Genomic DNA, 57,882 nt, shown 5'->3' on the forward strand with positions numbered 1-57,882 from the left:
CCAATGCAAAAGGGAGACCCTTTAAATGAATTCAAAATAATTTAGCAGGGCTGCCCCACGCCTTGGAATTGAGGGATAACATTTGGGTGAGGGGAAGATAGTTCACCTGGTCCAGAGCCCACAGTGTGTGTGACTGACAGCACAGCTTTAGTTAGTCACAGATCACAATTGTATAATAGAGGGGTTTTGCACAGTTGATGTGACTTGTAGATTCATTTCAAATAGGAAGAGGATAGATTGCGCTCCTGTGAACTTACTACCCTCTTAGATTCACAAGGGCTGTCCTAGGAGAGGAGATTAAGACACAGGATCAGACTCAGAGAGAGCAAACCATAGCATATTTTGCCAGATTTGGGAGCGAAAAGCTTGTACATTTTTAAAAAGCATTCTTCTGTGCATGCTACTGCCAGCCAGCACCCTAGGCCTGGAAAAGGGCCGCCAGTGCTGCTCTTCCAGCTCCGGAAGACCTAGGGTGAATTGGAAAGGGTTTTGTTCGGCCTGGTTTAACACCTACTGTGCATCAGATGGGTGTCAAATCCAGCAAGCAAATTAAATGACCCGGAGTCTCTCGGTCTGCAACTGTTGAGCTGATGTGCATGTACATCCATGAGAATATACACACGGATGGACACGGACGCATGCAGCACCGGGCGCTACATGTGTTTGCCTTGCTACAGGCTAGTGGTGAGAAGAGGGGACTGGGAGCTGGGAAAGGTGGGTTCTGTTTTGGATTCACCACTGGCTGCCTGGGGAAATCTCTTCACTGGCCTAGTTTGCCCAGCTGTAACATGCGAGTGCCAGAGCCACCTTTGTAATACACCGTGAGTGCCGCTGATGTGCAATGTGTTGGTATTATTACAGGGGTAGGCAACCTATGGCACACATGTCAAAGGTGGCACATGAGCCGATTTTCAGTGGCACTCACACTGCCTGGGTCCTGGCCACCGGTCCAGGGGACTCTGCATTTTAATTTAATTTTAAATGAAGCTTCTTAAACATTTTAAAAACTTTATTTACTTTACATACAACAATAGTTTAGTTAGATATTATAGACTTATAGAAAGAGACCTTCTACAAACGTTAAAATGTATTACTGGCACGTGAAACCTTAAATTAGAGTGAATAAATGAAGACTCACACAGCACTTCTGAAAGGTTGCCGACCCCTGTATTATTATATTGTTCTTTTGTAGGGTTACCCCTTGTTTTGTCATGGCATTAATCCATGAACCTACAGATGGACAGGTGTGCACGCACGCACACACACACACTCTCTCTGTCTCTCTCAAAACCCACAGCAACTCAGATTACTTTTTAATCTTTTAAGGGAGTAAAACCAATGTATGCCAGCAGAGGGCATCTTGGTCTATTCATTGTAAGCAGCAAAAGCTCCACCACTGAGGTTGTGCCTGGTTAACATAATGTGTACGCTCCTGTGGTTTCTGTGCCCCTCCCAGGTATTAGGAACAGAAATAGCAATCTCTCCCCCTTCTTTCCTTCCCAGCCTGCAGGACAGCATTTCAGTCATAGGCTGGTTAGTTGCTGTATGTGTGTGGGGGGGGGGGAGGAAAGGGGGGAGTGGGTGTGGAGGTGAAGGGATTATTGATGGCAGGGCCGTCCTTAGGATTTATGGTACCCTAGGCGAGATTATTAAACTTGTGCCCCTGTGCCTGTCTTGCTCTTAGCAACACAAACATAAGCTTACAGAACTGAAAAACTTGCCACATGCATGTTATTAGAACCAGTTTAACTTAATGAAGCACACTGTAATGCTGATGGACTAGCACTAAAGAAGTAGCACTATAGAAAAAATTCTGATTTGACAGAATGATGCAAATAATATCATTTTTTAAAATTTGTCAACATTTTATTGGAAATTTCTATGAAGAGGTATTGAAACAAGGATTAGTTTTTAATTAAAAGCAGTCTTTCTGGCTTTTTTGGCTGCAAAATCAGTAATAATGTCACCGTATGACAAAGATAAAGTGATGTGTTGTTCGAATGCAAGAATAGCAAGACCAATTAAGGGTTCCTGACTCATTGTAGAGCGGAGATAGTTTTTAATGAGCTTTAGTTTTGAGAAACTCTGTTCTCCTGATGCTACTGTTAGAGGAATTGTCAGTAGAATATGAGTGGCTATGTACACATTAGGATATATGTCAACACGTTTGCTGGTATGAATAAACTGTACAATGTCCATCATCGATTTTGCGTGTGGCAACAACTCAATTTTTTGTACAGTTCAAGTCCATTTAAATCAAAACGATCATCGTGCTTCAGGAGGCTCTTTAGGTCAGGGGGCCCCAACGTGGTGCCCGCAGGTGTCCCGGTGCCCGCAGGGGCCTCTCAGTGCACCCACGTACTGGCCGGAGGACGAGCATCTGCCGAAATGCCACCGAAATTTGGCATCATTTCGGCAGATGCTTGTCCGCCACCACGGTCCTTCATCTGGCGCCCGCCAGACGAAAAAGTTTGGGGACCACTGCTCCAGGCTCTTGCACTTTGTCATTAGTTGCTCTTGTTTTCCTATTTCGTTTAAATTAGTCCCATCAGCCCGCTGCCAGCTGAGTGAATAGAACCCCAGGCCGACAGTGGGTTGAGTGGCTCAGCCGGGGTCTCAGCCTCCGGCCTGCTCAGCCGCTGCCAGCCTGGCGTTCCTTGGGGGTCCCCAGGCCAGCAGTGGGTGCTGAGTGGGGCTGGCGGCCAGGACCCTGGGTGCCAATGGGGCAGCAACCGAAACCCCAGAGCAGTGGCGGGCTGAGCTGCTCAGCTCGCTGCTGTGTGCCATCAAAAATCAGCTCGTGTGCCACCTTTAGTACGGAGATGAGCATATTACAGGTGTTGGAGGGCTCTATTTAGCAGTAACAGGGCTAAAGGAAAGTCAGTCAACATTTTTTGTTTCTCTGATGAAAACTGGCCCACTCCCTTCCCCATACCAAACTTGTCACAAATAATTGTCAACAACTTAATTTTCTGGTTTTGGCTAAGATATTGATTTAAAAAAAATATTGAAATTGAATTCAGGATTGTTAGCAAGAATTTTTGGCAAACAAAGTTGTTAAATGACACTTTAAATGGCAACACAGTACTGCTTTCATGCTTGGCTCACCTCCCAGGGTGCTGGTCCAACAGCTGCAGTAGAGGAGGAGATAGGTGGAAAACTGCAGGACCCCAAAATCCACCTCTTGGGGTGCAGAGCGGCAACAGCAGCAGCAAACCCTCAGGTCCAATCACACGCCAATGGGCACCACTGCCAGCCCAATGGACCATGGTGAAGTTAGCACAGTATCTGATCTCAGGGATGGGGCACCCATGGAGCCACAGCAGCTCATCCTGCCCTGTGCAGCTCCCCCCGGATGAGATGGATCACTGCCAGCCCAGGGGAGAGATGTGCTCCCCAGCTAGGGTGATCAGATCCAGATGTCCTGATTTTATAGGGCCAGTCCTGATATTTGGGGCTTTGTCTTATATAGGCACCAATTACCCCTATCTAGGGTGACCAGACAGCAAGTGTGAAAAATCAGGATGGGGGTGGGGGGAATAGGAGCCTATATAAGAAAAAGACCCAAACACTGGGACTGGCCCTATAAAGTGGTACACCTGCTCACTGTATCCCAACCCTCTGTCCTGATTTTTCGCACAGGCTATCTGGCTATCCCCAGCCCAGCCCTGTGCAACCATTCCAGTCCTGGCTGGCTGCGAGGAAGTGAGTTACTTTCACTGTCATTCCTCAGCAGGCAGCTAGCCAGCCTCCCCTTCCCCCCAGCACCTCACCAACCCAGCCCTGATGGAGGGGAGGGGGAAGAGAGGGGTGCTCCATAGTGGGGGGAGGGAGAAACGGGGGGGTGCTCTGTGAGGCAGAGAGGAGAAGAATGGACGTTATGGGGGACAACAAAGGATACTGCCAGAGCCGCCGAGCCTGCCTCACCTCACACTGGGGGAAAGAGTCACACTCACAGGTGATTTCCTTCCCCCACCCCTTCCCAGAGACCCCAGAAGCCAATCCCCTCCCTCAGACTGTGCTGCATTCGGCTCTCTCTAGGACCCAGCAGCCCTGCTCTTACATGCTCCACTGCTTCCCGTCTGTGCCCCCAGACCTAGTGGTGCCCTAGGCGGCTGCCTGTTCTGCCTATGGCTAAGGACGGCCCTGATTGATGGAAGTTAATGAGTTTTGTACTGAGTTCTAAGTTCAGTGAGGCTGTGATCTCTTATATCTAGTGGCAGTGAGTTCCAGAGTCTAGACCATGTTGAAATTCTGTCTCCCACACTCAAGATCCTCCCCTATCATGGGAAGTTGTGGTCACAGAGGGAGAGGAGTCTCTGAGGTACCAGGCTGATCCTGAAGAGGGGTATCAGGACACAGCGTGCGTGGAATAGCCAGTGTTTTGCTTCTTTAGTCTAGACAGCTCATAAGAGGAGACAGATGCTGCAAACTCCTTGGTATCAGACGGTTTCTGTAGTGTGGCTGTGTTACCGCTGGAAGACCCGCAGGGAGTCTCTCTCCCAGCATACTTACTGGCAGAATAAGGGGCCAGCAGTCAAAAGAAATTTACTACCTGAAATTTACAACCGACTTGAAGAGGCCAGAGGGACTAAAGCCTGGAGTGCTCTGTGGTGAGACAGGGTGTGCATGGGAGACAGCTTAATCTTGGACCCCAGCCTCCGGAATGATTCAAGAGTGAATTTATGTTTCCTGGGAAGTTCCTGGATGCTTCCCCCTGTGGACTTCTAGCTACTTTTCTTCCCCTAAAAGGATGGGGAACCCTGCAAGCCCTGGAGATGAGTTCAACACAGGGTGGCCCTTTCCGCTGGCATCTTCCTGCTGAGAATCTCTCTGAGCTGTATCCTGGCTTTGGAAATGAAGCATTTGGCTGAGCAGGAGCAACAGCGCACCTGTAAGGCGGCCTCCCCTTCCGGCTTTAGATCCTGCTGAGTAGCAGGATGGGTGGGAGACACTTACTCCTTTTTCTGGCAATAATTCTGTTTGGGGTGCAAGTGAGCTACATCCCAGTGATCACACTGCGCACAAATGACTGGCTGAAACCGCACAGGACGTTCTGAGATCAAACCACCTGGGCCTGTGCCAGTAGGAGAAGATCATTATCCAGCACCCTTAGCCGTCCGGGGGAGTGGAAATGAGGGTAAATTGGGGCCTGTCATTTCTGTAACGCATTAAAAAGCACTAGCTGGCAAATCAAAAATTTTGCAAGCAACAGCAGCCAAAAGAGGCAGCGTGGGCTAGTGGTTGGAGCAGACAGGCGCCAGACCTACGGGCTGTCCCCAGCTGTGCTACAGATTCACTCTGGGGTCTTGAAGTGAGTCACTGAACCTGTCCAGTTTCCCCATCGGTGCAGCAGGGATGATAGAACCCATCTCTTCCCACCCCCAAGTGCTTTGAGATCAAAAACTGCTGGACAAGTGAAACTATGACTGCCAGTAAGGGTGACGTAGCCTCTTGCTCGGTCCCTTTTCTTACTGACGGAGCAGCACTCCGCCTTACACTGGGTGTTGTGCATCTGGAGGCCTGAGCCTGCACTGGGCTGTCTGTGGCCGAGAAACAGTTACTTGGTCCTTTTGCTATTTCTGGCATAATCTGCCTTTGTTTTTTGTCCTGGAGCAATGCCAAACCGCACAACTCTTCTGTGTCAGGGAGTCTTGGGGAGCGAGGATGCGTCTACAGCTCTGGACCTTCACAAGGATTTTGGCTCTTAGGAGAAGAGCTTTGTTCAGACATGGAGAATAAAAAACTAAAAGGCTGATTATATAACCTACGTAGCCCATGGGACTGGGCTAGGCTGAAACGAGTTACAGACCGCTAAAGACGCCTGCGCTTTTTGTAATGCTGTGTGGTTCCTTATGCAACAGCAAGGCTAGTGAGACACCAGGAAGGCAGATCCCTGCAGTGTGCAGAAATGGGCAGCATCCTTTTACTCGTTTGTGGTGCTCGCTGTGTTGTGTCTTTGCAACACCACCAGAACCTAGCAGGGTGCACACAGCTAGGCTCTAGGGGTGTGCGTCGTTGGCTGTTTGAAACCCAGCGTGCTCATGGGGTTGCTTCACATTATTGTTGGTGTGTAAGGAGTGAAAGACACAAGTTACCCTCTTGCAGTTCAATATTATCCCCTTGGCACAAGGTGTAAGGAGGACAGCCCCTCAGCTCCCTGTCAGAGGGAGAGACGTTACCGCAGGTCTCCGAGCAACCAGAGGTGGGGCTGCCCAGGGGTTAGCACCATCTTAAGGCATTATTTACTCTTACTCCTTCCCCCTCAAACTTGGGTGTCACAAACTCCTAGGCAGCCTATAGATTTAAGCTTTTTGGAATCAACTGGCTAGTAGTGTATGTCTGTACAGCACCTAGCACATGGGGCCAGGGCCCAGGCCCAGTTGGGGTCTCTAGGCCCTACTGTAACACAAATTGTAACAAGCACACGGGGACTGACTGGTACATGGACTGGTGCGGTGTCTGCTATCTCCTCCTTTTCTGCTAAGGTCAGGCACAGATTTGCCTCCTTGCAAGACTCTGTTTTCGTTCCTGGTAACATGAGGAAATCTTTCTCCTCCTGCTCTGAACTCGGGAGGGGGACACGTGCCTCCATTTCAGCATTTCCCCTGTCCTACTGTTGCACAGTCGTTCTTCTCCGACTGTGTCTCTGCCACAGTCCATCTCGGGTTTACAGTCACTGACTCAGAATGCAGCATACTGTGGTTATACACAGCTCCCTAGTGAGCGCTGTGATACCGTGTCTATAAGGTGATAGCTTTCTAGGCACAGAGCAATAGCAATCTCCCCTACCATTGTTCTGATTACATTGGTGTGTGTATGTGGGTGGTGGTGTGGGTCTCTTTAAGGGAAACATGGGCAGAAGCTGCAGCTTTTTATACTCAGGTGGCTAGTATGACCTTTGCCCTTAGGCCTGTGGCCTTCTGGGAGATGTAGTTTGGTAGGTGGGTGGCCATTTTGTTGCAGGCATTGGTGTGATTGGCTAAATTAGCAAGTGAATCTTTGTATCAGAGAGGGGGAAGCGAGTGGGTCTATCTGCAGCATGAACCAGTTCAATGGCGTTTTTATAGTTAATTGAGAAGGCGATTTTAATTCTTGGGGGTGGGGCATTATGGACAATTTCCTCCTCTTAAAAGGGCTGACCAGCCAGGGCGGGCCCCTGGGAACACAGCTGAGGTTCTGTTAGCAGTAGCGGGCTCGCACTGGGAGGTAGCAGTAGCCTGTCCCATAGAGGGGGGATTTTCCGTGATCTTCTTGTCACTTGTACTAGTGCAAAGGGGGAGGTAAAGTGCTCCCACGTGAGCATGGGGCTTGGCACACTTTGTGCTTGTGTTGCTGGGGTAAATGTCTACATGAGCTACAGGCTAATGGAGAGTTAGCTGTGAGGAGGGTCAGTGCTTCCTGGGATGGTACATTAGAAAAGAACCCTAGAAGTCTTGTCTGGGTTATTTAGTCTCATAGGCTTTGGTCACTTGCTCTCTTTTGGTTTATTAAAGGAAGAAAGTTGCTCTGCAGCTCTCACCTGCACTGGCTGTGTGATCTCCCCAGGGGCTGACCACCTGGGTAGCAATTGACTAGGCTGCCTGAATGCAGCTCAGATCCACTTTCGAGAGCTAAGCCTGCAGCCAGGTGTGTGGCTTTGCATGTTGTGTTCTGGGGGCCTTGCAGGAACCCCGCTGGGGTGCTGAGCAAACCTGGGTCGTTTTTCAGGTGCTGGGAAAGGATTGATGGTTTTGAATGGAAACTTGGTGTCTTCATCCTGAAGCCAGGTTTTTTTTGTCCTAAGGGTTTTGCAGACAAGGCACCCAGCTGAGAATCAGGAGACCTGGGGTTTATTTCTGACTCTGCAACAGACTCGCTGTATGACCTTGAGCAGATCCCTTGATCCCTTAGTGCCTCTGTTTCCCTATCTGTAAAACTGAAAAAATACCCACCTCTGAGGGGTCTGTGATCTTAAACTAAAATGTGTGTGGCACACACTGGCATCCTCCAATGAAAGGTATTTCAATGCAGAGTTACAATTCCTGCTAAGGCAGAACTCAGGCTGAACCAAAAGAAGAAAAAGTTTTTATCAGTCTCCTGCTAACTCAAGCCATTATCTGGATGGGCTCATTATAACTTTATAAATTGCAAGAGCGCGAAGAGGTGAGACTGTCACTGACGTGTCTCAGGAAATAACCTGGCTGGGGCTGGAGGGCAGAAGTTATGGGACTAACGTTTTTAATACAGAAGAAATAGAAAGTGCTGTTTATTCTGGGAAAGAGAACTGTACATCTGTGATAAATACATTTTAGCAAGACAATGAGATTGGGGATAGGGGAGGCCCCAGGCTGGGGAAGGGGTGATCCTGGGGATGTTTTGGGTTTCATGGAACCTCAATTTAAAAAAAAACACCTTTTTTTAAATTTCACAAAACTTTTTCAGGTTTCACCAAACTCATTTTCCTTTAATTTCATCCATTGCTTTTCCCGGGAGGTGTAATTAACGAGTTTCCAGTCTGAACCCCCATGCCTGACCTTTGGGGAAGTTCTGGTTCCGTTCTGGATCCATACTACACAGCTTGGGCTTATTGTGTCTCTAATCCCAAACATGTGCCTGTGTTGTGCAAATAAGCAAGATGCTAGTTGGATAGGATTCTGGCTCCACTTCTAGAGGGACATGGGGAATTCAAATAACAGTGGGAAAAGCTCAGCAGGTGGGTTTTGCTGGAGCTGAATGGACTTGAACCTCAGAAAGCACATTTGCTTCTAAATCTAGAACCCATGTGGCTTTTGACTCTATATTTGGCAAAGCAAGTTCTCTAGAGATCATTTTTATCTGCAGATCTGAAGGGGGAGCGATATTTGACCACACCCCTAAGCATGATGGACTAGCAGCCACTGTGTCAGCTGGGTTAGCATGTCTGAACTCTTCAGAGACTCGGCATTGCATTTGCATGGCTTCATTTCTGACAATCGGGCCCTCTCTTACCGGCCATCCATAAATATCCCCCTGCCCCGTCAGTTGGCCATGTCCCCAGTAACTGTCCCACCTCAATCAGCTAGGCCGAGCGTCTGGCTCCCACTGCTCCTTCCCGCAGGTGAGTGAGCTTCGACTTCAAGGCTGCTACAAGTCTGACGAGAGGGGTTAAAATGAGTCTCAGAATACAGGACGGAGGGGCTGGAACAGCTACCTGCCATCTCCTGTCTCTGCACTCTGACACTGCCCTGTGTGAGAATGTACCTGGGTGGGGGCCCCCAGCCCGGGGGAGGGAGGAGGAATCAAAGGGCACTGTTTGAAGGCCCAAGTAAGGAACTGTCTGCAGTAGGGGAAAGAGAGCAGAAATGCAAGGAGGGAAGAGAGATTTGGAGGTAGAACGAGAGCAAGAGTCTCGTACGCTGCTTTCTCCAAAGCCTTCCATTTCCCTCTATTTATTTCTCTTTCTTGGCTGCTGCAGGCCTGGGCTGGGGGGTCTGTACGAGGAGAAACTCGCCAAGGGAAACGTCCCTGGTTCATGTATCGTGATGAAGTGCTGCAAAACCCTGTGCTGTGGTCCCCTGGATTCTCCCCTCCCCAGGTTCAGATTCTGGTTTGTACGATATTGTGTTTGGCTCTGCAGCAAGCTGCCCTTTCTATCCAGGCTCTGCCCCTCTCTTCCCTGGGGCACTTGGCAGAAATTAACAAAATAACCGGCTTTGGCGTATTGTCAATGACTGTCTATCTCCTGCAGAACTTCCCTCTGCCTCGCCCGCCCTCCATCCCTGGCTCCTCCAGCGAAGTGCCTGGAGCCACAGTTTCAATGGTTTATTTTGCAAACTCCTAGTTAGATCTCCAGGTCTCATCTGGGCGGTTATACAGAATGAAGGGTGCAAGCTGTGTCAAACACAGGTCAGCAATTCTCCCCCTCCCCTCCAATGCTCAGCAGCAGGGCTCTGGGCAAATGGAATGACTTGTGAAAGGCCGAGTGGTTCTGGAGAGAAGGAACCGCTAGTCTTCCTGTTTCTGGTTCTGTAGCCCTTTACATCAGCCCTCTGTGTAACGAGCCCTTGAGGTGCAGAGGAGCTGCAGTTCTCAATGCAAATCCTAGAGGAAGGATGCTCTGCAAGTTAAGCTACTGCACTGAGATTTGGGGTCAATTCCTGGCTGCGCCACAGGTTTCTTGTATGACCTTGGGCAAAGCACTTAATCCCTCTGTGTCCTCAGTTCCCCTCAGAGAAACAGGGCTGATGAAACATCCCTGTGTCACCAGGGGGGCTTTCAGGATCAATTCATTAACATTTCAGCACAAAGAACAGGAGGGCTTGTGGCACCTTAGAGACTAACACATTTATTTCAGCATAAGCTTTGGTGGGCTATTGAAGTGTCTAGGTTGATGTTAAGTATCTTGTCAAACTGTCTTAAATGGGCTGTCTTGATTATCACTACAATAGGTTTTTTTCTCCTGCTGACAACAGTTCATCTTAATTAATTAGCTTCTTAGAGTTGGTTGGGCAACTCCCACCATTTCATGCTCTCTCTATGTATATATTTCCTCACTATATGTTCCATTCTATGCGGCCGATGAAGTGGGCTGTAGCCCACAAAAACTTATGCTCAGATAAATGTGTTGGTCTCTAAGGTGCCACAAGGACTCCTGTTCTTTTAGCGACCATACAGGTTTCACCCACTTTTCCAGAGACCTGTCGGAGACATGGAGCCTCCTACGGAGGGATGGAGAGTAAGGGAATAAGCATGGCTTGTACTGCTGGAGGCAACGCTGATCATAGTAAAACAGGCCGACTGGGACAGTGGGTAATTCACCCAAAGAAGAGCCAGAGGTTTATTGCTGGTTACTATAAAATCCTTTATGTGGTGTTCAAATATACTGTGTGCATTAGAATCCTGAGGCAAACCACCTCTCTACTCGCATGGCAGCTCTTTAAACACCACCTGCTGCGACACCGTCAGAGCTTTGAATAAATCGGAATGTTACACCATGCTCTGGACTTCCCCCCCCCCCCTTTTTTTAAATAACTCGTTAAACTGATTGTTGCATAATCAAAACCTGGATGTAAAAAGCCCAGCCCAGGTGCACGTACAAACTGTGCACTGCAATGGGCTGGCTGAAATGTCAGACCTCTGGTCACTGGGCTGATTCAATGGTCAGACTGCGATGGGGGACCGGGCTCGGGTGCTATTAATATGAGAAATTGATCTGAGAACACCTGCATGTGAACTCAAGGAATTCTGCTTGGCCAGAGCGGGAGGCAATGGGGCGGATTCATCATCCATGCAGTGGACAGGGCTCTATGCTGGTGTCATGCTCAAGAGCGGCGCAGCTTTCTGAGTTTAACAGGCCGTGTGCAGAAAGCCAGGAAGCGTTTGGTGCTTGTTGAACATCAAGATGCGTGGAAGGGGAGGGAGAGATCTGGGGCTAGGAGGAGTGGGGGGCCACTGGGTCTAACAGGGAAATGGCTTCTGGCTTTCGAATGGAAGAGTTTTCCCTGAAAACAGAGGGAAACAAAACCTTAGCTCTGAAGAGCCCTGAACGCTGATGTTCAGATTTGACCCTGGCCCTGGTTGTGCAAACCCAGCTGTGCCTGAAATCTTTCACGGCCCCTCTGTAGCAGAAAGGGGCAGGCCAGGTCACAGGTCTCCTGTAGCTGCTGGACAGGTAATCTAGGGATGACCTCCCTTCCTGGCTCCCTGTTAGCGCCGCAGCAGTGCTGGGAGAACTGAGCTACTGCAAGCAGATGCAGAGACTGACCCTGGTCCATGCTGCTGCTAAGCAGCCCAGGAGTGTGGAGAGGGAGCGGGACGTGGCTGGAGGAGGATTTTGTGATGGTTTGGGGTGGGGGATGGGCCCTCCCACACTCTGCGGCTGGGGAGAAGGAGTGCCGGGGGGCTGTCCGTCCTGGCGGTGTCGAGCCCTGGGTGGCTGTCTCACCCTGACAGAAACTCACACAGTGGGGCTTCCTAATGCCACATTTGTTAATAGACAAAGACAGCGTTTCCGTTCAAACCAGGGGGAAAGATGCTTGTTAAAGAGTCGGGGTTAACACTCTCTGCCCCTGGGAGAGCCAATAACCGCGCACAAGACAAGCCAGGCCCAGGGCAGCTTGCCAGGCCATCGGTGACCCCCTCCCCAGCCCAGCGCCCTCTGTTCCTCAGCATGGGAGGAGGGGAGCGAGGAGGGGTGGGCAGCGTCCCTGTGAGGCCAGGCTGCTGGTGTGAAATAACGCTGCAGCAAGACTTGGTGCTAAACACCCTGATGGGCCCTGTGGGCAAATCCCCCAAAGGCAACGTCAGTCATGGAAGCCGAGCATGAAACTGCTGGAGCCTGGAGAGCTGTGGGGCCAGAGCTGTGCGCCAGCTAGTGCAGGGAATGGGCGAGATGCCTTGATAAGACTTGGCTGTCTCTGATTTGAGGATCCCCCAGCATTTCGGTCTGTTTTCCTTATGCTGGGTGACCCGCTCTGTCCCGTCATATTCCAGCGCTCCTGGAGAGCATGCCCCAGGTTTGACCTGTAACGTCCCTTCCCAGCGTGAAACACCAAAACAAAAGAGAGCCCCTAGGAAGAGCTCACCTGTTTCACCCACCGGAGCTAGTCAGAAAACAGCAATTATTTCCCACAAAAACTTTTGAAGGGAACAGAACGAGTTTTGCTTTGTTTAAAAATGTATCATGGAATTTTTTGTGTTATTTTTCATCAGAACAATGTGGTGGTGTTCTAGTTTCTTTTCAGAAAGAAGAGAGAAAGGGGGTGGTGATCAAAAGGAAAACGGAAAATGTTTTGTTTCGTTTGGAACAGAACTCCGAATCTTCCTGCCAGCCACACCCACTCCCTCTTTCCTCAGTCACCTGCTCCACCCCTCCGTTCTCCCCATCACTGAGGCCCATAACTGGGGTGCCATTGGCGTTGACTCCAGGCTTTCTATAGATCTTCACAGGCAGGTTTGCTGATTCTTTCTGCAGAGCATCTCTAGGATACGGCCTTTCCTAGCCATCCGCACAGCTGAAAGCCTTGTCCAGGCTCTCGGCATCTCATCTGTCATTCACTGCAATGTCCCCCTCTCTGATCCGGGCAGATCCCAGCTTGCCCTGCTCATACCAGTTCTGAACACTTCGGCAGGGATTGCTTTCCTAGCCCTTCATTTCACCCATGCCGTCCCTCTCCGCGAACCCCTCTGCTGGCTCCCCCTTCTCTAGTGCATCAGACGCAAACTACTTGCCTTCGCTTTCAAGGCCTTTCTCAGTCCAGCCCTACCCACACTCACCTGGCCTGTCTCACACACCGAGATGGCAGCTCCACCTCCAAATGGCCCACGCCGCCACCCTCTAGTGGTACGTCTTCAAACACACATCCGGGTGCTTTCTCCGATGCTTTCCCCTGGCCAAGGAGCAACTCTCATAACCACCACCAAAGCTACCTCATCGGCCGCCTTCGACTCGCTCCCTAAAACCCGCTTCTGCAACGGTGCCTGCAAAAACCAGACAGCGGCTGGCTGCTAGAGTGTGGACCCCGCCGCCTGTCACACTGACCAACACTGCCCCATTGTTTCTTTGGCCTTCCCCAATCGTCTGTATCCACCTGTTGTCTCTTGTCTTACCCTTCGAGCGTAAGCTTCTTGGGGGAGGGGCCAGAATTTTGTTGTTCTGCACAGCATCTGGCACAAGAGGGTCCTGGGCCATGACTAGGCGATCCAGATTCATAATAACACACTCCACTCAAACTGAATCGCAACCAACTATGTTTTGATGAAAAATCAGAACATTTCAAAGGAGGCAGTAAATGGCTGTGCACTTTTTGCTGCACTGGAAAAGCTGTTTATAAAAGGCGGAGCCTCTCGGTGAATCCCCCTGCAGAGACCTGAGTGGGCTGTCACTCGCTGTGTGTTGTAACAAGAATGCAACAGGCCCTGAGGAAGGGGCAGATCGGAAACCACCCTAGGACGGTGAGACAATGGATGTGCTGCTGAAAAGCTAGCTGGGCTAAGGGGAAGGATTTAGCAGCACATAGCAACAGGGTCTTCTAAGGAAGCAGTTGCAATGCTGCTCTGGAACGGTCACCTGGGACTGTCCCAGCTGGTACCAGGTGATGCATCTCTGATCTCCTAGCCTGGCCGTCAGTGGGTAGCTGTGCACTCCACAGCACCTCAACATGCAGCGGGGCCGCCATGGTGCTGAGCAGTGTGGCATGCTGTGGGAATGCCTGTGGCCGCGAGGGCTGTATTAATAGTTGCAAGGCAGCAGTGTGGCTGCATCCGCATGACGATAGCGCATGAAGGCACCAGGCTGAGCCTGCGGGGATGCACTGTGAGGTCACTGTGATGAATACTAGAGCAAGCAGAGGGGGTGACCCTGGCATGGGATATGCGATTGATCCAGCACGGTCTGGATTAACACAGACTCAGAAGTGCTGAGCAGAAGAGGCAGTGCAGTGGAATGGGGCCTGCATTTATTGGGTGCTGCTGAAAGCTGCCAAGTTATTCCTGCCTTTAACTGGAGCCGGGCCTAAGCGTCCCTCTGCACTGCAACTAGGAATGTGCTCCCCAGCTCGGCTAGACAGACACGTGCTCACTTCACTCAAGCTAGCACGGGCGGCAGCTCAGGCCAGCTGCCTGGGAACAAACCGGCTGGACCCCCAGGCTGTGTTCATGGGCACCCACCCCACGTTAGTGCACTAGCGCATGCAAAGCTAGCGTGGGTCTGTCCAGCTGAGCTGGGAAGCAGCCGCAGTGCAGACAGACCCTACGAGGCGACTCTGTGTTTTGTTAGCATGGAACAACTGCACGTACCTCGTCTCCCCAGCCATGCCCCTTCTCTGCCCTCACCACAGCCCCTCTATACCTTGTGCACGTGCGAGGTAGCGCGCTGGTGCACTGGGGTCTTCTGATGTCAGAAACGCCCAGAGCTAACCCTTAGCCACCCACTCACTCACACAGTAGCCCAGCACACCAGGGAGTGGTGTGTGTGTGCGTGTGTGTGTGTGTGTGTGTGTGTGTGTGTGTGTGTGTGTGTGTGTGTGTGTGTGTGCGTGCGCGCGTGCTCTGAATGTGGAGGCTGGTCTTTCAATGTACATTACTAAGCTCAGAAGCCGACATTCATTCCATCCACATGGGCGTCCTTCCCATGCACCATGTTCGCTGCGCAAGGCCCAGCTCATGCTCTTCTTGCATAGACGGGCTTTGCATTTGGGTCGGGAGCCAGCTTGGCAGGTCCCCTTAGGGGAAAAACACACAAGCGAGCCCAAAGGCAAGTCTGTCTTGCCTCTCCAGCTAGCCTGATCCGTATTATAGAATCATAGAATATCAGGGTTGGAAGGGACCTCAGGAGGTATCTAGTCCAACCCCCTGCTCAAAGCAGGACCAATCCCCAACTAAATCATCCCACCCAGGGCTTTGTCAGGCCTGACCTTAAAAATCTCTAAGGAAGGAGATTCCACCACCTCCCTAGGGAACCCATTCCAGTGCTTCACCACCTTCCTAGTGAAATAGTGTTTCCTTTATCTCACCAGCCTGCTTTCTCCTCGTCAGCTAGCTTCTGCAGACAAGAGCGTGCCTTCAGGAGCTGGGTGGCCATGTGGCAGTTCAGAAGCAGGGGAAAACAAGGGAGGAAAAGGGTGGAGTGTTTCCTAGAAATATGCTAAAACAAATGAAAACCAGACCCCACTGCAATAACTCTGCATGCTCCACACTGTTCCTAGCTGCCGCTCGGAAGGTCCTTCTCAGCCACTGGCCCTGGCTGCAGCAGGCTTCCTTTGTGGTCTAGATGATTTCCCTGAAGATGATACAACATAGAAAAGAATCACATTGGTCCAGAACGAAAGCCCAATACTTGTAATTCACACCAATGGGACAGTTTAGTTTTTAGATTTTTTTTCTGATCTTTCTTCTCCTCCTCCTGGGAGGCCCATGAGTCCAGGCCCAGAGTCATATCTCCACTTAGCTCCAGATCTTCCTCCTTTTCCTTGCTCTGGAGCCCCAGGCATTGGGTTACAAGGGCTCTGCTTCTGCTAGGATGTGTCCCTGTTCCTTTGCCATCTGTGGCTGGTCTAACGGTTCTGCCAGTTCCATGATGGGCTGTTGCCTGCCCGTTTGGAGGCCTGGAGCTTGGCTTGCCCTCTGCCCCACCCCGCTCTGGGGCGCTAGAAGTCTGAAGGTCTTATCATCATGCGTGTGCCTTTTAGAGAGTAACTGGGCCCCTGGAAATAGTGCCACCTGATCCCGTTGAGCTTCCGGACATTGTGCTTGGCAGGATAATAGATGCCGTTCAGGTTTGACAGACCACAGGCGTCAAACCACCAACCTGAGAGGGGGACATATAGAGGGGAAAGGTTAGAGAACTTGACAGACCGAGTCTGGACTTCGGACAGAGCATGAAACTTCTGGGCTCTGAGTTCAGATTGGTTCTAGCCAAAGGCTTCTTTCTTGGGAGTGTGCCTGGTCGTCATTTCCCCAGTTGGCCTAGACGTGAGGCATGAATAGTGTAAAACAAAACACACAGGCTTCCGTCTGGTTAGAAATACACAACCCTGGGGACTTTTCAAATTAAATTTGTCGAAAAGAACTGGGTGATTTTAGGAAAAAAATGTTTCTTGACATTGGACAGAGAGTTTTTCAAAAATCCAACCATAAGATAGTGAAAAAAAGAAACCCAGCCCTGAGTTCTCCTGCCTGCAGCCAAGCCAGCTTTGCTGTTCCTCAGGCCGAGTGATTGGCAACTCGACCCTGCTCCCATTGGCGTCAGTAGAGCAGGGTGAAGCCCTGTGTGAATTACAGCCGTATTGAGAGGCCGTGGCTGAGATCACAACACCCTGGACGTAGGTGCTGGACACACACGGAGGTATCAGAAGCTACTGTACAAAAAGAAAGTCTTAGGTACTGAAAGGACAGGGTTGTCCCTGACAGTATCCTACCACTGGCAGAGTGTGGTAACCTCGCCCTGTGGATGCCAACCCCTGGGGTATCCCAGACCGTGTTCCAGCCATTAAAGGGTGTCGTAATCAGCACATTTTTCCTGGCCCGGGAAGGTTATGCTTCATGGTTATGATTTGTATGTTCTTGTATCATAAGGGCAATAGCCTTCAGAGAACCGCCTGGCATCTGGACAGTATGATCCTGGTGGGATTATTCTGGCTTTGAGATTGTTCAGACGTGGGCTCTTCTTGTGCTGTCGCTGTGCCAGGGCAAGTCTGGTTGGAGTGGGAGGTCCGGTTTCTGGCCCATCTCCATTGTCAACAGAGAATTCAGTGCCCGCACGAGAGAGTAGCAGGAGACCAAGGGCCAGATCCGCCACTGCTGTAAGTCTAATGCAGCCAGTGGGGCTCTGCTGATTTACACCAGCTCAGGATCTGGCCCCCGGGGAACATTCTGACACGTGTGGATTTTCCGTGCCCCTGTGTCCCGCCTGGCAAGGATCCCAGGCTCTGCCATTGGACGGGCACGTACGTATCCATCCAAACGAATTCCTGGGGCTCATTTCAAGGGCCCCAGCTCTGCTCATGTCTTTAGTAACAGCCCCAGACAAACTAACCCGGATTTGGGTAATCGACCCCCTGGCTGAAACAATCAGAGCTACTCCCCTGAGCCGGGATCCCCTCCCCGTCCCAGCACAGACGGCAGGCGGGAGCCTGGCACTCATTTGCTTGAAGAGTTGCCAGTTGGCCAGAAGCATCGGGCCTCTCTCTCTCTCTCTCCCCATTCCTAGTCCCAGTGTCGCAGCAAGGCCCTGGCATGTGTCTGATACACAGATCTGCTGGTCCAAGGTCGCAGGGATTTGCCACTGCAACGTCGGGGAGATCTGGTTGTACAAAGGGGGGAACAGGTGGGACAGAAGAATGCAGATGAAGTTCCCAGCCCTTCTCAGACAGAGCCCTGGTGATCTGCAGCAAATGATCTTTCTTCAGGCTGTTTGGCTATTCCTCCTCCCCTGTCGTGTCACGCCCTCCTCGCTTGCCACCCTTCCGTCCCAGTCTCTCCCCGTTCTGATCTTTCCCCTCTTATTTCTCTCCCCTCTGCTTCCTTGCCATTTCTGCTCCTGAAAGCCATCCTGGGACAGGGCTGCCCTGGCACCCAGGGGTGGGGGATGGCAGCATTTTGGAGGCTCATTGGGTGACAGGGAGTTTGTGGGTGACATAAAGCCAGGTGGGGAATGTGAACAACCACAACCTTCAACTACCTGCAGAAAGCACAAGCCCAAAGCTTGGGCTCCCCTTCTGGGAGAGGAGAGAGACAGGTACTAATCATGTCTCTTACGGCACCTCTGGAGGGTTCTCAGATTCTACGTGGATGGGCCCAGCATAAGAACCTGACTAGAACAGAGAGTGACAACAATTCGACCCTTGGCTGCAGCAGGTGATCAGACTCTTGGGGTCTGTGCATGTCTAGGAAAATTGGGTGAAGAGCGACGAGGGAGAGCTCTCGCTCAGATGTCCGTCTGTCTGTCTACATCCCTCCCTCATCACTGTGGGGTATTTCTGAGACACTGAATGAAGAGATTCAATAAGAGTGGTGCATTCCCAAAAATCCAGCCTCAGTTGCTCCACACACTCTGCCCCCATCAGTCCACCCCAGCAAACAGGGCACATAGAGAAGGCTGGTTCCAACCCCCCCCCTGTACCCAGGCCCGCTCACCTCCCGACAGCATCTGGGCGCACTTGCAGAAGCAGTTGTCATTATCCGAGTCGCGGGTGCTGAAGTTGATTCCCTGGAGGACAATGCCACTCTGCTGCCCAGCAGTTCCACTGTAGCCCTTCAGGGAGATCCTGGAGGACCAAAGCAGAGAGAGAGCGAGACAGGAGGCACAATGAGGAGAGGAGAAAATGAGGCAGAGGACGAGAATTACTTTTCAAACTCCTATCAACGTTTCCTGGGATTTATTTAAGAAAACGTTCCCCTGTGTCTTTGCAAATACAAACAAGCAGAGGCAGATAAGGCAGCAATCCCAACGCAGAGTTTATCAGCTGTGCCGAGTGATCCAAATGTTCGAAACCCCTGCAGGCTCCAGCCGGCCGCCAGATCTAGGGGGTGCTGTCAGAGCTCACATGCTAAGCAGGGGCGGCTGGCTGGAACTTAAGGCAAGGGTGCTGTCTGCAGCAGCGCTGAGGACTTGGTACCCAGCACTCGCCTTAGCGGGCATTGTGCCTCAGGAGGGGCTGGCACAGAGAGGGCCTCCCCACTTGTTGTCCTTCTGTCCTATACAGAGTCCCATGAGTTCTTCTGGGCTCAGTCCCGCAAGGTATTATGTTAACTGGCCCCGCTGAAGCACAGGAGAGGCTCCAAGGGGACCACGTGCTTTTTAAAGTGCAGTGTGTATTTTAGTGTCTTGCTGGGGCAGGGCCAGAGAGCCGAGCACCTGGCAGGACTGAGGCCTGAAGATACTGGAATACTTTTAATGGTGTTTTTAATACTGGTCTCCTGGCCGAATTTCAGCCTAAATTGTTGTGCCAGTTTTTACCTGAGATGCTAATTAACCATTGGAGCACTTGAATGAGGAGGTGGGGCGGGGGGGGGGGAGGATTCTTTGTCCCTGGCAGATTGGATGTTTTTCTGCAAGCTCTGCTCTGGGAGCGATTGTGGGGACGTTGCCTGGCCCATGTTATGCAGGAGGGCAGAGGAGATGATCACAGCGTCTCCTTCTGGCCTTGGAATTTAGGAATAGTCATCTTCACTCCCGGTCCTAACCTGCTGCGCAGGGTTCCAGGGGGTGGGGTTTGATGGTGGGCAAAGCAATCCCTCTGCATCCTACATCGCTCAGCTGCCTTGCCACCAGGCCTTTGACCCCCCTCTGGTGATAGGCGTTCGCAATGTACTGCTGTTCTAATGGCCAAGCTCAGGCGATTATTCTCTGCTGCTGATGTTTGCAGAAGCGGAGACAGTGTCAGTCACAAAGGAAGGGAGCCGATGGGCACATACAATCCCCTCGAGCTGCCCCCCTTCCATTCTGTATCTTTAGTCAATTGTGTTTGGAAGGGGCCTGCGCGGTGACCCATGTATCCTGATGGAACCACCCGTGACCAGAGCTGCATAGCCTGGGGCAACCCCTATTCCTCATTGCAGCTGGACATTATTGGGACAATTAAATGCTTAGCCACCTGACTAGGAGTTACGCTAGGTAAGGTCAAATTCTGAGGGCAGTTAGGATCCAGTCAGGGCTCAGCTCTGAAGCAGGGATCCCCAGAAACAAACAATAGACCTGGAGGCCCTCTTCAGCAGGGTCTAGGCTAGCTGGATTTGTGTCTTATCTTCACACTTTTAATCTAAAACTTTACTGTTCTGCTGGGGCCATTTTAATAATAGGAGTTTTGGAGAGAGGCATTCAGGGGCTTGTCCTCAGTTTCCCCTAGAAGAGGAGGGAAGTATGAGACTCCCAGAGTTGGTCAGCTCCCCACCAGGACCTTCAAAGGCACCTGCTCTCTTTCTCACTTTGCTGTTCCCACAATGCTTCAGTGAAAACCCACAAAGCCTCGGCACTGTATTGATTTATAAGCTGAGCTTTAAAGGTTGCCATTGTTTCATGACTTGATAATGGTTCTGGAGCAGCACGCCAGTTGTATTTCAGAGCAAGTAGTGGAGCTTGCTTTCTTGCTTTCATTAGATTTTCTTGCAGTGAGGCCTCTTATTTTCACATGCATTTGTTCTCTTTTGCAAGCACAGTTACAACAATTGCGTGCACAAAACTGGCAGCTGCTTATGCAAACAGTCGCTTATTGCTCGATCCTGTGAGGTGCTCTGAGCACTCTGACTTCCGTTGAAGGCCATGGGAGTTTCAGGTACTCAGCACCTTACAGGAGTGCTCAGCACCTTGCAGGATCGAACTCTAAAACGCAGCTGTGCAAGTAGTGACCACAATTACACCTGGAAAAGTACATGTGCAACTAACTGCATACCCAGCTCAGGCCCTGGTGTATGCAAAAGTGGCTTTTTGCAAAAAAGCAAGAAAAAGAAAATTTTTCCTAATGCAATTTTATGCATTTTTTTTCCTTCAAGAAAATTTATTTTGATTTTCAAGAGGAGAAAAAAGGACAATGTAGCAACATTTCTGACCACAAAGTTCCCACAGAAAAATCACTGCAGAATTGCCCCAATTTGTCAAAATAACAGTGAATGCACAACATTTCATTCTGCAGCCACTTTGATTAAGAGGCTGCGGAGATAAACAGCTTGGTAAAGTGGGTGGAATGCAAAACCCTAGAAACATCACTCCCAATATACTGGTTCCTTGCCCAGCTATGCTCTCTAGCCCAGCCTCTTCCATAAACGTTGGGGTACCACCAGCTGGTGCTGTGATTTCGGCTTGAGCAGGATTCACCTCAATCCCTGGATGGCACTGGGGGAGTTTTCTTGTCGAAGTGGGGTTTGAAGAAAGACCCAAGGGAACATTTCATTGGTCAAGGTCCATATCCCACCTGTAAAGATGACGCTCGCTGCCCAGCTGGAATGTCTCATAATGGGCGTAAGCCTGGTTTCCTTCCCAGTCCAGGAGCTCCACTCTCAGTGAGTAGGAAGCCTGGCTTGTCAGGAGATGCACAGCTTCGTTCCCCAGCCAGTACTCCCCGGCAGGGTCTCCAAAGCCCTGTGGAAGAGCAGAGCCAACAGTGGGGAGGATTTAGACTGTGTCCCTGGGCTATGCAATGTCCGTTGTGGTCAGCAAAGGGAGGAGGCAAAACTCCATCAGCTTTAGAAATACCAGAGCAAATTCTGCCCTCAGTTACAGCCCTGCGTCCCCAGTGAAGTCATAGGACTGCATGGGAGTAATTTGCCCGTTTATTGACCCCTGCTAATCCAGGATGGCGCTGGTAGAAATGTTTCAAATTTCAATGTTTTGATGAAATTTCCCAATTCAGGGGGGAAATGTTGACATGTTTGCCAAATTCCCGTCTGTCATCCTGTCTAGAGCCAGAGTCGTCTCTCTCCTTTTACCCTGGCAGCCAGCTCCTTCCATTCACCTCTGCGCACCAGCTCTTCTCTGCCTGGCCCTGGGACTCCTTCTCCAGACCCGCCCACTGAGGTCCTGCTATAGCTCTATGGACTCTAGATGGCAGATCCGTGAGACCTGAGATAGCTCATGGAGCTTGTCCCCGTGCAATCTGCAGAACGATGCCCTGCAACATCAGTCTCAGCTACTATCTAGTGTCCTCTTTTTGTGCATGTGCCCAGTGGTGAGTGGAGTGACCAGATGTCCCGATTTTTGGGTCTTTTTCTTATACAGGCTCCTATTATCCCCCACCCCCATCGGATTTTTCACATTTGCTGTCTGGTCACCCTAGTGGTGAGGCTGTCTTCCTGGGAATGTATTGCATTGCCCAATTGGTTACACCGTTAGGTTTTCTTCCCACGGGGTCTTTTCTTGCCTAAACAGAAGGGAGCTATTTAGTTCCACCAAGTGCATGCCTGACATACAAGTGTCCCGTCGCTGCACGACCCCCACCCCATCCTCCCTCTGCTCCCAGGGTTGTCAGTGGGTCAGTGATTGAACAAGTCGGGGAGTGAAGGAGCAGGATGAGGTCAGACCTGTTTGTATTCTTTCCACTTCCTCTGGAAATTCACGCTGCCATTGGTTCGGCGCTGTATCACCGTCCACCCGCCTCTCTCTGTCTCCATATCGCAGAACACCTGCAGAGGACGCAAACAGCCAGTGCTGCAGGGGAGGCAGCCTGGGGTGGAGTGGTACAGACGGGTTGTACTGCCCAGGGAGGAAGTCAGGTCAACACAGGTCTTGTGGCTACGGTGTGGTGGGGCCACGCTCCCATTGACAGGGTGTTTTGCAAGTCAGGACTGAGATGCATTGAGCAGACTTCGCGAGGCCCAAGAAGTGGCATTGCTTTGGAGAGCCCCAGTACTGGCACACGAGGGCTGGCATGGGAGAGAACTGAGGAGCATTGGCATGGCAGCAGGTAGGGAAGATTGGCAGAGTTGCCTGTGACTTGCCCATCTCACTCTTTCTTGGGTGCGAAAGTCCATTTCAATGCAAGGCCTGAGCCCATCACTCACCTTCCTGGGTTCTGTCATGTTGGCGACGTGGAGGGTGTAAATCCCACTGGTGTTAAACCCAGCTCGGCGGTTCTGAGCACAGTCCTGGGACACCTGCTGTTCCTGCACGAGGGGAGCTGGCAGGACAAACAAGAGGAGCAGTGAGTGAGCTGCAGGCATCTGTGATGGGTTCTGCTCTCCTGGACTTAGGGTAAGAAATAGAGTGAGAAGGATTCTATTTCATGCCCTGAGCACAAGCCCGGAAGCCAGGAACACCCCAAATTGCTGTTTTATTTGTGTGTTAATAATTTGTCATCAATATTCTCTATTAATTGCCTCTTCAAAGCCTCCAGGGCCCCTCACAGTTACAACCCAAAGCTTCTTAGTCACCAAACAGCAGCTACAAGAGTAAAAACACCTTTAAAAAGAATCAAAGGGCAAGATCCCATACAGGGGAAGGACAGGGGTTAGGAGGGTGTCTGTATAATACACAAGGAGCCGATGGCTTCATCCCCCACAGCATTGTACCCTGTGGGCCATTTGCATTAGGGGAAAGATGCTTCCAAATCCCACTGGCGGCATTGGCCATTCCAGGTCACATCTGTGTGCGTGACAGCGCAAGGGGAATGGGGAATCGGGCCTCAGCCAGGTGCAGACTGAAAGCCAGCTTCAGGAAGAACCATTCAAAGGTGCTGTCTACATGCAGGGAGTTCGAAGGTCAAGAGAATGAACCTCCACCCTGAGTTCTATTGCAGCTAAGGTGCTATCCCCTGCTGCCCTCCGATGCATCAATGGGGTCTGGCTGGGTGGCATCTGAGCTACAAACAGATGCTGCCTTCCTAGCATCCGTCTCTGTGCTTGCAGCAGGCAGACTCCGAGCTGCGTTCCTCTGCTGCGCTGACTCCCCGGCCAAGACAAGGGCTGGAGTCAGACTCGGTTCACTTAGAGTGTTAGGAGCCAACGATCCCTCCCGGGGGAGCTGAGATAACATGGAGCTATTTCTCTTGTAATGACTGGAAAATAGAAAGTGTCATTTGATTGCCTGGCTCCATCTCAGGAAAAGCCAGCGTGCTTCAAAAATAAATAGGACGAAATCTTAACAGCCCTTTCCCCATAAAACCATCTTATTTGCAATGATGGCATTAGCGTCTTGGCTGCGACTCCGTCAAAACACTGAAACCCATTGGTGCAATTTTTACTGACTCGCTACAAAGGGAGCTACAAGCGTCGATCCTGCAAGATGCAGAGTGCTCCTGCCGAGGGCAACGGGTGCTGAGTGTATGCAGGATCTGCTTGGGATGCTGAGCATCATGGAGGAGCAGGCTCTTGGAGACCAGATAAAAAAAGCGTGAAAGCAAGCGTGTTAGAAGGAACACTCATGGCCTTAAAGTGAGCATGGTTCCTTGAATGCCCCTCTGCACTGCCAGAGTTAGGGACAGGGCCCTAGTGTAAGGGAGAATTGGGCCCCCTGTAGCTCTGTGGATTTGCTCTGGTTGGGCCATGCATCTCTGTTGCTCTTCTCTTCTTGGGTTAGATGTTTGTGGGTCTAATTGACTTTCTTTCTTTCTACATCTGTGTGAGCACAATGTTTGTGCCACCTTGGGGTCACGGATCCCTAGACTAAACCTTGAGGATTTAATGTGGGTATGGAAAGGGACTACACAGAACAACTTGGATTAATGCAAAACCTTTTCGCTGTTGGAATCTTGGGCACTGGATTGCTCTGTGCCACTTGTGGACATTTTTAAAGCAAACCCTGATGGTTCAGAGCAGTTTTCTGTCCGATCGATCGATTGATTGAAATCTATGGCACTTCTAAAATAACCCTATAATAGATTGACCAGCAGTAATTATTGGAGAGGGCCCCTAACTCCGGGGAAGTTGGGATCTAGATTCAGGTTTAAATCTGAGCATCTCAGCTTGCTTGCCCTGCTGTCATGGGATGAGCCAAAACCTTGGTCCCCGGCTTTTCCATCAGCCGCTGCCTGGGGTGCATTGTTCTGAGACCAGGCGGAAGGTGATGCTGGACAGATGGAATGTCGAGCAAGGCAGGAGCAGGGGTAGCAGAGAGAGGACATTTTCCTGGTTTCTATCCCAGCTTCTCTGAGCACCTACTGTCACTAAGCAGTTTGAATTGAGAGGTCTATCCATCAGTTCTACTGGCACTCCTGGCACTGCTGTGAGGAAGCTCTCACTGCTGCACGAAAGGGCCACTGGTCAGAGGAACATCACGGGGTGGGGGCCCAGCTAACACAGGACGCTAGTGTGGGGAAGTTTGCACTCTGTGTTATAGCTCCTACTGACCAGAAACGGGGCTGTTGTCAGCGGGGAGTTCCAAGGAGCGTTAGTTGCCCACAGAATCTGGGACGTGCTCTCTTCTCCAGTCAGTGAAACCTTGGCTGAAGGCCAGGAGGCCGATGCAGCTCTGGCAAGCCCAGGGCTCTCCTGTGGGATGAGCTCACCTTTGCCCTGCGAGACCAGCTGGACCAGGCTCTGGACTGACTCGAGGAGCTGCAGCTGCTGCCGCTGGAGCAGGCTGGTGTTGCTGTTGGCAGCGTGGAGGGACTTCTCCAGATCCTCAATCGTGTGGCTCTGGCGGCTCACTAGGCGCTGCAGCTTCTCCTTCTCTGTGTGGATCCCTTCCAGCTCTGTCTGGTGCTTGGTCTCCATCTCCAGCACCCGCGTCTCTAGGACACTGCAAAGGGACAGGCCAAGAGAGGAAGGGTGAGGTGCTTGCCTGGGGGAATCTTCTCCCCCTGGGGGACCGCGTGAGCCACACGACACCAAGGTTAATAGTCAGACAGCTGCTAGGGCCTAGACAAAGCCCACTGACATTCACAGGAGGCTGTTCATTAACTTCAAATGGTTTGGGCTCAAAATCTGGTAGATGAGTGAGTGTTCAGCTAGCTAATATGCATGGCTAAAGGTCCACTTGTGTGTGTGTTTACTGCTGGTCATGTCAAAATATGTGTCTCTAATCCTTGCTTCTTAGTCTGTGCAGAGACTAATCATCCGATCATACATCATGTTACCTGACCTGAGCCGGCGTTGGAAAGACACAAAGCAGCCTGGGCCCCTCCTCTGCAAAGGTGCCAGCTGAAGGTGTTGGAGACAAAGGGATCAGGTGACCTCCTGGCCCGGGAAAGGGGCCAAGCAGAGAGGAGGGGCTGGGAGGAGTAGTTAGTCTGGAGCTGGCTGATGGCAGACATGGGGGTCTGGCTCACTGCCCCCCAGAATGGACCCGGCCGAGGGGTCCGGTTCGTGGTACCTACAAGCTCTGTTTTAGACCCTGTTCCTGTCATCGAATAAACCTCTGTTTTACTGGCTAGCTGAGAGTCACGTCTGACTGCAAAGTGGGGGTGCAGGACCCTGTAGCTTCCCCAGGACCCCGCCTGGGTGAGCTCGCTGTGGGAAGCGCACAGAGGGGCGGAGGATGCTGAATGCTCCAAGGAGAGACCCAGGAGGTGAAGACGTGTGAGCTTCTTGCCCTGAACAAGTCTCCTCCAAGGGAGAGGAGGCTCCCCAAAGTCCTGCCTGGCTTGGTGGGGAGCAGTTCCAGAGCATTGCCCGGTGACTCCATGACATAGCCCCAAATCATGGTCTTATTCCCAGGGCTACTGCCCAGAAATCTCTGCCTCCTGCTTTGATCATGGAAATGTACCACCGAGGAGTAGTGAACAGACTAGCTCACCTGTATTAATCAGTCTTGGTGACTCATTTCATTGATCTGGATTCAAACTATTCAGATCAACCTTCCAGAGGTGATGAACAAAGTACAAAAACCTGGCCCACTAGGTCATTTTCCATAGGCTGTAATTTCCCGCAGGGTTTAAAATGGACAGCAGTACACAGAGGGAGCTGGCCAGCATGTGGCTTGTTTGATAACATGCGCAGTGCGTGCATTTAAAAAGTTAATTCCGGTTTTAAAGCTATTCCCCATTCCAGTGGTATTTGCTGTCTGTAAAGCCGGGAATATGGCTAGAAGCCACTCAGTCTGCCTCTGGGAATCTGTAGGAAGCTTCTGCCCTTCTGCCTGGCTTCGCCCCACCCGCTCTGGGATAGCTATTCTGCTCGGGGCAGGTTTTCAAAGGCCCAAAGGGCAATGGGGCCCGATTCCCATTGGAAGTGCCTGCGAATTGGGTGCCTAATGCTCACATATCTTGCAAATCTCCCTCTAGTGACCTTGTTAGTGCCACCAGCCCCCACTTCTCATCCTTGTTCGCTGATGATTTGGGCTGGGGGGACGATAGACCCACCGACCCATGGCTCCAGGACAGGGATAGAGTCCAGAGAGCAGCTGGGCCTTCCTCACACAGAAAGGAGACAGCAGTGACCCCCAGCTCCATTAGCATGAACCGACCCTCGCTCTGGAGCTCGGTGGTTCTGGCAGGGACTTGGCGGCAGCAGCAGCAGATGAAGATGAGACAGCTCCACCAGCGACTGCAAATGCTGAGCACCCCCCTTCAGCAGCAGCCCTGGTGCCAAGCCCACCCCGTGAGACTGTCCGGGAGCGAGCCGAAGTAGAGAGAAGGGAGCGAGGCACACAACCCAGGTAATCATTGCATTTTCCATGTGCATCAACTGGGCAGTCAGAGCCCCGGGGAAGCAAAGAAGCATTGACATCAAACGGGAGTCAGAACCTGGGAGCATGTGGAGCACACAAGGTGCCATGGTGGGGTGCACCCTAAGCAGGGGAAGAGAGATGCAAACCAACAGAAACTGCATGAGGTACTGGGGCACGGTAGCCGCCTGGGGCAGGTTCCCACATGGTCCTGAAAATAATTGTACCCTGACAGAGGTCACCATAAAAAGTCAGCGTTTACCCCTGGGGCCAGGAGAGCTGCTGCTGATTAAAAGACCCTCCTTCCTCACCGTCCTTTTAAACATCTTAAAGAGACAAGAGTCAGGCAAGCGAACCAAAGTGACACCTCAGTGGGGCCGAGGCTAAGAACATACTTGTTCATGTTCTGCAGCTTGTGAATTTCAGTCGTCTGCAGGAGCAGCTGCTTCTCCAGCTTGTTGGTGGACAGGGAATTCTCTAGCAGCTGGATCTCGATTCGTGTGGTTTGGTTCAGAATCTGCCCGAGGATCAGTTGGGAAGAATAATTAGCAGGATCCCTCTTCTGTCTCCCAAATGCTCCCTCCTTCCCCCCACTTTAACCTGCCCTGATTTTTCAGCAGCGTTACCAGCCCCGGTATGATATTTCACCACTGATGCACTGCACCAGCTCCAAGGGTTAGATGGAGCAGCTATTCAAGCCAATAGAATGTCCTACCAATACCATGCATATTGGCCGGGTTGGAGGAGAGTGTATCGTGGTCTTTCCAACACAACGGGCCATAGGAGTAATAGGGAGCAGAGACTGATTGGACGAATTATGGGATCCCTGTTGGTCACACTAGCCTAAAGACTTCTGCACTCAAAATCCATGGTTTCTGCTTCTTTTACATGGACCACATCAACTCCATGAGTGGGACTGTCAGAGCCCCTTGGGGGGCGTTGGGTGTCCCCTTCTCATTAATTTTCATGGGGATTGAGCAGACAGATCCCTTCAGAAATCTCAGCTCACCCATAAGGCACGTGAGCCATGAGTTCTTTGCCACTGATCTGCCCTGTTGGCCATCCGAATCCTGCACACTGCAGCCACACGAAAGTCATGGAAGTCACATGTAATGGCTTGCACTTCACCTCCACCCTTTATCTAAGCAGCCCAAAGCTCTTTACAAATGTGACTGAGCTAAGCCTTGCAACTCCTTTGGGGGACGGGGGAAATAACATCCCCCTTTTACAGGTAGGGAAACTGAGGCAAGAGGTGATGTGATCTGCCCAAGGACAATCATGCATGGAGTCAGTGGGAGAATTGGATTAGAATCCAGGCCTCCTGGCTCCCAGCCCCGTGTCTCCCTCAGGGCAGCCACGTGTGTATCTATTATGAGCCATTTCCCAGAATGCTCCTGCTGTACCTGCGCTTCCACAACCGTCAGTTTCCTGCTCTGCTCTGCCATTTGGTTCAAGAGGCTGGTACCAATCTCCAGCATGGTGGCTGTTTGGTTCTGAGCAACGTTCTGCTGGATCCGGACCATCTCTGACTTCACGTTCATCTGCACGTACCTCTCCAGCTAGATTGGGGAGGGGGAGTCTGTTATTAATACACGGTATCAGAGCTCTCCTTATCCCCAGCCCAGCTTGACACAGACACTCCCTCTCTTCATTCCATGGCAGCGACGTTTCCCTCCCTCTGGTGAAATCACTCCCAGCCCATCTCCCGTGAAACACCTTTGACTCCCTGCCATCTAGCTGGTGTTAAGCCAACCCTGGTGCTGCTCGTCAGAATGGTGGCTTGGGGAGGAGAGAACATGGGACTATTGCAAACATTTCAACCTGGCATAAACTTGCTTTGCCCTGTGATGTTTATCAGGAGGACACTGTGTCCTGGCTGCAGCCTGGCGTACTGGCATGAGGAGGTCCCCTTGGAAAAATTAATCTCACCAAGATTCTTTGGCTCAGGAATTGTTGGAGACTTGGTGTGTCCTTAAGATCTCTCTCTCCCCCGCTCCCCTCACTACTCTGAGTGATGAAGAAGGGCCCCTTCTCTGTGCTAAGGAGGGAATGTGCATTTATGATCACAGATCTACCCTCCCCTGTGCTCACACTCTGCAATAGCCAGGTAACACACTGGAAATCTTGGCTCTTCCATGACTTTGGAACATTGGTAATGGGTTTCAATGGATGCAGGATCAGAAGTGCTGAGGGTCTGGGGCTGTCCTCGGCTTCATCTGGCACGGTGGGCACTAGGCTCAGGGTCCCACAAACCAGTGTCATGCATGTGAAACTCCCATGGGCAGATCCTCTGCAGCACAGCTCCACTGAAATCATACAGATTACACTGATTTACACTAGCTGTGGGCCTGGCCCAGTGCCGACAAGCCTGTGGAAAACTGGAAGCACAAGAGCGATGGCATTCTCCGGGAGATGTCAGATTCCCTGTGCTCGCCCTTGCCCCATCCTGGATCGCGTGATGGTGGTGCAGAGTCCTGCCACTGCTGCAGCCTCACACCACGTCATCCCTGCTCCTCGGAGCAGCTGGTGCCAGAGGCTCCCCATCTCGAGTTGGGCAATACAGAAATTGAAAACAAAAGTCCACTTATGCAAATGCGTCCCCAGGGATTCTTGGAAAGAGAGCTGGAAACACGTTCACAAGGCATTTAGACCGAGGCCTGGGTAGCCACTTGCAGTGATTCCAGGCTCTCCGAAGTGGCTCATATTTGGCCCCCATGGAAATGATAGGCTTGCTTGGCCCTGCTGGAACTCTGAGAGAAGCTGGAAAACAGGAACCCTAGCACCACAAAGGCCAGAAGACAGACAAAGCTCGCCACATGGATTATGTTTTGACTCCCATGAGTAGGGAGCGGGGGGTGAGGGCTGACTCGTGATACTTGAATATTTGCGGTTGGCAATACAGAGATATCACTTCACTAACCCTGCTGAGGATGGGCTGCTGTCTCTTTAGGGCTGGGCAGGGATTTCAGCCCTCAAAGCTCCCACGCTGCTCCGCCAGCAGTCTCCACACCTGGATTGTTCAATACCATGTATGTATGGCCTGACCCTACACATGTCTTGTTTGTTTCATTATTTTATCTTTTCAACATGGTCATTGGGAGAAGGGTTTATTTCCAGGTTGTCTAATGATATTTCAGTGATTCCCCTTCCTCTCCCACCACCAAGTTTTTTAAAAAAATTCAGCCTGGGGGTGTGTGTGTGAGAGGGAAAGAGAGGAAAAAAGGAGAGATCCAATTTTAAAACATTGCATCCTGCTGCACGGGAATGGGGCCGGCTCACAGCAGGACTGCACTGCTCATTCGGAAATAGCATGGACTGGCCTCCTGGCGTGTGTGTGTGTGTGTGTGTGTGTGTGTGTGTGTGTGTGTGTAGAGAGGGTTCCTGAAGAGAGCTGGAAAAACAGGAGGTCACCCAGCATACCAATAAAAGGCAGGTTTCCCAGGGCACAGATGAGCAGAAACTCTGGAATTTCACCTCCCACCTTTTGTTTTTGTCTTTTGCTGACTGTGCCCAGCTCTGACAGGAACAGCTCTGCTGGCTTAGTTCTGCAGCAATGCCACCACTGGTGTTCATGTGTGTGGACAGAGAAGCAGTGTGGGCTAGTGGCTCCAGCACTGGCGTGGGACTCAGATCCCACAGGTCAATCCTGGCTGACCTTGGACAAGTCTCTTCCCCCTGTAGGCAGGTCTACGCAGCCAGCAGTAAGCTGGATCGACAGGTTCGGGCAACTGCAGGAAAGACGGCGGCCGTGTAGATGTTGCAGCTTGGGGCCTGGAGCCCCTCTCCCTCCCTGGGCTTCAGAGCCAAAACATTTACGCAGCTGGTTGTAGTGCGGGAGCCCAGACAGTCGACCCAGCCTCTGAGACCTGCTGCCAGGGGCTGCCACTTGCTGCATAGATGTACTGAATGGGTCTCCTCTGCACCACTCACACTTTGTCCATCTCGTGTATTCGGGTCTGAGCTCTTTGCCGGCAAGGGCTTGTCTCTTACTCTGTGCATGGACAGCACCAGGGCTTAAATTCTCACCGAGCATTTCCTGGAGTGTCGGGACTTCAGCCCCATGGGAGGCGCCAGGGCTCAGACTTTCAGCCCCGCAGGAGGCGCCCAGGCTCAGGCCTTCAGCCCTATGGGAGGCGCCAGGTTTTGGGGTTTCAGCCCCGGGGGAGGCACCAAGGCTCTGTGCTTCTGCACCACAGTGCATGATAGGGGGTCCACAGGTTTGAAAACATTTCCTGGGGCTCTGCTCCGGACAGCTTCGGCTGAATTTCGCCCTATACAGCACCTAGCCGAATGGGGCCAGATCTTGGCTGGGGCTGCTGGCCATGCCCATGATGCAAATGCTAATAGCAATAATAATGTGTGTGTGTGGGGGGGGGGCGGTGAGAAGCCAGCCTAAGGGCTTGCTGTGGATAACGCAGCACCCAGGGGCCTCACTAGCTTTTGCTGAAAAACGGCGCCTAATAGACATGGGGAAGAGACAAGCTTACTAAGACGTCGGCTTTTGCCCCCACTCAGAGCTCTGCTCCCTGGATCACCCCTGTTTGAATGACCAGCAAACCAGGGCTGGACACACACTTTATTTATTTGGGGTGAGGAGGTTGGTATATTTTATTTTTGTCTCCCTGCCAACGGAGCGTGGAATGTTTTGTTTATATTGCTTGTTCTCCTCCACTGATGATCTGAGAACAAGAGAAGACAATTGTACAGCTGGAGCTCAGAGATGCAGTTCAGACTGTTCCCTCTGCTCCTCACCCTTTCGTTTCCAGTTTGAGCGGAAGTGCTGCATTTTGCCTTAAATTACCAAGGAGATTTTGGGGCTTTTTTCAAGGAGATTCTCTGTAGGCATTTGGAGGTGAGATGGAGCCACCCAGCTGGGCCACCTTACACTTATTTATATTTTGGAAGAGTGTAAGAAATGGGATTGACCCTCGGCTTTCCCATCTTCACAGTGCAATGTACCAGCCACCTCTGCCCTGATCACTCTGCCCTGAGCGACGAAGAAGACGGGAGAAGAAGTGGAAATGAGAAAAGGACACCTATGAACTCAAAGTACTGGGAGCTGAGCCGACAGGCAGGAGATGGTAGAATCTCTCCCTGTCTAGTGTTCACTGATTCTTGGCTCTTAGACACCTGTGACAGGGTGGTGTTGGCAGTTATAAATAGACCCCTCTTGGGATCCTGCAGCCTGGTCCTTATAACACGCAGAGCACTGGGTCTGGCTAGAGTCGAAGGGAGCTGGGCAGTCTGACTGGGGTGGAAGCACAGTGGGAGTGTAAGGAGTTAACAAGGTAATCAGCTCACCAGCCGGCTAGCCAGGGAGCACGGGGGAGGCCCCTTATCATTGCTGCTGCTGCTGCACTGTGCTTGGATCATCACTCAGGCAGGACATAATGGTAAAGATACTTAGTGAGGGTGCCCTGGCGGAGTGTGTGCTGTGAAACCACCGGGGGACTGACCAGCCAGGGTTTCCAGGGCTGCAGGGGAGTGCTACACCCAGAGGTGCATTCGAAATGCCTGCCACTGGGGGGTTCAAAGTAGTCTAAGGGGTTTAGGTACCCACGTTCCATTGAAAGTCAATGAGATTTGGGGACCCAACTCCCTTGGGTTCCTTGAAAAATCTCATCAATGTAGATACAGCAGAAGTGGGAGGTCAAGAGATAATTCACTGTTAGAACTGATCTGGGCGGTCAAGAGATAATGCACCATTAGAACCAGCTGCTATGCAACAGGTGCCATCGGTAGGAGTAATGATTTGTTATTTGTATTACAGCAGCATCTAGAGCTCTGAATCAGGGATCAGGGTCCCATTGTGCTGGGCTCTGTTAAGTCTAAAGAGAAAAGCCAGACAAACCGACATTTACAGGCCCATAGAAATGACCAGGCATAATCTGTGCTACATCTCAACGAGAAGCTGCCAGTTACGTTTCCCCAGCCCGCTTGTCCCGTTCTTTAATCAAGCCAGCCCCATTCTTCTCCTCCCTCCTCCCAGACCATGTGCCCCAAGCAGGCCAAAGTGCCCTCCATTCACCCGGCTCCCCTCAGGCTGGAGTTTTTCTGTCCCTGCTCCATCGGTTAAGCAGGTGCAGAGTGACAGAGTCTCGCTATTCACTTGGATCCAATGACACACCATAGCGAGCTAGACTGAGCCAAGTCCCCGATGGTTTCGCTGTTTTGCAGCGTGCACACTGCAGCCCTGATTCTGGTGCAGGAGGAAACAGCGACTCTCATAAGAATGGCCGTACTGGGACAGACCAAAGGTCCATCCAGCCCCGTATCCTGTTTACCTATGGTGGCCAATGCCAGGTGCCCCAGAGGGAGTGAACCTAACAGGTAATGATCAAGTGATCTCTCTCCTGCCATCCAGCTCCACCCTCTGACAGAGGTTAGGGACACCCTTCCTTACTCATCCTGGCTAATAGCCGTTAATGGACTTAACCTCCATGAATTTATCCAGTTCTCTTTTAAACGCTGTTATAGTCCCAGCCTTCACAACCTCCTCAGGCAAGGAGTTCCACAGGTTGACTGTGCGCTGTGTGAAGAAGAACTTCCTTTTATTTGTTTTAAACCTGCTGCCTATTAATTTCATTTGGTGACCCCTAGTTCTTAGATTATGGGAACAAGTAAATAACTTTTCCTTGTCTACTTTCTCCACATCACTCATGAGTTTATAGACCTCTATCATATCCCCCCTTTAGTCTCCGCTTTTCCAAGTTGAAAAGTCCTAGCCTCTTTAATCTCTCCTCAGATGGGACCCATTCCAAACCTCTAATCATTTTAGTTACCGTTTTCTGAACCTTTTCTAGTGCCAGGAGGGGAGCCACTGTGCTTGCATCTCACTTGTGACTGATCTATTTGGGGAAAATAAAACAAACAGACATCACTCTGGGAACAGCTGGGTAATGTCTCTTTTTAGCCACTCAAGATCAGGTGACACCAGCCCCGCAGGCATTGGATGGTCTTTGCCAATGTAAAATAAATATGTCGGTTCTCGAAAGTGACCCCTTGGCCTCACTGGACAGAAGATACTAAACACTTGCAGTGAAATCCTGGCCCCACTGAAGTCAATGGCAACCCTCCCACTGAATCAATGGGGTCAGGTTTTCACATGGGATATTTTGCCTTGTGTCTCACTGAGGTGGGAGCAGTGGCAGGATTCACTGCTGGCCGGGGGCTGGGAACATGGAAGGCAGAAATGGAAATGCCCTGATTGGGCCAATGTCCTTGCCTAACAATGGCAGCTGGACAGAGAGACACAGAACTGAGCGTGCGGCCGTGAGTTGTAGACCTGGCTTTGCTACAGATTTCCCATGTTCACCCACGAAAGCTCATGCTCCAAAACGTCTGTTAGTCTATAAGGTGCCACAGGATTCTTTGCTGCTTTTACAGATCCAGACTAACATGGCCACCCCTCTGATACTCATTCAATACATTACTACAAGCCTCTTTGGGAAGACAAGTTCGTTTATTATCTGCATATGCAAATCAAGCAGCCAGCCACCTCACTCTCTATTTTGGAAACACAAACTCCGGGCTGTTTTGTCAGCTATCTCACCTCTTGATAGCGCGGGACGTTCCCTACAGAATGTCTCCTCTTGCTTTTTCAAATCAACTTCCACCCCCTTCCCTTCCCTGGGAGACCATTCTACGAGCCAAGGGCTTGTCTAGACCAGGGAAATTGGCACCGGTGTTACATTTGGGCCAACCCCTAATGGGGAGACTCTGCCCTGGGGCAATTGGCGCATTTGCTGGTGTGACTTGTAACTAAATTGGTGTCCCTAGCCCACTGTGAATAAACCCAAGCTAGACAGGGCTAATGCACCTCATTCCAGTTCATTTCACTCTAGTTCAGTCATGTATAAACCAATGGAGCTCGTCATGCTGAGCGCACATGTGTACGTGTGTCATCCTGTGAATGGATGAAATATACACATCTCCATGCATGTTTGATGTGTTTCCTTACATGTTCATCTCCATGTGAGTTTCAGAGTGATTCCCAGCTCTCTAGCTGGCTGTGGGCTGAGGAAGGGAGTGTGGAAAGTTCATATGCAGAATATTTGACCTGCTGGCTGTCTATTGGCCAGCACTGTCACAGATCTCTTAATCCCCTTGTAAAGAAGCTTATTTACACTGAACAGCTGTACACGAGCCAGCCAGGAACGAGGGTGCAGCCACATCTCTGATGCCTGCACAAGTCCTTTGTGGTGATCTCTTTAAAGCTGGGAAGAAGCGAGGAGTTTGTGCTACAAATAAAAATCAGATGTTACTTCCTCTTTCCTAATCCATTGGGGAAAACGCCTCTCCCGAATGCTTTCTATTCTTAGGAGGATTTCACATGAGGTTTCCATTCAAATGAATTCCAGGGTGCACGTTTTGAGCAGGGACGTGATCAGAGACAACACATCAAACATAAAGTTACTAGGCCAAAGGGAAGGAGAAATCGGAAATGTGTTCGACCCAGCTGTGGTCACAGAGCTGGGAAATTTACCCTGGTGTGGAAGGAATCCAAACTCATGAAAAAGGCAAAGGGAATTCTCTTGGGAGAGAGCCAGATTTGCAAAGTCACACAGGCAGACAGGATAGCCTGGGGGACTAGCAGGCTATAGGTATTGTGAAGGAATCTCCCATTGATTCTGCAGAGCAGAGCTGCTGAGGGCAGTCAAGGCTCTGGAAGGTGGATTGGCCCTTTAGCTATCCTGAGCCCAGTCCCTGGATGGCTTTGAAAATCAGGCGCAAGCACTGAAAACTGACTTGGAGTTTAATAGGGAACCAGCCAAATGAGCACCCTCCAAGGGTGAGATAAGTTTGGGAAGCCCAGTCATATTGTCGAGGATGCGACCAGCTGCCATATTCTGCAGCAGATGCAGATCTTTCCAGGCAGATGCTTTCAAGCCAAGTTGCACAGCATTGCAACCTAAGCCTGGCGGTAATGAACATGTGTATGACTGAGAACCCGTCATCATGCCAGCATGCAGTCTCCCACAGACGGCAGAAAGCGCTTGGCAGCCAATGCTATGGGAGAGTCCTGAGCCTAAAGGGACTCCTACGCTGCAGGATTCTTTGAAAACTTGGGGACAGATGACCTAGATTGGAGGACATCTGGTGGCAGCAAATTCTTCTAAATATTCCCCTCTGCCTATTAGCATAAGCCTCCATCATGCTTCATCCAGCTCCTCCTCCTCGTCATCCATGGGGGATGTCCGCTGGACATGGGGAAAACTGGGTCCAGGTAGATCAGCCCCACTTCCTCCCGTTCAAGGTTCTCGTGGCAGAGCAATGGTAGAGATCAACTGAAAGTCGATGGGATTTATTTCCATTGTCAGCCCTTTGGGGCAGGGGCTGTGTTTGTGCAGCGCCTGGCACCACGGGGCCCGGAGCACTATGGCAATGCGAACAATAAAGAATAGTAATCCTGGGAGTTAGGTGCCAAATTCCCATCCATGCTTTAAAAAATTCCTCCTGGACTCATTGAATGGGAGTTTTCCCGGGGCTCTGATCCTGCCTGTGTGGTTGCAGTTTGATGGGTGGAGTGCAACATGTTTGGACCACAAGCCCTGCAGCGTAGTCAGCAGTCCCCTCCATCCTGGCGGAGTCTGGGCCAGGTTTTAGAACCGCTCTTTCCTGCTGACTCTGGGAGGCAGAGGCTATGTTAATTAGTTTTCCAGCCGGATAGCTGGGAAGAATAAAAGTAAAAACTATTTCCCCATGCTAATTTTTCCCCTACTGTTACTCACACCCCTACTGTTACTCACACTGTTGGAAACGGGCCATCCTGATTATCACTACAAATCTTTTTTTTCTCCTGCTGATAATAGCCCATCTTAACTGATTAGTCTCATTATAGTTGGTATGGCAACACCCATTTTTTCCCTGTTCTCTGTGTATATATCTCTTCCTACTGTATTTTCTGCTGCATGCATCTGATGAAGTGGGTTTTAGCCCATGAAAGCTTATGCCCCAATAAATGTGTTAGTCTTTAAGGTGCCACAAGGACACTTGTTCTTTTTGCTGATACAGACTAACATGGCTACCATGCTGAAGAATACATGGTGCATCATAACCGAGATCTGTCCTTTCTCTGCTGGAAGAGACTCCCTATGATAGGTGGAGTTCAGGTGCTCAAAAAACTCTCTGGACTTCCTGAGTCCTCAAAACTGGCCTGGGAATGACCATGAGAATGAGCCCTGGTGAGTCGCCCACTGCCAGTGAAAGTGTATCCTTGCTCGCAGTATTTCAACACTTCCGCCTCTAGCCCTGGCTGCAACCAGAGAGTGAAATCCCAGAACTTGAATAGAGCAGGGTTGTTCCTAATTCAGGTCTGGAAATGGCCAAAAGCTGGGTGGGAGAAGAGGGGTCTTATTCTCCCAGAATCAATCCTCCTGTCCATACCACTGACTCACTGTGTGATCTTGGGCAAAGTCACCCGGCCATCTCCTGTCCCTGTCCACCCAGTGGGAAAAGGGAGTGAACTCAGCTGTCCTGGGGAAGGATTACCCCAAAGGAATAGATGGGACTGGTAAGAAGTTGGTAACAGGCGCTACACTGGCACTTGCTGGAATGGAGAGGACAGGGCAGCTGAAGTGAGGGGAATATTCCTCTGGTGTGAGCCCTCTGCACTTGTTTTCACATGAAGAAATATTGCTGGCAGCCTCTCCAGCTCTCTGCTTTGTTGAGCTGAAATATCTATTGGCAGATATTCATGGCAGGGGGCTTTGGAGTCCCAGGGCGGGGTCACGAGCCAAGAGGTGTTTTGTTTTTGCAAAGGCTACTGAAATCCCAGAGAGTTGTTAACTCGGGCCACTGGGACACCCTCTCAGACCCCAGCTTTTGGACAGGCTACCCCAGGCTGCATACGTGCTAAGGGGCAAGAAGCTTCCTATAGCCAGGAAGCAAAGAGAAGCCGGAGAGCCGTGTCTGGAAAACATTTCATGAAGCTGAATGATTTCTGGAGAGAGTCCCTGCAACCACATCATTAATCTTGTTGCTTCACAGGGCTAGGGAGTTTTTGGTTTGGGGTTTTGAATAAACAGCTCTCTTAGCTGAAGTATAATACGTCCACGTGGGAAAAGCCAGTGGGGCAGAAACAATGGCAGATTTCAGAGTGGGGAGTTGCGGGAGACACTTGGCGTCTGCCCTGGCGCGACTTTGGGGGAGATGGCAGCACATGTACTGGCTGGTGTCTATTTCAGGAATCTGGGGAACACCCACTCAGTGAAGGGCCAACCGCCCATAAGGATGAACCCTGGGCACAGTTTGAAGCTTCGCTCCAGGGAGGAGCTGAGGAACCAGAAATAAGGGTATGCCACCACTCCAGGGATGAATGCCAAATTGCAGAACAAGATGCTGTGGCAGAGGATGGAAGCGACTCCTTGCTCCAAGCAGGCAGCTGTAGGAGTAACCGGCTAACACAATACGAGGCTTGACTCAGTCTCATTCAGCTCTGGCTCGGCTGCAGTTTTTCCCATACAAAGAAATCTCAAGTAAAACCACAGAAGCAAAATGTTCCTGTCTGCACCCACTTCGCTGCTGAGTGCCTGCTGCAGGGAGTGTGGATGGGTCTTCAGGGTGTTCAGGAACTGCATGGTGCAGTGCAGTGCATTAAAAGGCTCTTTCGTGCACATGCCCGAGGCGAGAAGACAGTACAGAAACTGAGCATGGAGAATGAATGTCCATCCTACCCTCGCAGGCTGAGATCCCTGCCTTTGAAAGCAGCTGGGGCATACTGGCAGGTCCATGCACCAAAGCGCAGGATTTTACACCAAATTCCTCTCTCCCCTAGTGGGAGGAGCTGGGCCCTTTAGCTCAGGGCTGAGGTCTGCCGGGGAGATGGTGTTAAGAAAGCACGGACCGGGGTTCCCACAGTAACCAAACACTATTGTGATTTTTGTAAAGCAGTCTCTCTTGGAAGCAGAAAAACGAGCAAGAACGTGAAACAGAGGGATGAAGCTGGGGACTTCTCAGCATGAACCTGGAACCTGACACAGGTGGCTCTCCTGGGCAGGGTAATTCCTTCCTGAGAGAGATGGAACTTCTGCCCTTGAGCACTGCCAAGCACTTCCCAAGCCATCAGAGCGGGAAAGGCTCAGCTGCATCCAAATTTCAGCCCCTCTCACTGGAGAGAAGCCAGGGAGAGTGCAAAAGTGTAGGAGCGCGTTATCAGAACCTCCCTGCAGGCTTTGTCCACTCGAGCCAAAAAGATCTACTGTGCTTTGCCTGGATGTCAGGCACTGTTTGTGCTGAGCTGGGCAGCAAGAAAGTCTCATCAAAATACTCTTTGATAAGCAGGGGAGACATGAACCCCTTCCCATAATGCTGCCTGTCAACTGTGTAGCTGCTTAAGAAGCAAGGCAGTGGCACAGGAATTCATTTCAAAGGAATTACTTGTAGGGTAAGATGCAATTCAGTGTAAGAGGAGCTAGATCTGGCCTATAGATGGTATTGTACCAGTTCTGCTGATCTTGGAAGAGGCCAGACCATGCGTGTGTGTGTTGTCCATGACTGGTTGACTACATTTCTATCACTTTCCACTCTAGGACAAGAAGTAATCTGTGGTCTCTAAGGTCCTTACTGCTAATGGGACAATCAAATTGCCAGAGCAGATTATAATCCACCTCTGCCCAAATGGTTGAATTTAGCCCGTGTGCATAAATCCCACCGACTGGGAAAGCCTGTCTGAAACAACCCCCCAACAAGCCAGTGGAGTTTGTGTTCTACTACACAAGGATCATCTAGTCATGTAGTCTAACCTTCTGATTCCATCAGAGCTTTCTCTTCTCTTCTCTTCTCTTCCTCCAGCCTGACTTTGTTTAGGCTGCGATGAGTTAACGCGCAGTGTTGTTGCCAATCAAAGCCAGCTGAGGTGGGTGGGCACCAGCTGAAGAGTGCAGAGAAGTCTCATGTGGCGAAGCTTTGGTCTATTTTCAGCAAGATGTTCTGATGTGAGTAATGGCAACTCTGCTGTCCTCAGTGCTCCATGTGGCCTAGTTCCTGGCGCAGAGGGAATATTTCCATCACTTTCCATAGATTCCCTGTAAGAAAATCTTTCATAGAAAATTGCCTTTTCCTGCAAAGGGCTCCCTTCCTTCCCATAACACACCACAGATGTCAAACTGCTTTCCCTCTGCATGTGAGAAGGATCACAGGCAAGCTTAGTGACCAAGGGACCAGCAGTGATGGAGAAAGGAGCAGATAAGAAAAAGGAAAAATAGTGAATGAATCCAAGAGTCTCATGTGCATGACAGCAGGATCTTCATGTCTTAGGTCATCTGCTCCTATTGGTCCTTCCCAAGTGAGGTCATCACAGCTGGTTATGGTCGGAATAATTTTGATGTCACAAGCCCAGGGTTATGAATGTAGGATCACAAGCAGATTCTGGAACAGCACTATCATTCCCGGTGAAAGAGTAGAGCAAAGGGTGTAAGGGTACTGACCTGGGTGGAAGGAAACAACTTGTGCAGCAAATAGTCTAGATTGGAGAGGGAAGTAGCATCTCAGACAAGCTTGATGGCGTAGCTGCTTCTGATACGATACCAAGTGTGGGGGGCAAAGGGAATGATACAATGGGCCCAGATCCAGGCTGTTTTTACCCATCCCAGGCTAAAAATCAGCACGGAATTGCCACGATATAACAATGAAACACACTGATCACAATGAGTTAGAAAAACCCAAGCAAGGATGGAGCCAAAAGTGCAAAGACCATCAGAAGGCAGGTCTGAGCATTACGATACTGTGGGGTTTATGGTGCAAGGCAAACAACACAGGGGTCACCCAGCCCAGGAAGGCTTTACAGAGGAAGTGGTCTTGCAGGTGGGGAGTGGAAGGGGAACAAAGATGGGTGCTTGGCAGGTAGGGAGTGGAAGAGGAAGTTAGAGAAAACTGGCTTTTGATTATCATGATTACTACTTAGCAATGCTGTGAGTTAGGTCCATCAATAGCTATTAGCCAAGATGGTCAGGGATGAACCCTACACTCTGAGTGTCCCTAAACCTCCAAATGCCAGAAGCTGGGACTGGACAACAGAGGATGGATCACTTAAGATTCTCCTGGTCTGTTCATTCCCTCTGAAGCATTTGGCACTGGTCAACTGGGCTAGGTGGGCTGCTCTTATGTTTTTATGTTCTTGGGTATGTGCTTGGTGCTTAATTTTCCAGACTGCAACTTAGATGGATACTTCAGAAGTTGTGCCTGTGGCACCCAAAGAGTTACAGGAGTCTGGTACACGTAGCTGAACCAAACAATCCCCACCACGAGGAAGTGTGACTCAGAGTTAGTTGCATGCTGGCAGGTTGCTGCGTATGCACTAGGGGGCGGGACCTAGAAGATGTTACTGTTTTTAGAGCTCGGGTTGGTGCCACGGTTGCGGAACCCGAGCTACTGGTTCCACTAGCCCTTCTTGTGTAAATCTGGAGTCACTCCTCCCGACGTCCATGGGCTTACAGGACACCAGAATCTGCCCTTAAGCTTGAGGGTTGGGCTGCAGTCAAGGCAGACTTTGGAGTCCAAGCACAAGCTCTGCCAAGATTTAGAACCTCAGAGAGAATTGCTGCTGGCCAGCCAAGAAACCAGCCAATAAGCAGGGAAGGCCAAGTGGGAAAGTGCGACAATAAAGTTCTCCACTAGGATTCAGTGGCACTGAAAGGGCTGAGGCAGCTGCAGGGTCAGAGACAGGGTGCAGCCAAAGTGGAAATGCACAAAAGCTGCAAAGATGGGGCAGGATGGCGCTGAGTGAATTCCCTTGCTTGGCGTCTCTTGAGCCCCATTCTTCAGCCTGTTGCCCGAGTGGAGAACCAGGAGCGGTTTGTCTTTCACTTGCCTTGAAGCAGCAAACTAGGCTGAGATGTCGTGGCTGGTGCCTCTGCAAATGCTCCTATGTCCTTTGCTGAAATGTGCTTGATCGTTAGGTACAGCAAAGTGACTGGACCCCAGAGGAGCAGAGTGCTTCCCCTCCGCCAGAGTGCAATGACTTTCGGGCAGTATTGGCACTAAGGAGCCCATACTCAAGGCCGAACTGTGAGCTAGTGGGGGCAGGGGGTGTAGGGAAGAGCATCCAGTGCTGTAGTCTGGACCCTGAGTCTGAACCCGGGACTGTTCACAGTACAAGTGGGGGGCGGGGCAGGGCGGGGGAGACCGGACTTTTCTGCACTGATGAACAGAGCTGGGGTAGGAAGAGGGAAGGAGGTGCAGGGAATCCCTGGCCTCTTGATTATTAAACTAGACTGTCCCCCCTCCCCACCACACACTTCCTTTTCTTGTGCACTAAATTGATCCAGTTCCTAGCAGAGAAATGGAAGAGGCAGAGGGGCTCATTCAATACCCCTGGCAGGGCTGAGCTGGAGCGGTGCATAGAGGGCAAAAAGCTCCATAGGACCATCAGTGTGTGTACAGCAGGGCAGGGCAAGGACTCGCTGTAGGAATTTCTGTCTTTCTTTCACTTAAATTGCCCTTACACAGTGGCTGTTTCTCTCGGTCCTCTAAGAAGCAGCTGGAAATAGATCCTGGTGCCAAGTCCCTCCTGTGAAGACATCAGATGTACCTGGGCCCAGCACCTGTAAACATTCTGCTGCATCTTGCTCCCAGCATGCCTGGGAGCTTGTCCCTGCTTCGGGCACCAGGCCAGGTGTTAGCTCCCAGCCTGCCAGGATCCCGGTTCGAATCCCCACCGTGGTATGACCCAGCATGCTCACACAAGTCGAACCACCAGATGGGGGAATTCAGCTAATTGGTGACATCTGCTCCAGTGTCTGGCCACCAACTGACAGAGGCAGTAGGTGGTGACAAGAATGGGAGCGGCTCCCACGTGCTGTTCCCAGAAGGGGAGGAAATGGGAAGTAAGCAAAGTGTGGCTCATGGCTGAGCCAGGCCCAGTGCTGCTCTGCCAGGCCTAGCCAGCTCTGCAGCAACCGGGAAGCAGCCCTGTGCCTCTGGCCATCACTTGACGGGTTGTTCTGAGGGGAGGACACAGCCCTCCACTGGCCAGTAGGTGACATCTAACAGCCAGGACATGGCTTTGGGCTGGGAGCTTTGCTTCTGAGTGTTGTTCTGAGGCGCTTCAGGCCTCGGTTCAGTGTCACACCCGAGGCCTGCTCTGAGCACCCTGCTGCTGGCCCTGGAGCCCAGCACTCTCCCACTAAAGCTAGTTATGCACCTGAGAAGCTCATTCTGGCCGAGTCCTCTCCCATCTACTCTGGGTGGATGCTATACAGGAACTGCATGCACCCAAGCGGGCAAGCTACAGGTTTTTCTCCCTGTCTCTGCAGTGCCCCAATAGCCATTAATCACGGCGCACGCCCCATCCTAGCCCCACTCGTTCCACTCACAGGCTCCATCCACTACATGGTTTTGTTTGAACTAAAATTAATTTCTCTCATGCTGAAAATAGCCAGATAGGAAAGAGGGCCCAGATGCTCCAACTGCAGATAAAGCAAGAATAACAATCCCAGCGTGTCCAGCACCGTTGAGAGAGCAGTGTTGTGTTATGTCCAGCATTCCTGGGGATCTCAGAGCTGGGCTGGGACCCAGTGCAGTTAACCTTGCAGGTTGTTCAAAGGAGATGCTGTCGCTAAATGCCTAAGAAGAAGGATGCAGAGGCCCTAATGAGGAGACAGTGTCTGCCTCTACGGACTCTATAGAGATCTGGGGTTTGATTCAAAAGAGAGAACAAGGGAGAAGGTAAATCCAGCAGTGGAAGAGAGGAAGGGGGATGGGCTTTCTCTTAGCCATCCATTCATTCCCAGCACCAACTCCTCTCACCTGTTCTTGTCTCTTCCTATTCCCCTTATCAGGGGTACCTGCACCATCCCTTTCCTCCTCCATTGGTAGCAGCTGTGGGACCTGACAACTTTCAGATGTGGCAAGAAGCACCCTTGCTAATCCTGAAGATCCCCTGGGGCACTCTTGGTAAGAGCTGAGGTTTGCCCCAGTGTCCTTTGCCAAAATGGCCTCTTTCTGTGCTGTGGTGCTGTGTGCTGGCTGGCAATCTCCACCCCAGAGGTGGTCGCATGGCACTTAAGCATCTACGTAAAAAGGCCAAGAAAGATTATCAAAAATGTTAGGCTGCTGGGTCCTTATTTAGGCATCTAAGTAGGTGCCCTGATTTGCAAGAGTGCTGAGCGCACCCAGTAGCACCGCAGGACTCAGCACTTATGAAAATTACGCCTCATTATGGACGGAGGAGTTTAAAGTTAGACATCTATTTTGGAAAATCCTGCTCAGAATGTGAGGCACACACTTATGTGCCTAGGCTGAGATCTGCAAGGCTGACCAGAGTCACACAAAACCTATCGATGTCTATGGGAGCTGTATGGCTGAAACTCTTAGTTATGAAAATTTCCCCCTTGGCCCTACTACATGCAAGTGTTGTATTTGTGCACACCATCAGGAAGTTGCACACGCGTGTTTAGTTAGGCATCTTTTTGTGTGCAATTCCCCAGCTGGTGCACACAGTCACAGTAACTGTGCATGTGCAGATTAGGTTGTGTGCATGCATTTTGCACCTGCGTGCCTGAAGTTTTTGAGAATCTGCACTTACAATACAGAGAGCTCTGAAATCTCATTTTGCCTTTAGAAAATGTTGTGTCTTTGGCTTTTTACACAACAGCACCACCACAAAAGTACTTCAAGGGGCCCCAATAACTGTGTTTACTAAATACACACAACAGACAACTGCATAGACACTCTGCTGCGCTAGCTGGTCTTTGGCCCACAGAAGACAGTGAGTGCCGCCAGAGAAAAGAACACAACTCTATTCCTACACACTGTGTGGGAAAAGAAAGTGGTCCTTCTTCCCAGGCCATGCACTGTTAAATGTGCCTTGAATCTCATGGTTTGGGCACCCGCCCGTCCACACTAAGGGTGTCCCTCACTAGTGCCTTTGCACACAGCTGTGGGTGCAGAACGCCAGATCTCCTCTCCTGAGAACTGAGCCCTCATGACAACAGCTGAAGGGACCTACAAGCCAAAGCACACCTTGAACTTTCTGGATAACTGGCAGATGCAGTGTGTGTTTTGTTTTCAAAATCCAGTGCCACCTTCTACCCCCAGTTTGTTTATTCAGGTCTGGAATCCAATCAAAACAGGTTCCAGTTAAATTAGAGGGGGAAAAAACCAACCCAAACCAGTCCCTTTCCGGGAATTGCTGTGCTGGGACGAGGTTATATGGGCACCCCCTTGGAGTTCCTCTCTCAGGCCCTGCCACCCTCCCCTCCGAGGCTGGGCCATTTCTGCAAAGTGACCTGGGAGGTCACGGAGATCTGCAGGCCCCTCCCCTCCATCCCCTGCTGCTATTAGCAGTTCTTAGCATTACACGAGAGGCCTGAGATCCCCGCTAAGATGGAGGCTTGCTGTGCTAGACACCACTCAGCCACGTAATGAGAGAGAATCCCCTGCCCCAAAGCCCTCACAAAGACTGTTGTCTTGTCTGTCCTGAGGATACCGATGCACAGACTGCATTCGCTGCAGGCTCAGCTTTCTCCTGGCATGGGGATGGGCAGCCTCTGATCCAGCAGCTAACGTCTCAAGGAAGGGGGGAGGGTCTTTCCCTTTATCCTGTTGGGTTAGTGCCCCCCCTCATCCTACTACCAATTACATCAGGGTTCCCAGATGGGGTGCTTCCCCGCTGCCCAACAGCAGCCTAGATGTGCAGCTGCACCGCCCCCCGCCAGGAATCTTCACCAAGGCAAATATTTTGGCCCAGCTTGCAGGCCAGATTCCAGCTGCACTGCCCCGCCTGCCCCCATGCTCCGGTTTCCCTGAGCGCTCCTAGCGCTTTAGTTTTAGCTCTTCTGGGAGAGCCCTGACTGATCCTCTCATGCGCGGTCAGGCAGCAATCCAGGGCCAGGCACAGAGATGTGACTCCAACCAGAGGGCAGGGAGTTGCAGGGCATGTCACACAGGCCAGCGTGCAGAAACCCCCGTGAGGTGGAGGGGAGTGGCTGAGACATCCAGTGATAACTGGACTATGGTATGTATCCATTGTACCCGTATGTGTCAGCAAGGCTTTCCATGTGGCCATGCCAGCAGCCACTGTGTGGATACATGAAGAGCAGGGCTAGAAACAAGGGGAGAGAGGTGTGCCTGCCTGCATCTCTCCAGAGGAAGAGGGGATTTCAGTTCCCAGCTAGGATGGTGGGTACCCTTCCAAGGATGGCTCTGAACAGTTTTGCATCAGGATGGAGTTGTGGGGAGTGTGGAGCAGGGGAGAATTGGTTCACAGACCCCCTTTGGTTCAGAATAGCTCAGGTTCGAACTACAGCTGGGGGACCCACATCCCAACCTCTGGGATGCCTCCAAGCCTGAGAGTTTGGTTTGGCCAAGCCCAGAGTCAGGGGTCGGAGGCGATGCTTGGCTTGTGGTGACGGAAGAACAGCATGACGGCACAGAAGCTGGGCCATGCTCACAGAGCAGCTGTGTCCTGAGTATCGAAGCAGCGTGATAACCTATCCTCAGTGCTGCAGCTGTGCTAAAGGGTCAGCTTGATTGCAGCTACCCACATGCTAAGGGCCCCTTTGCCTCTGATCAATGGGAAACTTTCAGGCAAGGCCAGAAATTCAGAGACAAGCCATGGCCTGGAATATGCTGGGGCATCTATAGGGCTTCTTGTCCGGGTCCAGTGGTGCCACTTCACGCTCAATAGGTCGCAGCATCACTTCCTACTCTGGGAGAGAAGGTGAAGCCAAAAGAAAGCGGGAGACGCGGCACCTGGGAACCAGGATCTCGGTAAGAACCATGTCCCTTAAGAACCCAACACGATCTCACTGGAGTACTTTAGAATGTGCTTTGCCTGCAGCAAAGATGCAGCTGTGGGAATAACAGCTCCCGACAAATGTCAGCAGTCTCACCTCACTGGCAATGGGCAAACACCATGCGGCGCCAATGTAAACGGGAAAGGAAGAGGCCAGTCTCTGCAGGGCAAGGAAAGGTCTGAAAAAGCCTTTTAATAACACAACTTTCAGAAACAGTGCTTCCTAATTTCCCCAGATGTAGCATCACGTTAGGACACCCAAATTAGGGTGCAGCAGTCAGAGCTGGGGACTGGGATCCAGGACTCCTGGGTCCCATCCCTGCCACAGCTGCACTCCATGGTCGTGAGCAAGTTGCTTAACCTCTGTCTGACTCAGGCTTCTTCATGCTAAGGGTGCTGGGAGGCTTGGTTAAGCGATAGGAAAAGGAAAAGGGCTTTGAAATGCAGGGCTGGAAAGAGCTGGAGAAAGGCCGAACCTTTGGAAGCCTGAAGGAATTTCACAGGTGATTGGAAGGAAGTTTAATAAAAGCCTCCTCTGCCTGACACCTGCCATGAGTGGGTGCTATTGAAATCTCAACCCCAGGTCTCTTCCTGGATTGGGCATAGACCAGAACACAAACTCTGAGTCCCAGTACTGTGATCCCTGTACAGTAGCAAATGTAGAATCCCATTGTATGATGGTTCTCCAGAGCTTTTCATTTGCCTTTGATGACAGTAGCATGTAAACAGGGCTAATGCCTACCTCATTTACCTAGATACTAATTATAAAGAATATCTAGGGAATCCTGGAAGTGCTGAGGCACTGATACCTAGTTATCCACCTACATTTTTCAAAGAGATGATCACCTAACATGCACCTAATATTGGACTGTCTAGCTCCAACTGTCCAATGCACAGTCCTTCAGAAAGAACGGTGCACCTCATCCTGCTGAATGATCACCATTCCCTTCATCATCTGTTTCCAGAATTCCGAATCAGTTATATCAGTGAGAAATTCCTAGCTGGGGGTGCATATGGCACTACACGCTGACTAGTGCCAAGCCTGAATCACAATCCTACGTCCACAGGCCCACGAATGCTGGGAAATGTCAGACCTGGGTCCAAACTGTGCAGCTCAAGAAAACGCCAAACAAAGGAATCGTTCCACTGATGGTGCATATTCTTTTCCAGTTTAGCACTCTGGAGTATTTTCTCTGCCCCCGGTTCTTAGAATCCATCCCGTAGTTTTGTCTGGGCTGGCTAACTGCTTGGGGAACGTCTTCCAGGAAAATAAGAAAATAAATGTGCCACATCTTGAAAGGATGCTCCCCAATTCAGCAACTCAAGTAAATGCATAGCTCACATGGCACATGAGACTTTCAGAGGCAAATCTTTTTTTTCCCCCATAAAAATTATTAATAACTTTCCAACCTTCTGGAATGAAGGACCAGGTCTGCTGTTTAGTTGGCTTGCTTTAATGGGGGTGGGAGGGAAGGCTGGGAACTCTGGCTTTAAGACACAGGGAGGAAAACAAGTGAATTTTGTGAACAGTCTTAAAGTGTTAGAAGATCAAAGCTCTGGGTGTGTCGTCTGGAAGCAGAAATTTCTCTCTGACTGTGCAGTCTGGCAGAGGCAAATGCAGAGGATGTGCAGGTATTTTTATTGAATCTGACTGGAGCACTCTGGGCAGTCATTTCAGATTTGGCTGGAGAAAGGCTCTGGACGTAGAGACGGCCTCGGTCCCCTCTTCCTTTTCTCACCAGAAGATCCCCCACCTTGTTCGCTCTTCCCTTGCTGCAGCTCAATATTTACAGCTGTTTAGAGACCCTGTGCTTGCCACCGGGCCAAGAAGGGATGGAGCTATTTTCGAGTCTGACGCAGGCAGCTGTTTGCACTGCTGACAAATGTGGGGATCAGATGGCACTTTGGAGAAACCGTTGAAAGGAAAAGTCTCTTCTTTGCTGGGCCGCTCTTTCCTGTCACCCATTTTCAGGTCTCTTTGGGATCCGAGCTGCAAAATTCAGATCCATGCACAGATTTCACCCCCTCCCCAGTCACCTGGAGCGGAGATTTTGGTTTGACCCATAATAGGAACCAGGCTTGAAACTCAGATGTGGAAGGATCCGAGGCTGGATTCTCATGCCCCCAGCCAGAGTCTGAGGGTGTCCAGATCTGGAGGGGCGGGGTGGTGGTGGTGGTGGTGGTGGTGAAGGCCGATCCCTAGCTGTGGGGAGGGGGGTCTGTAATTTAATCTCTGGGGTTGCATTTCCTATCTCATCTTCTTCCTCTTATTCCCTCCCTCCCGTCTGTGCTGAGTACACCCAAACTGCGTCCAAATGACAGAGGCAAGCAGCACTGCAAGATGGGACCTCAAGAGAGACCACGGGCCTGATCTTCCCCACGCCCATGTGAATCTAGAGTAGCAGAGCTGCCTGTTTCCTGGGGTACAGGATCAGACCAATGGTTCATCGAACTCCGTAGCCTGTCTCTGAGATGGGCTAGTGCCAGGTGCTTCAGTGGGAACGAACACAACAGGGCAATCATCTAGTGATCCAGCCTCTGTCAGCCAGTCCCAGCTTCTGGCCATTGGAGGCTTAGGGATACCCAGAGCATGGGGTTGCATCCCTGTCCATCTTGTCTAATAGCCAGTGGTGGATCTATCCTCCAAGAACGTAGCTAATTATTTTCTGAACCCATTTATACATTTATACATTTGGCCTTCACTTATCCCCTGGGAATAAGTTCTGCAGGTTGTCTGTGCATAGTGTGAAGAAATACTTCCTTATGTTTGTTTTAAACCCGCTGCCTTTTAATTTCATCAGGAGACCCTGGTCCTTGTGTTATGGGAAGGGTACATATCACTGGCCCACTCACTTTCTCCACATCTGTCGTGGTATTATAGATTTCTATCACATTCCCCCTTAGTCGTCTCTTCTCTGAACAGTCCCAGTCATTTTAAACTTTCCTTGTATGGACACTGTTCCGTACCCCTAATCATTTTAGTTGCCCTTCTCTGCACCTTTTCCAATTCTAATATATCTTTTTTAAGATAAGATGACCAGAGCTACGCACAGTATTCAAGGCGTGAGCATAGCATGGATTTATATAATGGCATTGTGATATTTTCTGTCTTCTTATCTATCCCTTTCCTAATGGTTCCTGACATTATGTTAGCATTTTGACGGCAACTGCACATTGAGCGGATGTTTTCAAAGAACTATCCACAAGGACTCCAAGATCTCTTTCCTGAGTGGTAACAGCTATTTTAGACCCCATCGTTTTGGATGTATCATTGGGATTATGTGTTCCAATGTGGATCACTTTTATCAACACCGAATTTCAACTATCATTTTGTCACTCAGTTTAGTGAGATCCCTTTGTAACTCTTTGCAGTCAGCTTTGGACTTAACAATCTTTAAGTAATTTTGTATCTTTAAATGTTGCCACCTTACTGTTCACTCCTTTTTTCAGATAATTGATGAATATGTTGAACAGCACAGATCCCAGTACAGATCCTGGGGCGTCCCTGCTATTTACCTCTCTCCATTGTGAAAAATATTTATTCCTACCCTTTGTTTCCTATCTTTTAACCAGTTACTGATCTATCCCATGTCTCCTTACTAAGAGCCTTTGGTGAGGGACCTTGTCAAAGGATTTCTGAAAGTCCGTATATATTATATCTACAGGATTGCCCTTGTCCACATGCTTGTTGACTTTCCAAAGAATTCTAATAGATTGGTGAGGCGTGATTTCTCTTTACAAAAGCCACATTGACTCTTCCCCGACATATTGTGTTCATCTTCGCGTCTGATAACTTTATTCTTTACTATTGTTTCAACCAGTTTGCCTGGGGCTGGAGCTAGATTCACCGGCCTGTAAATTGCCGGAATCAGCTCTGGAGCCTGGTGCCATGAGGGAGCCTGTCTCAGCCATATGAAGGGCTGCAGTGACTCAGAGTTGGGCTTTGCTGCTTTGAAGACTCTACTGACAGCTTTGCTTAGACAAACCAAGTCCTGACAGGGTCAAGGGAACCGTCACTGTCTGACTGCTGGGGAAAGGGCATCAAACAAGTGAGTGTCTTGAACTTCTGCCAATTTCCCAGGCAACATTCCCGCGTGACGAGGCATGTGGATTTCACAGCAGTCTCCTTTGCTATTCCAAGGATGGATCCTCCCACCCTGAGGGTCAGAGTCAACATGAAACTGCAGCAAGTTTCCTGTGGACAGATTTTGTTGTGTGCCAGGGCTAATCCTGGTCCCATGGAGATCAACGTGAGCTTTGGCATTGGTTTGAATGGGAGGAGGAGAACACCAGAGTCAGCTTTCTGGTGTGAGGGTGGCTCAGAGCTCTCCTTTGCTAACCAGGGAGGATCTTGTTCTGGACTTGGCTTTTGCTCTGGGATTCCAGCCATCTTGCCACCCACATTGAGTTTGAGCCTCCAGCCCCCTCACGTCACCCTGGGGGGTTAAGCGGTAATGGGCCGATAGAGACTCCCACCACAGAGCTCTCCTCTGGAGCCACATCTTAAACACCCAGAAGTTTTCTGTTTTACACCTTGGCTTTGGGTTTGACCCAGTATAAAGATTTGGGGCCATTTGGATCCAGTTCTGTTTTCAAATATCCTTCCTACTGAAGCTGAGATCGGGAGTTAAGTGTCCAGGTTGCTGTCCGCCATCCTCTGGAGATCCTGTCCTGCTCTGAATGGGCAGGAGGGTTTGAGGGATCTCATGGCATGCATCTCTTCTCTGATGTGCAGTGACACACCGGGGGCTGAACTGGCACAGAGCAAGTGTGGAGTACTGGCCACCCTGGGCGCAGAGAGGAATGTTCATGAAATGTCCCATCAGCATGAGGTGGGCACGTGTCTCCATGGACACGCCCGCACTCAGTCACGTCTTTCCCCTGCCTGCTTGTGAGTACGGCAGCGGGGCTATGGGGACAGGAGGCACCCTGCCCCTCGGGGCACAGGACCAAGCCTCCAGTTTAACCTGAGTCATGTCACCTCCTCTTGCGCTTTCCCTGGAGCTCAGCACACCCACACCACACACAGCTGCACCTGCAGTATCCACGCCAGAGTGTGAGCATTTCCGCCAGGCCTGTCTTCGGTCACGCTGCTCCCACGCGAGCCAGTTTCCACTTTGTGACAAGCTCTCCGCTCACCCCCCAGTGGTTGTCTGGACTAATTGAAGTGGGGAGCTCCCCGGGGCTGAGTGACCGTGGTGTGAGGAGGAAAAGCCCTAACCTGAGATCAGAAGCACCTCACCCCCCGGAATCACTCAGAACCAGGTTTTTTGCTCCTCTGAGCTAAGAGTTGGTGGGTGGAGAAAAAAATCTTGTTCTACCAAATTCTGAACCCACTCCAAACCGTGGGGTTCTAGAGATCCGGAAAGAGCTCCAGCCTCTAGAGGTTCTAGTTCCATTCGTCTCTGGCAGTACACAGGTTCTGGACGGGTCAATGTCATTCCCCGGGCAGGAGGGACTGTCAAGCACAACCCTTTGGCTGTGATTTGCAATGCCTCTTTGGGGATGCGGCTGCCTCATGTCCGGGAATGATGGTGGGAATTTGGTGTCCACGTTGACAGTAGGTGGCTTTGACAGTCGCAGCCTTTATTGTTTGCCTGACACAAGCATCTGTTGGGCTAGACACGCGTTTATTGCAGTGGCTGTTCTCACAAAAAGTAAACGCTGTGCAAAGCTTCACGGAGCTCCACAACGTTTTGCAAAACCTCGCGTTTAAAAAACGAGATGTTCCAGAGGTCTGACCCAGCCCCTGTCCCTTGCTCTGCCAGAACTCTCCAGGTGTTTTACCATAAACCAAAGAGACTCAGTGCCAGATCCTGCATGAAATCACTAGGTGAACCGAGGGTACGCTGAACGCATGGCAGGGCTACAGGCAACTGAAAGCATATGAGACTACAGCACCATCAACATCAAGATGGAACATTAAACAAGTACTAAAGCACTAAACAAGCCTTCTGGAATCAAGGGGGCCCAATTCTGATCTTCGTTCTCCCCCGGGAGACCCCGCTACACTCACTGAAGTTGCACAAGAGATGAACCTGGCCAGAGGGGTGGCAAGGGGCATAAGCCAGTGCAGAATTCAACCCAGTGTTTCCAACTGGCCTTGAAATGAGCTAACTTGGGGTCAAACAAGGAGTTATCCCATAGCTCTGGTGGTGCCCAGGCAACAACAGTCTTATCCCACTGAGAGTCAGGGGATGGGATAGAATTCATGGGGGCAGAAGCTCAGGAAGGTGGTTGGGAGCCAGATCACTGGAAGTTGGACCCAAACCTGTGCCCACTGACTCATCCAGTGCAGTAGGAACTCCCTCTTCCCATCATCCCTCCATTCATCATTCCACTCCATGCCCATCACCGGAGTGTCAGCCCATTGTCCTGAGGGCAATGAGATGAGGGGCTAGGCAGTGATGGTGAGAACCTTCTCCCCACTGTGGCCCCTCCACCTGTCTGGCCAGGTGCGCCCCTTACCTTCAGCAGCCACTGGGTGTTGTTCTCCAGGACTCTCTCCAGCTGCTGCATGCGCTGTGCGGACCAGTTGTGGGTCTGCAGTGTGGCGGCGGGTGAGTCCCCCTGCAGCGTGTTGGCACGGAGGGTCGCCCTTGTCGGCGGGCAGGGCTGCAGATCGGCCTCGGGCAGGACGAAGGTGTAACTGCACTGCCCCTGCTGGACCCGGTGGGATCGCCGCCTGCTGCCGCCACCTGTCGCCCTCCGCTGGCCACCCTCCGCCCAGAAAGCCACCGTCACGCAGGCAAAGGCCACCAGCCTGAGATTTACACGGTGCATGGTGCTCCGAGACCTCTGCTCCAGCTGCTTCACACGCTGCCCCTGCTAGACCCCACACTCCCTGGTCCTAGCCGAAAGCTGCAGAGGGGGAGGGGACAGTGCTCCTCAGGCTGCAGTTTTCAAGCCACTGTTTGCACAGAACAAGTTATTGGCCTCTTTAAACGAAGTCTAAATAATGTAATTTTGGCACTTCCTCCGTTCTCGCCCCTCGAAGCAGCCCCAGCCCTCCCAGCCCTTTTATCGTTATCCTGGCTATGCAGCAGCCCTGGCCGTCTTGCGGGGGAAAAAAAGCGTTTAAAAACAATACTTCTGTCTTTTTGCTTTCCTAGCCCACTGCAGGGAGCTCAAGTTTCACATGTAATCATAAATGTCCAGACACACACACACATACACACACACTGCCTCTGTCCCTCCCCTGGGCTGCCCCCCCTTTTCCCTCTGCCTGGACCCTGGCTATCTGCCTGCTCCTCCGAGGACCCGTGGAGTGACCCCAGCAAGAAATGAGAAGAGAAACTCTCCGATCCTGCAGGCAGGGATGAGGTCTCTGCTCAGTTCCAGCCCCAAATCCCACCCCAGCGGCCCCCACTTTAGATTCTCCCCCATGGTCCCAGCACAGCCACATTTCCCAGTCTGTCCCTCCCTGATCAGCACCAGCTGTGACCCTGCAGGGTGCAGGGAAGTGACATTGAGGCAAATATATTTCCCTACCCATTTCTATTTATAATATCTGAGGCGGCTGGGGCCTGTATTTAACTGAATCTGCTGCAAGGAAAGTCCGCTGGGAATACATCCCAGCCAAAGCTCGTCCTAGAGCTTAGGGGAACACAGACTCCAGTGAGGGCACTTCACGAGTGATTTAGGGTCCCTTAGAGATGTTGTTCGGGTCGTTCTCCGGGCTGCCAAATCCTCTTTAGAAGCAAAAGGAGGAACCAGCGAGAAAGGAGCAGCTCGTCCCTCTGGCATGAGCAAGAGAACCTAGAACGTTCAGCCGTGCGAGTCAGGCCTGGAGCAAAACTGGACCGGATCCCCTCCCTTAAAAAAAAAAATTAGCTCGGAGGGGATGTTCTGGGGAGCAGAGCAAGCCCACCCTGGACTCACCCTGCAGTGGGAGTCCTGTCCCTGCTCTGAGTATCGCGACCTGGGGCACAGGGTTACAAAGCCACACGGATTTGGTTTAACATGGAGGGGCAGCCAGGCCAAACCTGAGTGGCACTGCAGCCCCATGCAGGAAGTCATAACACCGCTTGGTATGTGGCCCTCCCAAATGGCAGGGGAGGGCAAGGCAAACTACCCCTTTGCCCTGCTACCACATGGCCTTGGATCCAGGGGGCCCAGGACTCCTCCTAGGATCATGTCTAGAGTGACTCAGTTCTTCTGCCAGCTGTTTTCCCAGCAATGACTGCTTATTTGCATGGGGCTGCAGTTTGATCCCTCTGTTTGATATTGTTTGTCTTCTTTTGCTTTGGGGACTTTGAGGGCACTTTGTAATCCAGGATGTTTAGAAGGATTCCTGCTTTATCTCGGCTGGGAGCGAGGAGCCGGCTTGGTGGCTGGGGAAGGAGGTTTCTCTGAAAACATCCACTCAATGAGCTGCGGCAGTCAAAAAAGTGAAGAGAATGCTGGGAATCATTAAGAAAGGGATAGATAATAAGACAGACAATATCATGTTGCCTCTATATAAATCCATGGTAAACCCGCATCTTGAATACTGCGTGCAGTTGTGGTTGCCACATCTCAAAAAAAGAGATGAAATTACTAGGCAGCAGGTTTAAAACAAACAAAGGAAGTATTTTTTCACACAACACGCAGTCAACCTGTGGAACTCCTTGCCAGAGGATGTTGTGAAGGCCAAGACTATAACAGGGTTCAAAAAAGAACTAGACAAGTTCATGGAGGACAGGTCCATCAATGGCTATTAGCCAGGCTGGGCAGGGATGGTGTCCCTAGCCTCTGTTTGCCAGGAGCTGGAAATGGGCGACAGGGGATGGATCACTTGGTGATTCCCTGTTCTGTCCATTCCCCCAGGGGCACCTGGCACTGGTGTGACGAACTGGGAAAGTTCTTAATGTTTTCTCTGAATACTGTATTGGTGCCTCAGTGTCCCCATGGCAGTTCTTAAGTATCTGGCAGAGCAAAGGGCCAGTGCACCTAAATGCCTGACACTCTGTCTCCTAGCAACTGATGGCCTGGGCCCCTCCCCTGCAAAGGTGCCAGTTGAAGGGGTTGGAGACAAAGGGATCAGGTGACCTCCTGGCCCAGAAAAGGGGCTGAGGAGAGGGGAGGGGCTGGGAGGGGTTGTTAGTCTGGAGCTGGCTGGGGTCAAGGGTGGAGGGCAGACCTGGGGGTCTGGCTCACTGCCCCCCAGAATGGACCCAGCCGAGGGGTCCGGTTCGCTGTATCTACAAGCTCTCCCGAGAGAGCGAGAGGATCGTGAGAGAAAGCAAGAGCCCGAGGAAAAGCTGCAGGAGAAGCAGCAGCAGCATGGACTGGTGATGGTGGAGCAGAGAGACATAGGGGGCTGCCCAGGGGTCAGTGGGGAAACACGCCTGGGGTGGCGAGACCCTGGGACAGAGAGAACTGTGGTGGTGCAGCCCCAAATGCTGAGGGACTGTGGAACCTGGGTGAAGTTCCCTGGGGTGAAGCCCCTCGCCCTGCCTATGGCCCAGATCCCGGTGCAGACCCAGAAGGGGTCGGGCTGGCTGGTAGTTGGGGTTCTCCAGGATATCGGCTGGGAGGCCCTGTTGGGGGGTGACTGTCTCCCCATGGAACAGGATCCAGGCCCCGCTCCTGTAACGGCCGAGGGTTTGAATTCAAATCCAGGGAACCAATTGGCCAGGATGGAAATGGTCAGTGAAAATGCAAATGACCTGGCTGGCAGGGGGGAGGGGCTGCTGGGTTCAGGATACCTGCCTACCTGTAACCAGCCCCCTGGGGCTGAGTGGGAGGGAGAGATGCTCCCCGCCCCCCTGCACACCGGAGAGGGGGCTCACACTGGCTCTGATGCTGGGACCAGAGCAGAGAGCTCGCTGCCTGCCCCACTGGGACAGCAAGGGCAGCGCTGAGCACGGGGGGGGGAGCTGAGACCCCAGCTGAGTGCTGGGACACCCAGGCAGGGCAGGTCGGCTGCCAAACAGGTTTGCCTGGTCCAGACGTGCTGCTGGGAAGTGATTACACAGCAGGAAGGGAGCTACCAGGGACAGGGCTCAGGGGGGCTGTGACCCCAGGTCCAGCCAGCGAGAGGGAGCAGGTCCCACTCCCTGCCCCAGCCGCTGAATCCCAGACCGAGCTGCAGAAGGATCCCTCCTTGGAGAAGCTGAGGGAACTTGCTGGCCACAGCGCTGCAAACCCCCTTGGGGAAGGCTGCAGGGACAGAGTCCTGCAGGAGAAGGGATTCCTGTACCGGGAATGGGCTCCCCAAGGGGAAGTGGAACAGGGAGGAATCGGGAGGCAACTGGTGGCAGCGGCGGGACGTACTGCACCCCGTGAATGGTGCTGCTTGCAGTAAGTGACTGGGGAGCAGTAAAACAAAGGAGGGATAATGAGGACCAGGCGTGCTGAAGGCTCAGATTGGGACGGTTTCAGGGGGCGGTTAACCTCTGGGAGTGTGTGACCAGTGAGAAGGACTGTTGGAGTAACGGGGTCCCCCTGAGGACTGCAGCGAGCAGTCTCAGGGGCGGAGAAGCTTGCCGCTCGACCCTGGGAGAGAGAAGGATTTTGCAGTAGCAGGGTTCCCCTGGGGATTGCAGGAGCAGTCCCAGGGGCGGAGGAGTCTGCAGCTCGACCCTGGCAAAGAGGTGGTGATCACGAGTAGGGCTGGCACACCCGGGGTTCTTCCTGGAAACCATGGGGGAGCCAAGAGCACACAGGCCTG

At 51.4% G+C, this 57,882-nt stretch overlaps 1 protein-coding gene across 1 annotated transcript; it reads right to left on the minus strand.

Moving 5' to 3' along the window:
* Positions 1-15,401: 15,401 nt before the first annotated feature.
* ANGPT4 (angiopoietin 4) lies at positions 15,402-54,477 on the minus strand. The gene is made up of 9 exons (XM_030533202.1): positions 53,697-54,477; positions 28,897-29,052; positions 27,889-28,010; positions 25,395-25,627; positions 22,954-23,069; positions 22,474-22,575; positions 21,369-21,535; positions 18,595-18,725; positions 15,402-16,267 (listed from the first exon to the last, which is right to left on the minus strand). The coding sequence occupies exons 1-9, from the start codon at positions 54,009-54,011 to the stop codon at positions 16,107-16,109; spliced, it is 1,503 nt and encodes a 500-aa protein (XP_030389062.1). The 5' UTR covers positions 54,012-54,477; the 3' UTR covers positions 15,402-16,106.
* Between the last annotated feature and the right edge of the window lie 3,405 nt (positions 54,478-57,882).

The sequence above is a fragment of the Gopherus evgoodei genome, chromosome 14, assembly GCF_007399415.2.
Source record: "Gopherus evgoodei ecotype Sinaloan lineage chromosome 14, rGopEvg1_v1.p, whole genome shotgun sequence".
In the NCBI taxonomy this organism is placed as follows: Eukaryota; Metazoa; Chordata; order Testudines; family Testudinidae; genus Gopherus; species Gopherus evgoodei.

Coding starts and splice junctions, on each gene's coding strand:
- ANGPT4 (XM_030533202.1), bottom strand. CDS start 54,011: ATGCACCGTGTAAATCTCAGGCTGGTGGCCTTTGCCTGCGTGACGGTG. Junction 28,011..28,896: donor TGACGGTTGTGGAAGCGCAG/GTACAGCAGGAG, acceptor ATCCTCGGGCAG/ATTCTGAACCAAACCACACG. Junction 25,628..27,888: donor AAGCTGCAGAACATGAACAA/GTATGTTCTTAG, acceptor GTCCCTTTGCAG/TGTCCTAGAGACGCGGGTGC.